The 71,692-nt window shown below is 45.4% G+C and overlaps 3 protein-coding genes and 1 long non-coding RNA gene across 7 annotated transcripts in view; 2 read left to right on the top strand and 2 right to left on the bottom strand.

Moving 5' to 3' along the window:
- Positions 1 to 11,965, bottom strand: part of LOC136549549 (trans-resveratrol di-O-methyltransferase-like) — a 155,929-nt gene extending 143,964 nt beyond the window's left edge. For all 4 annotated transcript variants that reach the window (XR_010781947.1, XR_010781948.1, XM_066540855.1 and 1 more), the window contains exon 1: positions 11,370 to 11,965. Coding sequence is in view for 2 of the 4 variants with exons in the window: in XM_066540855.1 (XP_066396952.1) it covers positions 11,370 to 11,819 (450 nt within the window). In the remaining 2 variants the exon portion in view is untranslated. The remainder of the gene's footprint in view (positions 1 to 11,369) is intronic.
- Positions 11,966 to 21,606: 9,641 nt separating this feature from the next.
- LOC136548265 (3-ketoacyl-CoA synthase 20-like) lies at positions 21,607 to 42,443 on the top strand. Its single transcript, XM_066539860.1, has 4 exons — positions 21,607 to 21,630; positions 21,727 to 21,848; positions 21,898 to 22,363; positions 42,324 to 42,443. The coding sequence occupies exons 1-4, from the start codon at positions 21,607 to 21,609 to the stop codon at positions 42,441 to 42,443; spliced, it is 732 nt and encodes a 243-aa protein (XP_066395957.1).
- A 2,218-nt stretch (positions 42,444 to 44,661) lies between these two features.
- Positions 44,662 to 54,706, top strand: LOC136551178 (uncharacterized). The gene is made up of 4 exons (XR_010782484.1): positions 44,662 to 44,903; positions 51,788 to 54,261; positions 54,343 to 54,461; positions 54,667 to 54,706. It is a non-coding gene; the product is annotated as an uncharacterized lncRNA (long non-coding RNA).
- Positions 54,707 to 55,763: 1,057 nt separating this feature from the next.
- On the bottom strand, positions 55,764 to 57,646 carry LOC136548264 (secreted RxLR effector protein 161-like). The gene is made up of 2 exons (XM_066539859.1): positions 57,107 to 57,646; positions 55,764 to 55,877 (listed from the first exon to the last, which is right to left on the bottom strand). Exons 1-2 carry the CDS (start codon positions 57,644 to 57,646, stop codon positions 55,764 to 55,766), a joined length of 654 nt encoding a protein of 217 aa, XP_066395956.1.
- Between the last annotated feature and the right edge of the window lie 14,046 nt (positions 57,647 to 71,692).

Genomic DNA, 71,692 nt, shown 5'->3' with positions numbered 1-71,692 from the left:
AAGTCATATACAAATTTATCTAAGTCACATATATATAAACAAGTCATATATGTAAACAACTCATATATGTACAATAAGTCATAAACAAAATAAATCTAAGTCACATATATAAACAAGTCATATATATAAACAATTCATATATGTAAACAATCATATATGTCAACAAGTCATATATGTAAACAAGTCATATATGTAAACAAGTCATATAAACAAGTCATATATATAAACAAGTCATATATGTAAACAGGTCATATAAACGATGAATTCGCCCTAGAGAGAACGACGAATTCGCCCTAGCGAGAACGGCAATTCGCTCTAGCAAGAACGACAGGGCGAATTCGTTGTTCTCGCTAGGGCGAATTCGTCATTCTCGCTAGGGCGAATTCGTCGTTCTCGCTAGGGCGAATCGTCGTTCTCGCTAGGGCGAATCGTCGTTCTCGCTAGGGTATACAACAACGGGGCGGCGTTGCTCCGCATATACAACAACGGGGCGACGTTGCTCCGCATACAACACAACGAGGCAGCGTTGCTCCGCATACAACACAACGAGGCAGCGTTGCTCCGCATACAACACAACGAGGCGGCGTTGCTCTGCATACAACACAACGAAGCGGCGTTGCTCCGCATACAACACAACGACGGCGTTGCTCCGCATACAACACAATGAGGCGTTCCTCTGCATATATCACATACAAACACATATCGACGTACGTAGGGGTCGGCGGTGACGATCGACGTACGTAGGGGTCGGCGGTGATGGACGTCCGGAGGCGGTGATGACGAGGCGGTGAGGGGCGTGGCCAACGGCTGAGGCTCCTCCTCCTCCCTTCTCCTTCCTCCTCCCTTCTCCTTCTTCCTTCTCCCTTCTCTCCTCCACCTCCCTTCTCTCCTCTACTGCCCTGCTCCTCCTCTCCTCCAATCCTGCGGTTCAGGGGCAGGGCACCAGTCCGACGTGGCCGCGGCGGCGGGGCGAGACGGCCGCGAGAGCGGGCGCCGCGGCGGAGCAGGGCCGGGCGGGGACGGCTGCGGCGGAGCGGCAACGGGCCGGGTGGTCGGGGGGGGGCGTCGGCGAGCGCGCTTAGTCGGGGCGTGCGACGTTGGGGCGGTGGGGCGTCGGTGCATGTGCAGGCGCTCGCGAGGTGCGGCGTCGGTGGTGGATCGGACGAGCGGCGGCGGGTCTGTTAGGGCTTGGCTCGGCAGTGGGTAGGAGGAAGAAGAGGGGCCGGGGTGGGCGCAGAGGCTATATAAGGGAGAGGACCTTTAGTCCCGGGCGCCACCACCAGCCGGGACTAAAGGCCCTTTAGTCCCGGGCCCTGTTAATGCCCGGGACTAAAGGTCACACCTTTAGTCCCGGCTGGTGGTGGCACCCGGGACTAAAGGTTTTTGGCGGGCAGCCAAACTGCAGTTTCGCTGCCCGTCAATTCATTAGGATTTTAATATATTTCTTTTTACACAAATGATAAAAGGATAGTTAATTGCACAGAAAATTAAATAAAAGACATAAAAATATTTAAACAAAATATAGATTCTATTTTGCTTTATTGCACACAGGAAAATTATGTGACCTAAAGTTTTAATTTTTTAACAAGTTTTAAAACACAATATAGTGTTTAAATAACTATTTTGATAAAAAATATAGTGTTTAATTAAATTTAGAAAAACTTTTGTGTTTCGACTGGAAATTTGTTTTCACATCATTTGAACGTGACATAATCCCACCATCAAACATAAATTTGTTTTCACATCATTTCAACGTGACATAATCCCAACATCAAACATAAATTTGTTTTCACATCATTTTAATGTGACATAATTCAACATCAAACATAAATTCACAATTATTACATAATATCTCTAATACACACTATTGAATATCAATATATATATCAAGCGGGCACATTAATGAACTTCTTCTTGACGTATGTCCCTTGGTTATGATCGCGCCATAACCATGGAGTGTCCTCATCGTTTAGCTAGATGCTAGGGTCTTTGTTCACTATGAAGGGTGAAATTCGGTCATCCTTTTCATAATCTTCTGACATGTCTGCCTTGTCTTCGATTACGATGATGTTTCTTTTTCCTGAAAGAACTATGTGGCGCTTTGGCTCATCATTGATTGGGTGGTTGTCATTTTTCCCTCTCTTCGGTTTTGTAGACATGTCCTTGACCTAGAACACCTGAGTCACATCCTTTGCAAAGACAAACGGTTCGCCTTTGTACCCAATATTGTTGAGGTCCACTATTGTCATTCCATACTGGTTGTCGACTGCTATGCCGCCTCCAGTCGTCCTTACCCACTGTCACTTGAATAAAGGTACCTTAAAATGAGATGCATAGTCTAGTTCCCATATCTCCTCTATGCGGCCATAGTATGTTTGCTTGTTCCCACTAGGGTCGGTGGCATCTATGCGGATACCACTGTTCTAGTTGGTGCTCCTTTTATCTTGTGCTACTGTGTAAAATGTATTCCCATTTATCTCGTACCCTTTGTATGTGAGGATATGCCACGATGGCTGCCTAGCCAACAAATACAGCTCCTCATTAATACTCTCATCACCCTGACATTCTTTTCGCAACCAGTCGCTGAAAGTTTCCATGTGCTGACGCGTAATCCATGCTTTAGACTTCCCTGAGAACTCAGATCGGAGGAGGTTCTTGTGTGTCTCGATATACGGATCTACCAAGGAGGAGTTCTGTAGAACTATGTAGTGTGCTTTATTGAAATAATCATCACCCTTACCAATATATGTTTTCTTCTCTAGTGTCCCCTTTCTCCTTAGTCTCCCCTCGTGTCGCGATTCAGGAACACCAATCGGGTTAATATCGGGAATGAAGTCAATATAGAACTCAATGACCTCCTCTGTTCCATAGCCGCTGGTGATGCTTCCTTCTGGCCGAGCATGGTTGTGAACATATTTCTTCAGGATTCCCATAAACCTCTCAAGGGAAACATGTTGTGTAGGAACACAGGACCGAGAATAGTAATCTCCTTGACTAGATGAACTAGGTGTGTCATGATATCAAAGAAGGAAGGAGGGAACACCAACTCAAAGCTAACAAGACATTGAACCACATCATTCTGTAGTTTCGCTAGATCCGTTGGATCGATTGCCTTCTGAGAAATTGCATTGAGAAATGCACATAGCTTCATAGTGGCTAGACGTACATTTGGCAGTAGAATTCCTCTTAATGCAACTGGAAGCAATTGAGTCATGAGCACGTGGCAGTCATGGGACTTTAAGTGTCCAAATTTCTTCTCTAGCATATTTATTATACCCTTTATATTCGAGGAGAATCTAGATAGTACCTTAATGCTATCTAGGCATTCAAACAAGTTGTCCTTCTCTTCTTTGCTAAGAGTGTAGCTGGTAGGACTTAAGTACTGGCGTCCATCATCTGTCTTCTCTAGATGTAGGTTGTCTCATTCTTTCAAACACCACAGGTCCTGTCGTGCTTCAATTGTGTCCTTGGGCTTCCCATACACGCCCATGAAGCCTAGTAGGTTCACACAAAGATTCTTCGTCAGGTGCATCACGTCGATCGTGCTGCAGACCTCTAGGACTTGCCAATAGGGTAGCTCCCAAAATATGGACTTCTTCTTCCACATGGGTGCGTGACTGTTGGCGTCCTTCGAAACAGGTTGGCTACCAGGTCCCTTTCCAAATATTACTTTCACATCATTGACCATATCGAGGACGTCCTCACCAGTTCGGTTGCGAGGCTTGGTCTGGTGGTCTGCCTTACCTTTAAAATGCTTGCCTTTCTTTCTTACGGGGTGATTTGCAGGAAGAAATCATCGATGCCCAAGGTACACGAGCTTGTGACACTTTTTCAAGAATATACCTTTCATGTCACCGAAACAGTGCGTGCATGCATTATATCCCTTGTTTGATTGTCCCGAAAGATTACTTAGAGCTGGCCAATCATTGATTGTTACGAACAACAATGCTCGGAGGTCAAAGTGCTCCTGCTTGTGCTCATCCCACACGTGTACACCTGGCTTGTTCCACAAAAGTAGAAGTTCTTCAACTAATGGCCTCAGGTACACATCGATGTCATTGCCAGGTTGCTTTGGGCCTTGGATGAGCACCGGCATCATAATAAACTTACGCTTCATGCATAACCAGGGAGGAAGGTTGTAGATACATAGAGTAACAGGCCAAGTGCTGTGACTACTGCTCTACTCCCCGAAAGGATTCATACCATCTATATTTAAAGCAAACCTTAAGTTTCTTGCATCACTTGCAAACTCGGGGAATTCTCTATTGATTGCTCTCCACTGGGACCCATCAGCAGGGTGTCTCAACATATTGTCTACCTTACGGTCTTCTTTGTGCCATCGCAACAACTTTGCATGGTCTCTGTTTCTAAAAAGACGTTTCAAGCGTGGTATTATAGGAGCATACCACATAACCTTGGCAGGGATTTTCTTCTTGGGACGTTCGCTCTCAACATCACCAGGGTCATCTCACCTGATCTTATACCACGACGCGTGACATACAGGGCATGCATCCAACTTCTCGTACTCCATGCCACGGTAGAGGATGCAGTCAGTAGGACATGCATGTATCTTCTGGATTTCTAATCCTAAAGGGCAGACTATCTATTTTGCTTCGTACGTAGTGCTGGGCAATTTGTTATCCTTCAGAAGCATCTTCTTTTGGATTTTTTGTAACTTCGCGAATTCCTTGTCAGATACACCATTCTTTGCCTTCCATTGCAGGAATTCCAATGTGGTACCTAACTTTTTCTGCCCCGCATCACAAGTTGGGTATAGCAATTTCTTGTGATCCTCTAGCATGCGGTCGAACTTGATCTTCTCCTTTTCACTTTCGCATTCTCTTTGTGCGTCACGAATGGCCTGACCAAGATCGTCAGCGGGCTCCTCCTCTGCCCCTACCTCTTCTTCAGTGGGCTTCTCCTCTGCCCCCACCTCTTCTTCAGTGGGCTTCTCCTTTGCCCCCACCTCTTCTTCAGCTTCCCCCATTGCAGTATCATTGAAGGCACCATATTCAGCAAAAATGTCATCATCGCCCCATTGTTCTTCTTCACCTTCTTCCATTACAACTCCAGTTTCTCCGTGCTTCGTCCAACAAATATAGTTTGGCATGAAACCCGACTTGAACAAGTGTAAATGAAGAGTCTTTGAGTTAGCATATTCCATCGTATTCTTACATACGGCACATGGGCAGCACATGAAACCATCGCGTTTGTTTGCCTCGGCCGCACGTAACAAAGAATGCACGCCGTCCATGAACTCTTGGGAGCGACAATCATCATTGTACATCCAATGCCGACTCATCTGCATTACATGACATAAATACCGTATTAAAACCTAGAACATAATTAGTTAATTATACAACATGCATACCACCATAGAAGCTATAAATTTAAGAAAGCCTCGCTACAATGTAGACAATCCCAACTACTACTAAAAACACTAAAGCTAAAATGCACTTCAGCAGCACAAGGATTTCGCGACCAATCCCAACTAAAATAGACAGATCCTCCGTTTGTTCAACATCTTTGGGCTTCTTCGGCTGGATCACTGCCTCATTAGCCGCCATATCTGCCTGTTGTGCAAGATATTTTTGCACGAGTTCAACATACTCTTCCTCCCAATAGAAGCATGAATATCCAGTGCCATCCCACTGAAATTAAAACAGAAAATTAGAACTTTAATCACAACCATCATGAAAATAGGTATAAACTAACCATAGTCATTAAATACGATAAAATAACTCACATTGCGATCCGGACACTTGTAGAAAATACGACCTTTGTTGGGACCCTCCTTCTTCACTCGGTACTCGATCACAATCTTCGTCTCATCACAACACTTGCCGCATGCAATGAGTGGGAGGCCCGGCCTAAGTCGCTTTGGAAACCCATGAGAGGCCGAGGACCCGGAAGCAGTTGCCATCTACTCTCTATACTCATTTTTAATACACTATAAATTTCTCATTTTATAAACAAATAAAATTAAAAAAACTCTAAAATTCTCTATATCTCTAAACAATGAAGTGTGCTATGCATGCTACAAATGAACGGTGAATACTAGTTTTTAATAGCTACTTTAACCTTCCTTCATGTAAATATGCAAGCTTGAAGTGATTTTGAGCTCAAATTGCTTACAAATGAAAAAAACCACAATAAAGAACCATATATATATAGTGAACAAAATGAGATAAGAACATGAGAGTATGAAGTTGGTAACCTTTAGAACCGAAGAATTGACGGAGGAATCGAAGAAATCGATGGAGGAATCGAAGAATGGATGAAGAAAGAACAAGAACACTGCTTAAATTTGAACTGAAGCTCTCGGGCAGGCTCGGGGAGGAAGAAGACGGCCAGCAGAATTTATAGGGGGGACCTTTAGTCCCGGTTGGTGGATCCAACCAGGACTAAAGGTCACTTTCCAGTCCCGGGCCACGCCACTAGCTGGGACAAGAGCTTTACTCCCGGTTGGAGCCACCAACCGGGAGTAAAGGTCGACCTTTAGTCCCGGTTAGTAGCTCTAACCGGGACTAACGGTCCCTTGCCACAACAGCCTGGTGCAGGAGCCGTTAGGCAGGGACCTTTAGTCCCGGTTGGAGCCACCAACCGGGAACTAAAGGTCTCTCTAGTCCCGGGTGCAATATTTCCTGGGACTAGAGCCTGGTTTAGCCCTTGGATCAAAGGTCTGTTCTCTACTAGTGTGGCCTCCCCTCCCATCCCTCTATATATGTTGTATGAATCAATTTGTGGATGAGTTGATATGTGATGTGTTGAACCCTTCTCCTTTGTGTTGTACGAATCGATTTATGGATGAGTTGATTTGTGATTTATGGATGAGTTGATTTGTGATATATGTATTGTTTCTTGGATGAACTGCTTGATTGAGCGGCGGTGGCGGCCAGCGAGCATGGCGGTGGCGGGGGTAACGAGCATGCTCCAGTGAGCATGGTGGCTGTATTCTTTTTTTTCTTCTTTTTAAAGCCTATCACCGCCGGGTGAAATACCGCCTGTGGTAGCCAGCGGCATCATTGAGGGTTACCTACTGCTGGTGGTAAAGTCCGGCAGTGACAGGCCTTTTAGAACCGGTACTGTTTCCCTTTTCTGGAGTAGTGCCATATTTGTCTTTCAAAAGTACCATTCTGTAATTAATTACTTAAATAATATTTTATTTTAAAAAAATGTCTGATGGAATCCGTCTTCCGCCCCTGAAGCATCTCATATGTATACGAACAGGGTCACATCCTTGTAGCTACCCTGAGTGTAATATGAAATATAGTGATTGGTGAAAGCATTGGCTGACATGAATGCGGACACGTCAGCAGGCCAATAAGATGATCGCAAAAGAGTTCTCCTTTTGCGGAGAGAAAGAAAGGAGACAGGCAGCTGGTAAAGTAGGCAGTCGAGTCAAGTCTCACATGAGTACTACCTTACCGGTACCGCTGCATCCAGTGGTGTATAAGCATCCAATCGAACACATCGCCGGGGTTACTCTCAATGACTAGTCCATTGGGAACTAGTTATTTTCGGAGGGTGATGTTTCATTTCTAAGATGGCTGCTTGCTGATACCTCTATATGATAACATTAAGATACCCGACGTACATGGCCAAGAACTTCAGGAGGCAACATGAACATCGATGGCGTTGGGGACCTAAAGCTTGATGACAGCTGGTAAAGTAGGCAGTCGAGTCAAGTCTCACATGAGTACTACCTTACCGGTACCGCTGCATCCAGTGGTGTATAAGCATCCAATCGAACACATCGCCGGGGTTACTCTCAATGACTAGTCCATTGGGAACTAGTTATTTTCGGAGGGTGATGTTTCATTTCTAAGATGGCTGCTTGCTGATACCTCTATATGATAACATTAAGATACCCGACGTACATGGCCAAGAACTTCAGGAGGCAACATGAACATCGATGGCGTTGGGGACCTAAAGCTTGATGATAGCATACTGTAGGGCCATTAATTATTTGGTAGCTAAAGGGATATCAACCATTATTAGCTGAGCATTCAAGTAACAACTACTCCCTCTGTCCCTGAAAGAATCAATTTGCAGACCAAAAGTTTGTCACCAAAAGAATCTCCAAAAGAATCGATTTCTAGAGGTGAACGGTCCACCAATCCACATTAATCTCTCTCGTAGTCTGGGTTGCATTTAACACAACCTCCCTATCATGCACTGCTGTTGGATACTCCAAACGACACTACTTAATTAGGCTTCTCAGTAACCAGAGAGCTATATTAAGGTTCAGTAGTTTAATGAGGGGCAACATGGTCTTTTATCTTCTTTGCTAATCTGTCCTAAAGTTACTAGGAATTCATTCTTTTAGGGACAGAGGGAGTATCTCAACTAGATGTCCCAACCCACCTAATAGCACCTAATAGGCTACAAAAAAAAAGAAAACTTTTGTCCTCCCACCTATACAAATTGATCTGCTCTACTAATAGCAAATAGAAAAGAAAGGACATTATAAACAAGCCACCAATGCATCCAACCTTTTTGCTAGTGGATCCAAACAAAACCAAACTAACTAATATGTTGCCAATTAATGATTGGTTAGCTAATATTAGTTGTAAACTATTAACCAAGTGGCTATTAGCTCCTAATGGATCGAAATAGGGTCTTATATTAATTTGCCTAGGCTTGTAAGAGCATGTTGTTGTCGATACTCGTCATGGGTGGCGTAAACTGGTTTTGAGTCATGCTCTAATTTGCTCCTACAAGTTTGAGTGGTACATGGCACGAAGCCATTATTATCAAAACCCAGGCTTGGTATTTATAGACTTGGAATGTCGGAAGCAATCATCCTTTGGCTTCAAGCAAAACAATCTGGTCAATAATCATACTTTGCCAAATATACTTATGTATAACAGTACAAGTATGGGAAGTTTCTATATGCCATTATAATTATCACGTTTTGGAGATCTGCAACTATAATTCATGACAATACCATTACAATTATTCCTCTGCATGAGATATGTTGGGTCGCTGTTTATTTTGAGGAATTTTTATGTTTAACAGTTACTGATTGACAACTACAATTCTAGGCTTTCGGTAGCACTTGTCTAACATTGAGAAATTCTTGTCCATCTTGCTTCTCTTTATGAAAATCAAGTTAACCGGAATACGCTAGATTAGCTAAATCTATATCAGTAACTGTGAAACTAGAGCATCAGTTTCTAGTATCTCTAAATCTTCTAGTATATTCGGAGATAGTTTCATGTAGTTTCTGTTTATCTGATGTAAGCTGTGACAGTTTTAACTCATTTTGACCACTAAAGAAATAATCATGGAAATGTCTGCTCTATATTAGACCAAGGGCGAACTGAGTTTGGGGGAGAATAAGCGGAACTAGATCCAAAAAAGCAGAAATCAATTTTTTGAAAAAGATTCTAAAAAAGGGGTAGGAAATGAAAATCAAGTAAGTGCAGCACTGAGTAGAGATAAAGGAAATAATCTCAACTTATTGATATCACTAGAGCTAACCTCACCACGGTACTGTACAATAAATTGGCCTATGTGCTCTAATGTGCTCCTACTATCATCACCACTGAATTTGACAAACTCAGGTATTTTGGCCCCTTGTGGATATGCAATGTGCTCATATCTATCAGAATACGGTCTCAGAGATGACCGATTCTTGACTTTAGGTTCTACACCATAAGTTTTCCTAGATATTTCCGTCATTCATCTCTTAAGCTAGGCAATTTGGGAGATGATCCATGGTACGTGCCTATATGTTTTTTTAGATTGCGGTGTGTTATAGGTTTAGTTTCAAAATGTATATGGAGCATGTTGCTACAAACCACCAAAATTGGACAATGGACTGTGTGGCAAAGCCATACTTTGTGGTGGCACAAAACTATAAATCTCATTATTTCGGCCAGAAGAAGCCAAAGGAGAGGAGGTATGCTGATTATAGGAGAAGAAGGAGATAAAACCATATGTCCCATATTGCTCTGGGGGTGTCGCTGATGGACTAGAAGATGCAATTTGTGGTTGAGGCCCATATGAAGTAGATGTAAAATTGCTCTTTTCGGCATCGGAGATGTTACCAAAAGGTTTGTTTTCAGGTTTAGCTGCCATAATATGCTTTCATATTCTCAACCAAGACATCAAATTTACATGCTAAGTGTCTTTACATAATTCTACTAGATATACAAGACAAGTTTATATCTCAAAAAATACAAAATAAGTTGCTACAAGCTTGATGCATAAGTTAAATATAAGTTGTTAATTGTATAAAAGAGCTTCAAAACACATCCAGTATTGGTTTTATTTCTAGATCTCATCGTAGGGTAACAGAACATTGCAAAAAGGATTTGAAAATGAATGTCAAACAAGGAAGCAATTGTCAAGGTCCAAATAAATGTGCTTACATCATCATGAAAGTGACATTCCCTGGCTTCTATTTGATTTTCTTTATGACACATGATTAATATATTGTTGTGTTTTCTGATTATAACCCAAGCTTGAGGCCCGTGTCAACCCCACCACACGCATTGTGGCTTACACTGCATAGTTTGCCATTCACCACCAAAAGGAAAATCACACGACAAAAACAGGAAGAAAGGGGGTTGCACAGTCACACATCGCATGACTAGCCACGTGATATCTCAGTCCAAATGCATTTAGCTCTCTTCTTCCCTCTTTGGGCACCATTTGTCTGCCTTGAACAAACAGTTCATGTAACAAAGTAGGTGTGTAACACAACATATATGGCAAAACTACTTGCTCTTAGGTTAGTGACCAAACTAAATTACATTATATGACATGTCCTCTAATAAAACACTAATATACTTGCATACGTATCTTTTACAATGCCAAAAGTTGATGTATATATAAAAAACAAGGTTTATATAAAATGCAATGTGTAAGCTAGGGCCATAAACCTTGATAGGTCATATGACATGGTCATCTGCAGGGTCCAGCTATGGATAGACCTCGATAAGTGATCGAGATCCTAACACAGGACTAATCTTGTATTGGGTAAATCCTGCATCCAAGAAAATCTTATGCCATTTCTCCTCGTCTCTTTGTTTTCCTGGTAATATAACCATCATACATAGATCCAACAAAAGTTGAGCTTCCAGTGTCTGTTTAGACGGAGATGATCCTAAAACAACATCTATTATTATCACCTTCCCCTTTGGTTCTCTTGTAGAAATAGCTTCTTTGGATAGCTTCAAGATTTGAACACATTCCTCATCACTCCAGTTATGTAGAACAAACTGTCATAAGATATTTGAGTTACTTATATACTCCATCCATTCCAAATTATAAGACGTTAAAGCATTGTGTGTCATTAGCTACTACTGTAAACCTACGAAAATACACCTGCATCACTAGTGATGACCTAGTACTCATACCTTGAGTAACACAGCATCAGCTGGAGGGATGTACTCCATCATGTCGCCGGCGATGAACTCAACAGCACCAACATCAGCCGGCACGGCGTCCACCACCTGGGGCTGGGGCAACTCCAGCACGGAGCACCTCATGTGCGGGTAGGCCCTGGCGATGGCCCTCGCCGTCGTCCCGTCACCTCCTCCGACGTCCACCAGGGACGTCAGTCCCGCGAACACCGGGGCGCAGCTGCTGCGGGCGAGGATCTCCGCCACGAAGCGGCTGTCGGAGCTCATCCCTTCGCTGAAACGCGCGCCGAACTCCGTGTCGCGGCAGGCCAGACCGTAGAGGCTCGCTCCGTTCGCCATCATGAACGGTGTCTCTGCTGCTGCGGCGTCTCCCTCGTCGTCCCTGAGCCAGTCAGCCAGGCTCTGAGACGCCCTGAAGTGGAGCGGCGAGCAGCACAGGAGCATGAACTGTGAAAGACATGTATGTTGACTGCTGCATGACGCTATTGTCGTCGTCGACGAGGAGGCGAGATGCCGGTGTGAGGCTGTAGCGCACGCTTACGACGGCCTCTCCGTCTACCGGGTTCTCCTGTCGGAATATCCCGGACACGGCCAAGAACGCCATGATGCGGGACACGCATGGCCGTTTGCTCGCGGCGACGGGGAGAGCAGCGTGCAGCTCGGGCAGAGACGCAGTGCCACCGCAGTGGTGGATGGCGTTGGGGATCCCTAGCTTGATCGCGCACTGCAGCGCCATGGATTTGAGGTAGCCGAAGGCGTGGCACCAAAGCTCTGCCTCGGCCTGCAAGAGCTCAGCCATGCTCGTCTTGCAGAAATTGTTGGAAAAAGGGACGCACGACGAAAAGAAAAGTGAAGTTGCGTGCGAGAAGAATTGAGCAGGGTGTATTAGGCTTTGTTTAAATCTAGGGCGTAAAGTTTTGGGGTGTCACATCGGGTGTTAAATGGAGGTGTATCACATGGGGTGTTCAGATACTAATAAAAATAATTACAGAATCCGCTAGTAATCCGCGAGATGAATTTATTAAGTCTAATTAATCCGTCATTAGCACATGTGTTACTGAAGCACCACATTGTCAAATCATGGACTAATTAGGCTTAAAAGATTCGTCTCACAAATTAGTCGCCAACTGTGCAATTACTTATTTTTTTAGTTTATATTTAATACTCCATGCATATGTCTAAATATTCGATGAGATAGGGAGTAAACTTTAGGGGAAGGAACTAAACAAGGCGTTAGTGAGGGACTGCACAAGGGCACAATAAAATACTAGACTGCGAGAGGAAGGAAAGGAGAAGAATTGAACAGGGTGTAGAGAGGGAAATAATTATATAAAGCATATGCACAATAAGTCATATATGTAAGCAACCCCAATGTTTGCCATAAGGTAGTCTATAGGATTAAAATATTTGCTATCAGGTAGCTGAAACATTGTGAGACTAGTCCATACGATAGTCCATAGCAAAAGGTACCCATAAGCTTATGGACTACCCATAAGAAATAAAAAATATTACTTTTTCTCACTCCTCCCTCTCTCTTTCTTGATTTTGCACAGGATTGTAAAGAGAGAATTTTTTATCTCATAAATGGAGAATTTTTTATCTCATATGGGACCCATCTTATGGACTACTTGTTGGCTGAAACATTGTGGAGACAACAATAGCTATAGTCCACTGACACAAAAGCTACCCATATGGACTACTTAGCCCATATACATTGTGGTTGCTCTTATGTGGTGCTACATATGGTACTGAGAAAAGGAGCATGTAAGCTGTTGCCGCACTACAATTGCTTTCTTCTTTTTGAAACCGTGCTACTAGTACAATTGCTCTGCACTAAGTGTGGTCTTGTTCAATCACTTGGCATATATAGGCTACAGGACCGTAACTGTGTCTGCGTTAGTACTCATGAAAATAGTACTGTAATGATAGCTAACTTGTAGAGAAAAAGAATTTGTTGAAAAGTTGTTATACATACCATAATTTTTCCAAAGGTTCGATCCCCTAAAATTTATAGCTTGTGTGCTCAACACACGGGTGTTTCTTCATAGAGCTTCTTCCATGACTGACGATACCCGCCCCGGTCAGCCTGTACATGGTCTGGTTAAACCGGTTTTTGGTTAAAACCCAACCCAATCCGTGTGAGATGCTATGCTTCGGGTTTGGTACCCGTAGTTCACGGTTTAACCCGTGGCAGATTCCATCCCAATCGCTTGCTCCCGCACAGTCTGCCGCCGCCGCCGAGCTCAGAGTCAGCAATGGCGTGGTCCGCAGGCTCCGTGGACAGCTCCTTCCTTGCCATGGACCGTCCGCACGCAGTCCGCGGCGTTCGCCTCTGGGCCGTTCGCACGCAGTCCACGGCTCCGCGGCGGCAGCGACGGCGCTTACACAGGTCGACATGGAGAGAGGCTCGCGGCGGTGCGCTACGTCGAGCAGGTGCAGGGCTGGATGGTGCTCGGTCTTGAGACGATGTCCATGGCTGCCCTCTCGTCTCCGAGATCGGCGTGCCGCCCGCCGCCGACGCTCGCCGGCATAGGAGCAGGCTCCACGCCACTACCGCTGCCCAGATACGAGACCGCCGGCCGTCGCGCTCTGGTGCTTGACGCCGTAGCAGGCATACGCGAACGAGATTGCCGCTAGCAAAAGGGGTCCGCTGCTCGACGCCGGAGCATGGGGCACTCGATCGATGAGCAAGAGAAGCCGTTGCCGGACCCTTTTGTAAGCCACAAGCTCGCGCATGGCAAGAGCCAAGAGGCGACGGCCTGGAGCCTGGGCCACCTTCCAAACGCTGCCTCCACCGTGCTAGGCGCGACATGTTTCATCTTCCACGCCGCCGGCGAGTTCAGATTTCAGCGAGGAGGACCATGGCCCTTCTGTACAGATGCAGGGTTAAGCGGGTTTCTCGGGTAAACCCGCAGACCGATGCGACCCACGTGAACGTGGTTTGACGGTTCCTCCTGGGCCGGTATCCGGTTACGACGAACCAATGAACAGGGTTAATCTCCGGCCGGCAGCTCCCACAGTCCCCACCACCGCGCTAACCCAGCTGAGCTGAGATCCTACTGTAATTTCCCCGTCCCGGCGGTGGCCCAACCTAGGCCGCTGATGGCACACTGCCACCTCGCTGCCCCCGTGTCTGCCACCACCGCTGGTCTGGCATTTCACCCATTCATCAAAATTTTTAAAGGCCGCCAGAGATAGAGAACGTAGAACCAGGGAGAGAGAGGATGAGACAGGCGGAAACACCAGATCTTTTATGTTATTCTGGAAAATTTATATGCAATGCTTGATTATTGCACTGTGCCACGCTGATTTGATTTCACACGCACTTCACTTTCATTATGTACTAGAGTAACAAAAAAGGTTGGATATATACAGCAGACTTATCAAATACAAGAACCTGCTGCTACCCATATATTCTGATATGTCGCATCAAAATCTTTCAAAGATGGAGGCTGATGTGTGTGTATTTGTTGTATAAGCTCTTTCGATGTAGGATGAACAATCTAGGTGTATGTGGTCCACGAATAGATGATGAGCTGCATTTGTCTTCACCTCCCTGGATGATTGCAATAGTTGCAAGAAGCTGATAAGTAAGCCCGTCATTAATGTGGTGGAAATAAGATTACCGAGAGATACTAGTTTCTTAACAGAGCTGGAACAGTTTGTCTATGATGAATTAATTAGTTCTACGGTTTGCACGGATTAATCTTTATGAACAGCCTTTACTGCTGTTGGCCTGTTGCTAGTTGCTACCACAATGCTGTAAATAAAATTAGAAGATGTTTGTGCAAATCTGGAAATAATGGATGGCCCGGTATTTCATACCTGTTCCACTGACCTCAAAATTTATCTCATAAAGCTCTGACTTTGAAATCCCATTCGGATACAATTGGAAATTTGGAACTTGAAATATTATTTTGTAAACCGGTAACTTCTCAAATTTCTACTGGGTCAGTTGCATGTAGGCAAGGTCTTGTGTGGACGCTCGAACAATGGATATGATAGAACGCGGGTGTCCGTCCATCCGGCACGCACCCGCAAGCAAGCGCGGGTGGAGGGAGGACCTCCGCGTGCCGCCACCGTCGTTGCGCCGCCGCCGCGCTGCCCGAAGATCAATACCCTGTGGCCTTAGAAAGGGAGGGGGACGGGGGCAGCGGCCGGCCCGGTGGTGGATGCGGTTCGACCGGCGGTGAGCTCGACGGCGGGGGCGCCGCTGAGCTGGCAGGGAAAGATAACCAGGCAGGCAGGGAAGTTGATGATTCAGAGGAGAAAGAAGAAGAACGGTAAGGCGTCCAGTGGTTCGATCGGGCGCAAGTATTACCGATCGAAGCGACGTGCGCATGCAGATTGGATCCGCGTTCAGTGATCCCCTTTTCGTTGCCATGGTAGTGCCTTCTTGCGGATCGATCACCAATACGAAGAGCATTGCCGATCGGAGTCGCTCTGCTGCAGGCATCTTCATTGGTATAAGCTATTTACTGGCTCTAATATAACTTCTTCAATAATATTAACTTTTAGCACATAGCTCCAAATACGAATAGTCTCAAATAACAATCTCACATAACCTTGGAGTGTGTGTGCATGAGACTAGCTCTTGATCAAGAGATAATTAACTTTTCTATCTTATATTAAAATGTGTAATAATATGCTTAGAGCTTGCTCAGGTATCATCATTGGAGCATCCTGAATATCATCTTGGACCAGATGACCAAGATCAAGTCACGCGCCTCTTTCGAAACACCAAATTCTGTAACACTTTCCGCATTTACTCCCATCGTAAGGCCTAAACAAGAGACGTGGGTGATTTTTAATTTCCTGATGACTCCCAGTCATAAGTAAAATCAGACTTGGATATGAATGTAGCTACGTACTGCAGCGAGGCAGCACAGGCCTAAACATGCTACTAGCTTCGGGGAATGCACTGTGAACCACCCATTGCTCTATTTGTAGGTAGAGGTGGCTTATTTGTTGAGTACTGAAGTGGGTTGTGTGAATGGCCACATGTTTACTCGTTTCCACGTGGAAAGCAGAGCTCGATCATTCTGCAGACTTCAGTGTCGTGAAATATTAAACTCCATAAAGCTCCTAGAATCGGCGCATTCTCAGCGCCCCTGGTACTGTTCACTGCCACGTGCTCGCCTGGAATTGGCACAAGGAGAGCGCTTCAACCGCTGTTCTGTTTACTGTTCGTCAATCAGCCGTCTCCACGTGCCTCGTGCGTGTGCCCGCCTGCATTGCTCTCTCAGGGTTCATTCAGGCCCGCACGTCTACAACCTTTATTAGACAAAAAAAAAAAGTAACTGGCAGCGCCTCGAAGCCTCCGCGTCGTCTTCTTTCACTCCCCCAAAGCCCCAAAGAAAACCCGCGCCTCGCCGTCTCCGCCTCTCCTCTCGATCCTACTCTTCCTCTTCCCCGGCAACCGCGTGCCCGGATGCCGCGCCCAGCCACCTCGCCATCGCCACCTCCGCGTGTTCCATCCGTGCCGGCGCCGGATCCCGCACGCCTGCCACCGCTCTGCCTCCACAGCGCGCGCAAATGGTGCCCCCGTCTGCCTCGCCGTCGGCCGCTGCTGTAATCCGTGGCCCCGTTGCTACGCATCAGGTCGCCCTCTCTATCTTCCTCCCCTAGATGGAGCAGCAGTCGGCTCCACATCCAGCCTCCTCGCCTTCTCCAACCAAGGTACTCTCCCCCTCTCTCTAATTTGGTTCGGCTTGTCTCTGATTGCTCCTACTGGGTGGACAGCGCATTCGAGGTGATAGCCATCCACTGCAGCACCTGGACGTCCCCAATGAGGTGTTTGGAGGAAAAAGAAATCGAGGGCGCCACTGTCACGGCCGTGACGTCCGATTGCAGCCTGGCCTGGTCACGGAGGGCGATATCCTCCACGTTATTAGCGACTATTCCGGTGAACAACTACAACACGATGTTTTCTATTCCTTTACATGAGTGCTACTTCAAACCACGTATCTACATGTGAAATCTGCAGGCTCCTAATGCGGATGGACAGACAGAGGAAACTTTTGGCAGCCTTCCTCACACGCCATCAATGTGTTTTCTGAAATTTAGGCCATGTCAATTTGCTATTTTCTGGGACATGGACTGGCCAACCTTTGTTTATGTTGTTGTATTATCTATCTTCTTGCGGAAATAAAATTTAACCAACATGTTTTTCCTGAAAAAAAATTTGGTCTGCTTGTGTGTTCTGAACTTTCATTTTGACGATGCTTCATATCTGCATGTTTGATTCAATTTTCAATGCATTTCAGGGGTTGTCAGTGTTGGTGACGATATTTTGAGTTCTGATGGCAATCCATTGCCCAGCGCCTCCATGCTACAAGCTTAATTAGAGCCCACAGATTAAAGATTTGTCAGCAGAAATTTAGACATCAACAGTCTCCACGGTACATGCTTAATCTAAAGCCCACATATTAAAGATTTGACGGCGCAAATTTCCATATTCACATACATTGCGGACATGACCCAGCATCTCTTTTCCCAATTAATTCCTACTTGCATAGCACATAGTTATCTCCAATATTTTAGCAAATAATGGTTTCATCTGATTTCCTAGGTTGTGTCCATTGATTTTTTGCTTATGTACAACTCATCCATATGGTATGCAAGCCATCTTGCTACCAGTTACCTGCTCGGTCCATTGCTTCATGGTCTCACTTTGCCTGTTTAAAATCTCTGCAAAATATATTTTTGTGCTGGCACCTGTTGTTCAGCAAATTTGCGCGTCAAACCCTTGCAATTTTGATTTTGTGCCTTCCAGCTTACCTCTATTGGATAGTTGGTATTCGATGAACAACAGTTCGGTAAGTAACATTTTCCTGTTGTATATGTTGTAATTGTCGATCATGCATTTCTTAAATCTTTAACATAGGTTGCCATTTTTTGTGGTTACGCTCTTGGTTTATCTGATCCAAATGATTATTCAGTAAAAGGAAGACTTTTCCTTTTTTTCTGTTTTGATGCACCTGAGATAGCTACATATCTGGCCTGTAGTAGTCTGAGATAACTTATGTAGTTTTGTATTACCAAAGTACTCAGCAGAAAGATAGTTCTGTGTTGGACAATTGTACATCATTTTTCCAAGGAAGGGTGTGGCCTCAAATGGCATCTACAATATTGCTGCCAAGCCAAACGCTACTTGCATCAGGCATCGTCATGCCTTCCTATGGTACTACATTTACCTGCACTTTATATTCATTTTCTGTTCTGAGCAAATATAATTTATCTCATAACACCTTATGATACATTTTAATTAGAATTAGTTACTATGAGTTCTGTCATGGATCTAGCTGTGGAACAGAACAGGTTATCAACCATGCATTTTTTTGGGCATGGAGCAAGGCTGCATGACCCTTTTTTTTGTCCAACTAATATAAAAGAAATTTTAAAAACACATAGTGGTTTGGTTTCTCATTCACTAATCTAATAATTATGGTGCTTCCTGCTTTGTGCCTCATTAGGACGAAATCAGACATGGATATTGACTAGCTGTACACGCTCATTTTAGGAATTGATTAGATGCAATTTAATGTAATAACATTAGTGACTGACCTGTGGAATCCAATCCTTGAGAAAAGGTACAGTTTGTGTGCTATGACCAGTTCAGAGTTATCATTGACTCATTCTTTCTCTTTTATGAAACCGTTCTTACAACGATAACCTTTTTTTCCTTGAATAGTGAATGAAATTTCTGCAGACTAACCTCATTAACAAGGTACTCAATTTTGCACGAGAGGATACAAGTCATTGTCAGATGGGACCTGGAACTAATGGCTTACTAGGTCGCTTGATGAAGAATAGACACGGTCTTATATGATGTTTTTGCCAACACTCAGTCCAAGAGTAACCACATTTCCTGTAATCTTCATCTAAATTATACAATGGACTAATGTCTCTGTAGTTTATTTATGTTTAATTTAGTGTTCTGCATTGCAAATTTTATTTTCTACTGTTTTGTACGCCACCCTATTGTATCGCTGGGACTATATAAATATAGTCAATTATTCATAATGGTTGTGTAAAGCATAGATGAATTAGTCTTATCACATATGTAGTCAAGTGCTTAATCGGTCTTGCATGCACATTTGAACAGCCTGCTAGCTTCCGCTTGCTGCCATTAGCGCGAAGCAAAAACGGGCGCGGCGAAGCGCGCCCACCGTCCTAGTATATTACTCTTGCACTAAGTTAGGAGATTCGTCTAAAGACTATGTTTTTGGCCAACCATGGGAGCAAGAAACACGTGCAAGAAGCGCACATGCGTGCACATTGGAAACCAAATACAGTATGGAACTGCTAGCGTCCGGACGTCCGATCCGGGCGCTAGCGTCCGGACGCTCGCGTTGTTGCCCCTACATGCGTGCCCGCCCGCAACCAATCCGCTCCCCCACACGCATGCATGCGAGCCCGCTTTCATCGGGATGCCCCAACGCACGCCCGACATGCCCGCACCTCGCGCCCCCGCACCTCATCCCCATCTCCATCCCCATCCGTTTGCCTCGCCCCTGCAGGAGCACCCCCACCCCGTCGTGCCCCCGACGATGGCTCCGCTCCCCAACACACTCCTATCCCCCCCCCCCTTCCCCACGCACCCCGTTCCCTCACCGCGCTACTGTCCCAAAAGATCATGAAACACTTCTACAGCAACATTGCAAAAACATATGGAAAAACTATGTAGTGCAACATCAAAAAAAATATAGTGCAACAATGAAAAACAAGCACCACAAACATCACAAAAATATGTACTGCAACATCGAAAAAATATGTAGTGCAATATTGAAAAACATGCATTGCAACATCGAAAAAAATCTACTGCAACAACAAAAAAAATATCTACTGCAACAACGAAAAAATGTGTACTGCAACATTGAAAAACATGTACTGCAGCATCGAAAAAACATATATTGCAACATCAAAAAATTATGCTGCATCATTCAAAAAAATGTACTGCAACATCTCAAGCAGTAGTACTGCAACATCGAAAAAACATCTGCTACAACGACCCAAAAAATCCTATTGCAATATTCGAAATCATCCGTTGCAACATAAAAAAAACCCCATTGCAACACGACGAGATCTGACCCCAGAGCTCGCTGGAACCCTAGCCACCGCCGCATCCCTCAGATCCATAGGAGGAGGAGGAGGAGGGCTCAGATCTAGAGGAATAGGAGGATGAGGGCTTAGATCTAGATCCAGAGGACGAGGAGCAGGGCTCAAATCCAGATCCCTCCACGATCTACCTCGTTGGAGCCGCCGCCGTCGTCCTCGTCTCCAGTGGGGGTGCGGGAGCCGGGTTGCAGGAAGCGTGGGGTGCATGGAGGTCGCGTTGGGGCGAGGGACGGTGGGAGGGAGGAAGCACAGGCGGGCGGGGCGCGCAGCGAGCTCGCGTGTGTGTGCGTGGTGTCCCAGTCCCGGGGACGGCCCGGAGAGCGGGCATGAAAGCGGGGGGAGAGCGAGTGCGGGGGAGCGGGCGGAGCGGGGGGGGGGGGGGGGAGTGCGAGTGCATGGGAACGGGCTGTGGAACGGTGCGTCCGGCCACCCGGACACCCGGTCTCTATCATTAACAGATGTGTGAGATCACTTTGCCGGTAATGGAGACTTAGGAGAGAGCTCCCATGAACCAATCATTGCACCTTGACTCTATACATGACAAAGAAATAAAGAACTTTCATTTCTCCCTATTTCTCTGTTCATATTGTGATCTGTATGTGTGCATATACCGATCGATAGAATGATTTGTCAACAGTTAACATAGGTTTGGCAGCGGTTAGCTTTTTTTACATCAAAACCTGCTTTGTGTTGTAACATTCGAATGCTGTCATGTTCAGTAATAATTCTTTTCTTTATCAAACATTTGGAGTTCTTGATTTGCATGGAGGACTAATTAGTTTGAAGCTATTCAAATATTGGTCACTCAGCAATTGTGTTACTGTTAATATGTGGGTTCATATACATGGAATGCCTGGCAATCTCCCTATTATCGATGTAGCAGCAACTCCAACAAAACTTGTAAGCACCACCTAAATATTAAGAGAGAATTATTTATTTGGCATCGAAATAAATCAGTGTTTTTGTATTTGGCATTCGAAAATTTGAACTTTCTTATCTGGCATCAAGTTGAAATTTCATTTCGTAAATGGCACTGCCGTCCATTTAGGGCAGTAACGGTGTCAAGTGACTGACAAAAAGACATAAATACCCTTATTTGCAGCAGAAACCCATGGTGCCAAATAGAGAAGTTCAAGTATTTTCGTATGGTGCCAAATAGGAAAGTTCAAGTATTTTCGTATGGACGATATTGGCCTCAACTACTTCCCTCATCCTAGTCATTGACGTGTAGGCCTCACGCGTGCTCATCGTCAACTGCAGCCTCTTCAACCCGACGCCGTCGCTGGCGTCCATGGTGGTGCACCGCTACAAGATGCGGGAGGACGTCAAGTCGTTCAACCTTGGCGGCATGGGGTGCAGCGCGGGGCTCATCGCCGTGGACCTCGCTAGGGACATGCTGCAGGCGAACCCCGGGGTGCTACGCCGTCGTGGTGAGCACCGAGAACATCACGCTCAACTGGTACTTCGGCAATGACCGCTCCACGCTGCTGTCCAACTGCATCTTCCGCATGGGCGGCGCCGACGCGCTGATGTCCAACCGCCGCGCCGACGCCGGGCGCGCCAAGTACCGGCTGCTGCACACGGTGCGCACCCACAAAGGCGCCGCGGACGAGTGCTACGGCTGCGTGTACCAGCGCGAGGACGGCACAGGCCGCGTCGGCGTGTCACTGGCGTGTGATCTCATGGCCGTCGCCGGGGACGCGCTCAAGACAAACATCACCACCCTGGGCCCGCTGGTGCTCCCGCTGTCGGAGCAGCCCAAGTTCCTCAGGCCCCTCATGCTCCGTCGCGTCCTCCGCTCCCGCAGCATCCGTACGTACATCCCGGACTTGCCGATGACCTCCGTCGTCGATTCGCTCATCCTCCATGTGTTGCTTGGACACGCGCCTACGCACCGTACGCACCCAAATCCACGCCCTTGGCCGCGCAGCAGCCTGCCGAGATACCACCGGCGCTACCGTGCTGCTCTCCCTCTCGCTCGCTGTCGATGTTTTACCACCGATAGCCTGCCACGGGGGTACCCGGGGCAGTATGTTCGGGCTTCGGCGTATGCTGAACTCGACGGTTAACACAAGAGACAGTCGATTTATCCTGGTTCGGGCCCTCGATCGTGGATCGAGTAATAACCCTACGTCCAGTCGGCGTTAGCCTTTGCGTTGGATTGATTGTAAAGTGTTGTGTTGTGTACAATTGTCCTTCTCTCAGGAGCCCTGCCCTCCTTTATATAGTCAGGAGGCCAGAGTCCTAGTCGGTTTACAATGAGATTTCCTAATAGGATTACCTAATAGTTCTATTACTACGATTATATGGGAAGAATCCTAGTTGGACTAGATCTTCTTTCTACCTTGCGGGGTATCCTATGGGTCCCGCATCGACAAGCCCCCGAGCACTTCACGGTTGAGCTCTAAAAATCTCGCTCTGCTCCTTCTAGTCTTGTTGAGTAGGAACAAAATGTCATCCGAGCGTTTTCTGGAGTGAAACCTTGTAGCGCTTCTTGGGATCTTTGGGTGGTGAGTGTTTTTTGAAGAAAAAGTGCATCCATCTAGTTGTAGCCCTCGAGCCTCTTGCTATTTGGAACAAGGAGCTGGAGGATTTTGTCTTGAAGTTGCCCTGATTGTTCGTTGAAATTTTATCAAAAAGAACTCGAACATGGCTTGTTCCGGGTTCTTTTTGCCGTAATGTCTTGAAGTGGTCTGCGTTGAGGAAGCCTATTGGTGACGTGCGCTTTTTCGAAGAAAAAGTGCACTCACTGAGTGTAGCCCCCGAGCCTCTTGCTATTTGGAACAAAAAGTTGGAGGGTCTTGATCCTTTATGTTGTTTGAAAATTTTGTGTTCTGAAGTAGTCCCCGAGACTTGGATTACGTCATCATCCGAGTAGTTTCGCGGTAAGCAGCCTCCGAGCTTATGTCAAAAAATTGCACTCACTGAGTGTAGCCCTCGAGCCTCTTGCTTTTGTTTGCAAAAGTTGGAGGGTCTCCTGTGGCCCCGTGCTTTCTCCGAGTTCTTCTTTTTAGAAAAGAAGTCGGATGAAGAGTCTTGATGTGTCGCCGTTGTAGTCTTGAGTTTCTTGTATTCTTGGTCCTTTGTCTTTGGTTCCGAGCCTCCGGGAATAGGTGAAAATGAAGGCCGAGCTCCCTAGCTCAGTGTTGTTTAAGCTATGATGCTGGCCAAGCCCCCGAGCGTATATCCGTGTTGTTTTGTTCAGGAAGAACTCGGATGCGTGGTTTTGGCGTATTCTTTGATAGTTTTGCTGTTGTCAGATGTAGTTGTATGGTAGTGGTTGAGTGTAAATGCCTTTTGTTCATGGGTTGTACTGTGCTGGTATATTCTTCCGAATATGCCCGTCTTCGAGTACCGCTTCCTCTCGCCTAAGTCATCCATTATTGTGTCCTGTCTTTTCATTGTGTCCTTTGTTAGGCCTATTTCGTTGGTACTCCTAGTCCATGTGCGCCGATCCTTTGGTCTATAAATACTGTCCCTGAGTGCTTGTTTTCATTCATTGGATATTCTGTTGAAACCTTGGTGGTCATGAACATGGTAGTTTGTGAAGTAGAGCAGCCCCCGGGCATGTTTTGTAGTTTCTGTGTGTCTTGTCGTAGATGGAGGAAGTCTTGTGATAGGGATTAGAGGTAGGCTGATCCCACGACAGCATTGTGCCAGGATGTACGTGGTGGCAGTTGGAGGAAGTCTTGTGATGTGGGCTTCGTTCCTTCATCCGGCAGTTCTGGGTTGATCCTCGTCGCCTGTCTTGAGACCGTCCGGTGCAGATCAACACCATATCCAGCATCACATCGGTCTTGGGTAGACAGATGCCTACCGGTCTTCTATGCTCCATGTTGCCATGCCGTGCTGTCGATTTCCGCCTTGGATGCACTGCGTCCGTCCTTTGAAGAAAATAGAGTAACTGATGGCGGTTTGTCCTACTGAGTAGCAATTTGGGACACGTAGTCGTTCCAGAGCCTAGTCGTGTCCGTGTTCCTCTTTGCTACTTTGCTTTTCGTGGTGCTGAGTTCGTTGGGTCTTGTAAGATTTGTAATCTTCTATTTTTGAAGTCGCTTGTAATGTAACGAATCTTGTCTTCTGAGTTGTCTTTGACTTTTCTATTGTGATCCCTGTCGTTCATGAGACTACCGAGTTCTTTCTTACATAACCGGGTTCTTTTGTTCCTCGTGAGGTAGCCCTTTCTTTCTTCTTTCTTTCTTCTTGGTTTGACGGGTCGTTCTTGTATCAATCTGATAATCCTGCCATGGCGTTGGACGGATAAGTCTGAAATCTGCCCGTTGGTTTTTACCGTTGTGAGGATTCGTGCCCTCCGTCGTTTTAGCTGCGTCGGTAAATGGACCGTTGCGTTCCCACGCTGTGCTTTAACGGGCCTTGTGGGCCATTTGTATTACTGAGAAATCTATTTAAAGACCTTTTATCTTCCTTTCCCTTGTCGCCCAGCTCTTGCCTTTAAACCCTAGTTCTCAGAAATCCGCCGCCGTCATTGTCGCCATCACCCGAGCACCATCATTCTAGCTTCATCTTCCTTAGCGCCTTTTTTTGCTTCCACCAGTTCATGGGAAAGAAGAAAACCGCAAGCAAGTCTCAGGCGACCTTCGTGGACGAGGAGTCATCCCTGTCTTTGATTGAAAACCAGGAGTTCGTGGCCATGAGGGTAGCTCAGAAGGTTTGGCCGGCTCCAACAACAAGTGAAGACCAGCTGCGCGAGCTCGTTAGTGATGGCTTGATCCAAAGCAAAGTCATCGCTGAATGGAGAGTTCCGGGCGAGCATCGGGTTCCGGCTCCGGGTCCTGGTGAGATTGTCCTTTTTGTTTCCTTTGTCCGCGCTGGACTTTGTCTTCCTGCTTCCGCCTTCCTTCATCAGTTTCTTGGTTATTTCGGGGTTAGTCTGAACCATCTAACCCCCAATGCCGTTCTCCATCTTTTTGTTTTTGTTCACCTTTGTGAAGCCTTCCTTGGGATCCCTCCTTCTCTATCTCTTTTTCGCTTTTTCTTTCATCTGAAACCTCAACCCCGCCGTGAAGAAACTAGTGCCCTCGGCGGTTGCGGGATTCAATTTCGCCAGGGTCTCAAAATTAAGTTTTTTGACTATGACCTGGTTGATTCTGTCAAAGATTGGCGTGCCGAGTGGTTTTACGCTGCCAATTTGATCCCTTCTCTTGTTGTTCACTCCGGATCCGGTCCTGTGGTGAATGACCGATGGGACAAGAAGCTTGAGTCACCTGCTAAGATTCAAGCGATCCAGCCACTCCTTGATAGGATTAGCATGTTGAAACAGCAGGGATTGACTGGCTTTGGTATTGTCTCAAGCTTTCTTCGTCGCCGGGTTCAGCCCTTGAAAGAGCGGGAACATCTCGGCTTTGAGTATTCTAGGGCCGAGGATCCTTCATGCATGGTCCTAGCTCTTGAGCTGACCGGTGAGGAGGTACTCGAGCGCCTCCAGAAGATGCTGAAAGGAGTGAGCATCATTCCTCCTGCCGTCTCTGAGTTCTCGGCCATCAACCCGCCCCTAGCTGTGAGTTGTCTATCTTTTTCATTTGAGTTCTTTATGTACTCTTGCTGCATCCGTTCTTGCTTAGCTTTTCCTTTTTTCGCAGGAGCTTGGGCGGAATTTTGTCGATCCGATCCCCCTTGGTGTTCTCCCTGCCGTGGCGGAGATAGGGGATCGTCTAGCTGGTACTTCTACAATTAGTAAGTCTCAAACCTTTACAGCCCTTCCTAGGGTTTCTTTCAGATTTGTTGATGTATATGAAGAGTATGTTCCTCGTCTAGTCCCTCGCGGTCCTCGCAGTGTCCCGAAGAGGGGGCGAATGGACGGGTCTTCAACTGGCTTGCCTGTCTCCAAGAAGCCTCGCAAACCAAGTACTCCCTCAGGTACTCCAGTTGTTGCTAGCATGCTCTTAGGTGAGCACATTTAATACTCTTTGTTCTTTTATTTTCATGTTTCTCTCTTGAACCGAGTACTTTTCATCTCCTTTTCAGCGGGTGCTCTGGTTTCGTTGGCTGAGGAAGAAGAGGATGATGAAGTCCCCCTCATCACGCGGCGGTGAGTTGTTTTTCATATTCTTGTTGCATTGAATTTCTCCTCTTTGTTTTGAATTTTAGTCTTGGACTTTTTGAAGTAATCGGAGGTCGGGTGTGAGTTCTTTCAAGGCTCCCGCGCCGACTTCTTCTGAAGCTCCGGTGTCGAGTTCTTTGGTTGCCTCTGTCCCGAGCTGTACCGCTCCTCCGGTGCGGAGTTCTTCTACGGCTCCAGCCCCAGCTTCTTCTTTAGCCCCAGCTTCTTCCACGGCTCCAGCCCCGGCTTCTTCCGCGGCTCCATTGTCTGCTGTCCCGCTCCCGTCGCCGGGTGGCGGGGACGTCTTCGCCGTCGTGGTTCCCCCTCCGAGGCCTTCTCTTGGTTTCGCGAAGAAAAAAGTAGTCGGGTGAGTAAATTCTAGCTTTATCTTTTTGGCTTTTATCTTCCTTCTTCTGGTTCTTATTGGTGCTTCCTTTTATCACTTTTCAGTGTTTCGTCTTCTCTAATTTCTTCATCGACTTCTTCTCTGCCTCCCGCCGTGCCAACGAGTTCCGAGCCTCGGAACTCACAACATTGTGTTGATGAAGTCGCCGCGGGGGCTTCAGAGCTACCTGGCGGAGTTGCGGACTTGGTCGCTCCGGAGGTAACTGTGGCCGTCGCGCCGGGTTCTTCTGAGGGTTTGGCTCCGGCTTCCCTAGAGGTCACTTTGGTTGTTCCTCCTTCGCCCCAGCCGGCCTCTCCTTCCCCTTCTCTTGTCTTCGGCGGCCCCTCCTTTTCCGGTGACGTGGTGCAACAGTTCGATGCCACTCATCGGTTATCGGAGCTGACCGTAGCCTGGGGGAGCTTGTCGACCCTCGCGACTTCTTTTGGTGAAAAGCTCCAGGTAGGTTTTACTGCCGCTCCTCTTTTGCATGCTTGTTTTTTCTTCTATCCTTATGCTTTGTTTCTCTTTGCTTCTTTTTGCCCAGTCTTTTTCTCGTGATCATTCTGGCTTCTTTTTCTCATCTGAAAATGAGAGGAAGTTGTCTTCGGAGGTGGACGCTCTGAAAGCCGATCTTGACCTTCTCTGGGTTGAGTTGGAGACGGAGCGTCAAATGCACCAAAAGGAGGAGAAAACCCTTCGCGCTCGGGTAGTGGAGACGGAGAAATAGAGAGATGCTGCGGTGGAGTCTGTGAAGAATGAGTGCAAAGGTGCCGCGGGTTCTGCCTGTTTCTTCTTGTATTTTGACTTCTTTTTCTGCTGACTTGTTCTTGGGTGTTCTGTCTAGCTCTTCGAGTTGAGAAGCAGAAGCTCTCGGAGAGTATTGATGAAATGAGGGCCCTTGTCCGTTCTAGTCATAATAGAGCTGAGGAGGTAATTACTCATGCTGAGGAAGAACTCGCCCTTGCTAGGCTAATTAGGCGTGGAGCTGACAGAGATCTTGTGCAGGCCCAAAAAACCATTGAAGGCTTGTCCGGGAAGCTGGCGACGGCTACCGAGAATTGGAATGCCTTGTGGAAATTTTTTCGTTCGGTAGCCGATGTCCTCCGGACTCCAGTGGATGACGGGCAATCTTGGGCGCAGTTCATTCCCCGGATTCCGACTCGTTTCCAAGAGTTCGCGAAGAGGTGTGCCCAAGTATGTACCAAGAATGTGCTGGCCCAGGTCCGGGTCCTTGCTCCAGAAGCGCCTCTCTCCAAGATAGCAGAAGAAGCTGAAAGCCAAGAATATCTTGATGCCGTTGAAAGGATGGAGCCCGAGGTTGAAGATCTAGCCAGTAGGGTTGTAGATAGTCTAAATATTGATATTTCCCTTTCTAATGACAACGCCTGACTCGATTGAGCGTCCTCTTGTAATATTACACTTCTTTTTAAATGAAGATTCTTTATTTTTGTCGATGTATTCTTTGCCTGGGTGCGGTTGAAGTTACTTGACTTGCTGAGTACCTTGTCTTATTCCCGTCTCTGCTCCATAAGACAACTCTGTGCGTTATTCTGATGAGGCCCCTCGATTTGTCGAGTACTTTTCTTTTCTTCTTCCTTTGTGATCCGTCGAGTGCTTTGTCCGTGCTATGACTTGTTAGATGTAGGTCTTTGCGTTAACAACCTTTCGCCTGCGCTATGTAAAACGACTTGGTATAGAATGTTGCCTCAACAAACTTCGGCATCCGAGTGCTTTCTTGAGTGGCGCTTGTGCTTTTCTGAGGAAAAAGTATTCCTATCTGGATGTAGCCCCCGAGCCTCTTGCTTTTCGGAACGAAGTGCTGGAGGGTCTTTTGAAGTTAAAATTTCGGTCGACTCAGCCAATTTGCTTTTTGTTAGCTTTTAGCTACCCTCATCGGCGAGTTCAAGCGTTTTTTCAGCTATTTTGCTCTTGGCCGGGATGCTCAGGCATGTTTTCAGCCATTTTGCTTTTTGTTTCAGGTGTTAGCTTTTAGCTACCCTCATCGGCGGGCTCAAGCGTTTTTTCAGCTATTTTGCTCTCGGCCGGAATGCTCAGGCATGTTTTCAGCCATTTTGCATTTTGTTTCGGGTGTTAGCTTTTAGCTACCCTCATCGGCGGGCTCAAGCGTTTTTTCAGCTATTTTGCTCTCGGCCTGAATGCTCAGGCATGTTTTCAGCCATTTTGCTTTTTGTTTCGGGTGTTAGCTTTTAGCTACCCTCATCGGCGGGCTCAAGCGTTTTTTAGCTATTTTGCTCTCGGCTGGAATGCTCAGGCATGTTTTCAGCCATTTTGCTTTTTGTTTCGGGTGTTAGCTTTTAGCTACCCTCATCGGCGGGCTCAAGCATTTTTTCAGCTATTTTGCTCTCGGCCGGAGTGCTCAGGCATGTTTTCAGCCATTTTGCTTTTTGTTTCGGGTGTTAGCTTTTAGCTACCCTCATCGGCGGGCTCAAGCGTTTTTTCAGCTATTTTGCTCTCGGCCGGAATGCTCAGGCATGTTTTCAGCCATTTTGCTTTTTGTTTCGTGAAAACAACTCGTTGGAAGTCATGACAAGACATGCTGTGGATGAATATCATCTTTATTGATCATGAGTATAAACTAATACATATGTTGTTGAAGAGTATTGTCTTTCGTTGATTGTGAACGTAGGTCCCTTGTGGCTTGCATATCTGTTTTTTCTTGAGTTGTTTTTACGCGTAGAATCTTCTTAGCTGGCTGATGTGCCATGTATTGCTGACTTCTTTTCCATCTTCGGTTATTAACTTGTATGTGCCTGGTCCGGTGACTTTTGTGACAATGAATGGGCCTTCCCATGGACTGAGTAGCTTATGTCGTCCATCAGTCTTTTGTATCCTTCTTAGCACTAAGTCTCCAACTTGTAGTGATCAAGGTTGGGTACTCTTGTTGTAGTGCCGTCTTAAACCTTGTAGGTATCTGGCTGATTGGAGGGTAGCGTTTATCCTGACTTCTTCTGAGCTGTCGAGTTCTAATCTTCTTGTGTGTTCTGCTTCTCCTTCATCATATTGTTCTATTTTTGGGGATGTCCAGATCAAGTCGGCAGGTAGTACGGCCTCTGACCCGTAAACTAGGAAGAAAGGTGAGTGGCCTGTTGCTCTGCTTATTTGAGTTCGTAGCCCCCATATTACTTTCGGTAATTCTTCAATCCATTTGGACCCATAATCCACTAGTTCTTCGTATAACCTTGGTTTTAATCCGGCTAGTATGAGTCCATTAGCCCTTTCTACTTGTCCGTTGGCTTCTGGATGTGCAACAGACGCATAGTTTATACTGAAACCACAGTTTTGTGCCCAGCTCTTGAATTCTGTAGCTGTGAAGGGGGAGCCTAGATCTGTGATGATTCGATTGGGCATGCCGAAGCGGTGCATAATGTCTTGGATGAACTCGACTGCTTTGGTTGCGCTGTATTTCGCGAGTGGTTTGTATTCAATCCACTTGGTGAACTTGTCGATTGCTACAAAGATGTACTCGAAGCCGCCTTTTGCTTTTTTCAGGGGTCCTACTTGATCTAGCCCCCAGCAGGAAAAAGGCCAAGCGGGTGGGATGCAGATAAGATTGTGAGCTGGTACATGGGCTTGTCTTGCAAACATTTGGCAACTTTTGCATTTTCTAACAAGCTCTTCTGCGTCTTTCAAAGCGGTTGGCCAGTAGAATCCGGTGCGAAATGCTTTGCCAACCAGTGTCCTTGAAGCGGCATGATTTCCACAGCAACCTGAGTGTATTTCGTCTAGGATCTCTTTACCTTCTTCAAATGAGACACATTTTAGGAGTACTCCTGATGATGCTGCTCTTCTGTAAAGTTTATCTCCTACTAGAACGTAGTTTTTGCTTCTGCGAACAACTTGGGTGGCTTCTACCTTATCTGCTGGTAATTTGTTTTCTTTGATATAGTCGATGAAAACTTGGGTCCATAAAGTGTTGATTATCAAGATCTGAACGCCTTTGGCCTGAATTTCATGTGTTGTTTCACCAGGTTGTTTGATAGAGGGAACTGATAGCTCTTCTATGAATACGCCGGGTGGAACCTTTGCTCTGTCTGATCCGAGCTTGGCAAGGACATCTGCTGCAATGTTGGAATCGCGTAGGACGTGTAAAATTTCTAATCCTTGGAAGTGTTTTTCAAGTTTCCGTATTTCAGCACAATAAGCACCCATGTTTTCTTTGGTGCAGTCTCAATCTTTATTGACTTGGTTGATGACCACTGCTAAATCGCCGTATACGAGTAATCTTTTTATTCCGAGGGTAATCGCGACTCGTAGCCCGTGGATGAGGGCTTCATATTCTGCTTCGTTATTTGTAGCTTGCCATAATATCTGAAGGACGTACTTGAGTTGTTTTCCTTCTGGAGAAATGAGGAGAACGCCTGCACCAGCCCTGCCTAGTTTGAGTGATCCGTCAAAGTACATCTTCCAGTGGTCGAGGATTGTATCTGATAAGGGCTGTTGAATCTCTGTCCATTCGGCCACGAAATCGGCGAGGGCTTGAGATTTGATTGCTTTCCGTGGGGTGAAATTGATGTCAAGAGCTCCAATTTCAACTGCCCATTTGGATATGCGCCCTGTGGCGTCTTTATTGTGTAGGATGTCTCCGAGTGGAAAATCTGTCACTACGGTAATCTTGTGGCTTTCAAAATAGTGGCGAAGTTTCCGTGAGGTAATGAGTAGGGCGTAGAGTAGTTTTTGTACATGCGGGTACCGGATTTTGGATTCTGTCAGTACTTCGCTGATGTAGTATACTGGACGTTGCACTTTATACACGCGCCCTTGTTCTTCTCTTTCTATGACTACTGCTGTGCTGATTACGGTAGGAGTTGCCGCGATATATAGCATTATATCTTCATCTTTCTTTGGAGGTGTCAGGATAGGTGATGAAGTGAGGTATTCTTTAAGTTTTCTGAAAGCTTCGTCGGCCTCTATTGTCCACTCGAACTTGTCTGTTTTCTTTAGTAGTTTAAAGAAAGGTAACCCTTTTTCGCCGAGTCTTGATATGAAACGGTTGAGGGCTGCCATGCATCCTGTTAGTTTCTGCACATCTTTGACACTTCTAGGTGGGCCCATTTCTGTTATAGCTCGAATTTGTTTGGTGCTGGCTTCGATCCCGCGCTGACTGACCAAAAATCCAAGTAGTTGTCCTGAGGGAACTCCAAATACACATTTATTTGGGTTCAATTTCCATCTCCATTTCTTTAAGTTTTCGAAGGTTTGCTTTAAATCTTCAATTAGAGTGTCTGGGTTCTTTGTTTTTACCACCACATCGTCCATGTATGCCTCCACATTTTCACCGATTTGATTCCCAAGGCAAGTCTGGATAGCTCTTTGGTACGTGGCACCAGCGTTCTTTAGTCCAAACGACATGGTCTTGTAGCAGTAGGCACCAAACGGGGTGATGAAAGATGTCTTGCTCTAGTCTTCTTCTTTTAGTGCGATCTGGTGATATCCTGAATAGCAATCGAGAAAAGATAATAACGCAGATCCTGCTGTCGAGTCAACTATCTGGTCAATGCGTGGTAGCCCGAACGGATCTTTTGGGCAATGTTTGTTGAGATCTGTGTAATCGACGCACATACGCCACTCGTCCGTGTTTTTCTTCTGTACAAGGACCGGGTTTGCTAGCCAATCTGGATGTAGGATCTCCTTGATGAATCCGGCTGCCATTAGTTTTGTTATTTCCTTTTTAATTGCTGCCTTCTTGTCGGGTGAGAATCGTCGTAGCCGTTGTTTTACAGGTTTGGAGCTTTTGTTAACATCGATTCTGTGCTCAGCCAACTCCCTTGGGACTCCTGGCATGTCGGCTGGCTTCCAAGCGAAGATATCTTTGTTGTCCCGAAGAAAGTTGGTGAGCGCGAGTTCCTATTTTGCCGAGAGGTGAGCACTGATAGTTGCTGTCTTGGAGGTATCGCCTGTGCCTAAGTCGATTTGCTTGACATCGGCTTCTTTTGGTGGTGCGATGATGCTGGGCTTTTTAGCCGGTATTTCTAATTCTTCTTGGCTTGTTTCTGCAGCGATTGCGGCTATTTCTTTTCTTCCATTGTCGGCTTGCGCTTTAGCTGCAATCTGGATCGCCTGAACGTCGCAGTCAAAAGCGCGCTTTAAATTGCTTCGAAGGGAAAGGATACCGTTGGGTCCTGGCATCTTAAGTAGTAAGTACGGGTAATGTGGTATTGCCATGAATTTGGCTAGTGCTGGACGTCCGAGGATTGCATGATATGATGAATCGAAATCGGCGACTTCAAATTTGATAAACTCTGTTCGGTAGTTTGAAGGAGTTCCAAAGGTAACAGGTAAAGTAATTTGTCCGAGTGGCATGGCTGCTTTGCCGGGTACTATTCCGTAAAAAGGTGTGCTTGTTGGCGTAATCATCTCGGCGAGTTGTAGTCCCATTTTCCTTAGAGTTTCTGAAAAGATGATGTTAAGCCCAGCTCCTCCATCGATGAGTACTTTGGTGATGGTCATACCAGCAATAGTCGGATCCAGAACCAATGGATAATGGCCTGTGTTTCCCATGCTAGTCCATTGATCTTCTCTGGTAAATTGGATAGGATACTGTGACCAATTGAGGTATCTTGGTGTAGCCGGTTCTGCTGTCATAATGGTCCGCAGTGCTAGTTTTTCTTGATGTTTGCTTCTACAATCGGAGCCCCTTAGAAAATCACTGCTACCGTTCCCCTAGGTTTTTGGAATCCTTTGTCCTCGTGGTTGTCTTCTTCTCTCTTCTGATTGTCCTCTTTAGTGTTTTCCTTACTATCTTTTCTTGTGTATCGATCGTTGAAAGTGTAGCAATTTTCGATAGTGTGCCTCCCACTAGGGTGCAATGGGCAACGTATGTTTTCAATGTCATCATATCTTCTTGGTTTGGGAAATTTCTTTGATTTGTCAGCCATTGCCACAGTATTGTCTGGTCTACGTTTTCTTTCTTGATGTCTGCTATTTCGTTGACTTTGCTTGTCCGGGTTGTCTTGGTTGCTTCTGTTCGGGAACCTCTCTCGCGGTTTTTCTTCTACAGTAATCATCTTTTCTACTGTACGTATGAATTCTTCATTGTTTCTCGGATTTTCTTTGCAGAAGTCTTGAAATTGCCATCTGGCCATGATTCCGTGAGAAAAAGCTTCAATTACTTCTCGTTCGGTTATGTCATGCACTTGAGCTCGTAGTTCGCCGAATCGTCGATAATAGTTTCTGAGACTTTCACCTCCCTTTTGCTTGAGTCCTTTTAGTTCTGCATGAGTGATTGGGTGTGTAATGATTCCTGCGAAATTCTCACAAAAAGCTCTCTGCAAATCCTCCCAATTTCTGATAGATCCTGGATTTAGTTTATCGAACCATTGGAGGGGCATGGCCTCCAGTGCCATGGGGAAGAAAAGGGCTTTGATATCATCGTCTCCTCCGGCTAGTTCAATCGATTGTGAATATATTCTGAGCCATTGCTTTGGTTCGGTTTTGCCATCATACTTGGAGTGATTAGATGGTTTGAATTTGTGAGGTAATCGCACCAATGCGAGCCTGTTCGCGAAACAGGGGAACCTGTCGTGAGCCTTGGTTTCTTTGAATTCGGATTCGGCGCCTTCCTCTGGCCAATTGTCGTTCTGATGGGAACAATTTTGCGAGGTTGTCTGGGTAGGAACCCTGCTCCTAGTCTTCCTTAGTTGTTCAAATCGGTGGCCTTGATTATGTTCCTTCCTACTTTCTCTGTCATGGCTTCCACCCGGCCCAAGTCTTTCGAAGGCGGATTTCCTTTGATTTTGATCTTCTTGCCGGTGGGTTGTTGATCTGGCGGGTAGTCTTGATCGAGCTTTTTCTTCATGTGTTCTCGGGATTGTTGATCGGAGCAAGTCCTGGAGCTGTTCGTACTTCTCACCAGGATGCGAAGTTGCTCCGAGTTCTTCTAATGCTTCTCGAATCTTATCGTAAGACGTATTCGCCGTGCGTCTCCCTTCGACTTCTCATTGTGATTTTCTTTTGTCGTACTCAGCCAATTCTGACTCGTATCTTCTTTCTACCTTGCGGGGTATCCTGTGGGTCCCGCATCGACACTCGCGGTTATACCTTTGCCTACAAACTTTTCACGTTTGTAGGCGCTAGTTCGACTGCTCGATGGAACGTACTCGTTGCTTTCGGGGCATGCACTTCTAGCAAACTGATCACTCGACACTGGTAGTGGTGCACTGGTGTTTGCCTCAGTTTGGTCATGTCAAACTGTTCTGGCTCGTTTCTAATCAGTTTTGTTTTAACTTCATATCAAATCTACGACAATATATTTTTAAAATACGTTCTGATAATACATCAATATAGTTATCTAAATATATGATCAGAGAAAAGTCTATTAAAGAGCGAAATGTTCTTCGTCCTTCATCGCTCACTACCGTCAGATGGAGTACAAAAAGTTACAATACCATATGCAAACATGTTACGAAGTCTGAAAAACGAATTAAAATATGAAGTGTTTCCATAATCTGCCATTCTCTTACATGCCCAAGTTAAGTGTTCATATATGGTTTGGAATCCAGCCCTAAAGCGAATCAGAACACATGACACGACCATTGATAAATCTTTAAATCTCTCATACACGTGAGTTAGAGCAGCACACACGCAGACATAATACAAAGTTTGATTTCAGACGACTTAAATCTCGAACCACGAGTCGTTCGCATATAACTACGAAATAATAAGCTGAACGTTTCGTCGCTACACATATAGCACCCCGGGGTTCGCCTGCAGCATCTCAATCCGCTAATTAGTTGATGGGTCCACACGTACGGAAACTGCTGGTGGCTACAATTGACTATGAGCACGCGTGGGGCCTACACGTCAGTGACTAGGATGAGGAAAGTAATTGAGGCTAATATCGTCCATACGAAAATACCTGAACTTCCCTATTTGGCACCATACGAAAATACTTGAACTTCCCTATTTAGCACTATGGGTTTCTGCTGCAAACAAGGGTATTTATGTCTTTTTGCCGGTCACTTGACACCGTTACTGTCCTAAATGGACGGCAGTGCCATATACGAAAGAAAATTTCAACTTGATGCCAGATAAAAAAATTCAAATTTTCGAGTGCCAAATATGAAACACTGATTTGTTTCAGTGCCAAATAAATAATTCTCCCAAATATTAACCACAGACGACACCTTTTGCCACTTTCCTACTACGCTATGCTAACTCTGAACTCTTGCGGCCATTTTGCACGTTGATTTGCTGTACAATAGTCATGCCATCTCTGGCTGTAACACCTAGAATAGCAGGGCATTCCCAGGTCGGATGGGAGGATACAGTGGTGACAAATTCCATGATGCTTCTCAATCCTAATTAACAGTCATTACATAGAGATGGCTTGTGCTAGAATCTGCAAAATTATTGTTACCTTGAAATACCACCAGCACCAGATTGGATGTTCGGAGAGAGTTCACCATGCTCGGAATATATGTAACTTACACTGTTGTTATGTGGTACGTATGGTACTGTCTTTATAGTACAATATTTCCAATAGAAAAAGAGCATTTAATTAAGCTGTCACCGCACTACAATTGCTCTATCTTTTCGAAACAGTTCTAAATGCTACTAGCTTTGAGGCATTGCGAACCACCTACTCAGGTGGGAACGTGTGAATGACCAGATAGATGTTTACTCGTTTACACGTGTGAAGCAGAGCTCGGTCATTCTGTGGACTTCAAGTACACTCCACGAGCTCTGATAATTCGAATTTATTGGTGCCAATTAGAGTAATCAATATACAGTGCACACATGGCTTCTTATCTTCGAAGTGTATTGGTTCCTTCTGCTGTTATTAATATATAATCAATGGCTCATCAACTCAACTACCAAACAATTCATTTCAAACTAAAAGATGAAAAAGAAATCAGTGAATACATACAACCAACACGAAGGACATCAAGTGGATATATATAACCTCAGACGACAAAATGTAGAGCACGCATATAGACATAACTAGAGTAACATCCATCGCTGCCCAAGTGACTTGATTATTAGTTTCTAGTGCTGCATACAGTCGGAATGGGACGCGTCCGGAATGCCGCCCAGAAATCTCTAGGCCTGCAAGCCTCCAATCGGCACCACTCAAAGGAGCATCCTGCAGCGAATCTACTGCTCTGGACCGGAGACGTCGATGCCAGAGTGCACGGTTTCGAGCAGCCATATAACATGGTGGCTCACGTCTAACTAGCAGCCCCACTACCTGAAAAACAGTTTATAACAACGGTTGTTTTAGGGACGGCTGGTATTAAAACAGCCCCTACAGTGGTGTGTTCGGGCTCCAGCACAGCAGCCGTCCCTACCAATGGCACAGTAGAGACGGCTGGTAATACAAGCCGCCCCTACAAATATATCGATTTGTAGGGACGGCTGGTATGTAGAGGCGGCTATTACCAGCTGTCCCTGTTGTGTCCATTTGTAGGGGCGGTTGAATCACTGGCCGCCCCTACAAATGCCCGCTGCATATTCAGTTAAATTCAACTGGGTTGACACAACATAGCATTTGGCCCACTCAAATTCGTAGGCCCAATTAAGGTCGTAGATGATCTCGTTCATCCATCTTGATCCAACGGGGAGGATGCAATCTTCCTCGTATAAAACGGACGCCAGAACCCCTATCCACACCCACTCCTTTCTTTTCCCAGCTCCGCCCCAGCCCTAGCCTACGCCGCCACTGGCCACAACTCCCCAGTGCCTAGGCCTCAGCTCCCTCCCTGGCCGGTGATGACTACCGTGGGGAAGCGAATCGTGCTCGCAGCTGGAGAGAAAAGCTCGAGAGCCACACACCTCATTTCTCTCCTCCTCCTCCCATTCACGCGCTAAGAAACTACGACGGCTGGGCGTCCCGTACGAGTTGGTGCCTCTGCACTAGCTTGACAGCCAGGCCCACAGGGGAGGGCGGAGCGCGGCAGGGACTGCAGCGGCCGGATCTCGTGAGCCCTCGCGCGTGGCCAAGGCGACGACGACTAGATCTACGGTGGCGAGGTCCTGGCAGCAGTGGGCCCGTGCCTCTACGCCAGCTCGGGCGGCAACCGAGCACACGACGCACGTTCCCTTGCCTGCTCGCCGATGGCCGTGGGCGCGGTGGCCTCTCCAGTTCCGGGGGCACGACGGCAATGGATGACGAGATCCCCTTCCTCCTCTTGATGAGATCAGGTGGCAGCGACTCACCTCCACTGCCGGTTCGTATCTTATTATCAATTGTCTAGAATTGGTGCATTTTCGTGAGATCTGGAGCATCTCGGCTTGGAGTCTATTATGTTGTTTATGAAAGCGTGTTCTACAGTTTGCTTGCTCATTCTCTTTGTGCCAATAGCAGGAGCTGATCTTGTGTCTCAGATTTGCAGGTGAGGCAGTAGCTAGCCCAGCAGTAGCAGTTCGCCCTGCAGGAGGAGTTCAACATTGTTAGTCAGCAAGATTAGCCGTGCTCTCTCTGCAGGCCAGAGTTTACAACATTAACCACAGCTCGGCTCTGCCTTGTTCTTTTGTTTCTTGCAATAAATGCATTTCGTTTCCTTGCAGCTAGCTGTAGCCACAGTATCAGTTTGGGCTTGTGGTCAGATTTGAATTATATATGTTCTGGTCACATTTGAATTATATATATATATATATATATATATATATATATATATATATATTGTTCAAATTTGAATTATAAATTTAAATTTTTTTTACGGAAAAATATACTGTAAGGGTGGTTCTAGACTAAACCACCTCTATAAACAGGTATTATAGGGGCGGCTGGTATTACGGCCGCCTCTACAAATCGATTTTGTAGAGGCGGCTGGTGTTACCAGCCGCCCCAACAAGTCAATTTGTAGGGGCAGCTGATAACACCAGTCGCCTCTACAAATCGATTTGTAAGGACGGTCTGAGAACCGCCCCTACAAATACATGATTTGTAGAGACGGTATGGTAGGGGCGGCTGGCCGAGCCGCCTCTACAAAGCCTCACCGGCCGCCTCTAATCCTGTATCTGATAGTGCCCTCAGGCCTGGAGACTACGATCCGTACGTGGACTTGTTGTTGTTCGAACGTACCACCAAGCAAGTATGCCTACTACTCAAATTGTAATATGGAGTTGTATTCCATTTTTTGTTGTTCTTTCTCTTCCTTATGTTTACATCTGAGATGCGTTTGCGTGCTCGGCCCTCGTTAGCGAATGTTGGATGCTGGACTCCTTTCAATTCCATTATATATACATTTGAAAGAGATGTATCAGGAGTTGAATTGTTAGCTATTTTTCTGCTGTGTTATTATGCTAGCTTTTTTGAAATTGTGCTAAGAACAAACTCAAAGGCACATTGCAAAAGTATGAGTGTGGGGTGTCGGTTTAGTTACAAAGCGAGGTGTCTGGCATGAACTCAAAACTCTGGCGTACACGACGGTTATGTCCTTGTGTTTGATTACAGGATGAAATTGTTGTGTTTTATGTTTGGCAGGTTAGAGAGGGATGGAATGCTTCCATGCTCTGTTGGTCATCGATAACTGGGAAGATCCCACCTCTCAAACAAATTAAGCCTGCCTGCTCGTGTTAGATCTCTATGCCTGTTCGTGGGCTTGGTGTGCAAGGTCTCCTGAATTGCCTCCGTCTCCAGAGATGGAACGGGCACATGTACATGGAATGGACATGTTCAGGAGATTTGTTTAAGACGAGTTCGCTCCGGATTTTGAGAGAATGTTCCCCATTGGAGAAAGTCTAATCACTACCGGACTCAGAGAATTTGCCGAGTGCCAGGGACACTCGGCAAAGCCCAATTTGTACTCGGCAAAGGCTTTGCCGAGTGCTGCACTCGGCAAAGACCACTCGGTAAAAAATGAGTCGGCAAAGATGTCTTTGCCGAGTGTCTTTTGTCGGGCACTCGGCAAAGCCTTTGCCGAGTGCCCGACACTCGGCAAAGTTGAAACCGAAAAAAAACCAGAAAAAATAGGAATTTTTACAAAAAAAAAATGGATTTTTTTTTAATTAGTGGAGGCCCCCACTGGTCAGCGCCCATCCATCTCTGGCTTTTTTCGCGTAAATTTCACGGCTACGCGGCCGACGGGATTCGAACCGAGACCTCTCGCTGCGCACAAACCTTCTCTACCACTACACCACACTGTCACTTGTATCTGGATTCCGTTTTAGTTCCCAATATATTATACTAAACCGAGTGTAAATTGTTTGTTTGAGGCCCTAAACGAATTCAAATAAAAAAGTTGTGAACTACAAAGTTTCATAACTTTTCGAGATCTACACTTTTAGTTTAGGAAGTTTTTCCATTCGAGGTCGTTTACAAAATTTGAATTTTAAAATTTGAAAATTCAAACGCAGTTTTGCATGACAAGATGTTTTCAAATCAAAAAGTTGCCAACTACAATGTTTCATAACTTTTCGAGATCTACAGAGTTTATTTTGGTTGTTTTTCCATCCGAGGTCGTTTATAAAATTTGAATTTTAAAATTTTGAAATTCAAACGCAGTTTTGCATGACAAGATGTTTTCAAATCAAAAAGTTGCCAACTACAATGTTTCATAACTTTTGGAGATCTACAATTTTTATTTAGGAAGTTTTTCCATCCGAGGTCTTTTGAAAAAATCAAATTTTCAAATTTTCAAATTCAAACGTCGTTTTTGCATGACAAAATGATTTCAAATCAAAATGTTGCCAACTACAAAATTTCATAACTTCTCAAGATCTACAAAGTTTATTTTGGTCATTTGTTCATCCGACATAGTGGTAGTAACATTGTTCACAAATCATATATATCTCTCTTCTACTTTCATGAAACTAATATGAGAGATATATATTTTATGAACAACGTTATTATCGCTTTGTCAAATGAAGAAATGACCAAAATAAACTTTGTAGATCTTGAGAAGTTATACAACTTTATAGTTGAAAAGTTTTTCATTTGAATTCATTTAGGGCCTCAAAAATTGATTCGAAAAACTAATTTGCCGAGGGCCAAAAAAATGCACACGGCAAAATGCCTATTTGCCGAGGGCCAAAACATAGGCACACGGCAAAATGCCTCTTTGCCGAGTGCCAAAACATAGGCACTCGGCAAAATACGGCTTTGTCGAGTGCCTGAAAAAAGGCACTCGGCAAACTTAGAGTAAATTGCTTGTTTGAGGCCCTAAATCAATTCAAATTAAAAAGTGGTCAACAACAAAGTTTCATAACTTTTTGAGATCTACAATTTTAAGTTTTTCCATCCGAGGTCGTTTGAAAAATTTGAATTTTAAATTTGAGAGATTCAAATATAGTTTTGTATGATAAGATGATTTCAAATCAAAAAGTTGTCAACTACATAGTTTCATAACTTTTGGAGATCTACAATTTTCATTTAGGAAGTTTTTCCATCCGAGGTCGGTTGAAAAATTCAAATTTTAAAATTTTCAAATTCAAACGTCGTTTTTGCATGACAAGATGATTTCAAATCAAAATGTTGCCAACTACAAAATTTCATAACTTATCAAGATCTACAAAGTTTATTTTGGTCATTTGTTCATCCGACATAGTGGTAGTAACATTGTTCACAAATCTTATATATCTATCTTCTACTTTCATGAAACTAATATGAGAGATGTAGATTTTATGAACAACGTTATTGTCGCTTTGTCAAATGAAGAAATGACCAAAATAAACTTTGTAGATCTTGAGAAGTTATACAACTTTGTAGCTGAAAAGTTTTTCATTTGAATTCATTTAGGGCCTCAAAAATTGCTTCGAAAAACTGATTTGCCGAGGGCAAAAAAAATGCACACGGCAAAAAGCCTCTTTGCCGAGTGCCAAAACAAAGGCACTCGGCAAAATACATCTTTGCCGAGTGCCAGAAAAAAACACTCGGTAAAGACGTATTTTGCCGTGTGTTTTTGTTTGCCGAGTGTATTTTATTTGGCACTCGGCAAACACGGTCTTTGCCGAGTGCCCGATAAAATACACTCGGCAAAGCCTCCGGCACTCGGTAAATCGCCGGTTTCCGGTAGTGAATCCTGCTGTTATATATCCAAACACGATCACAATTGAGGTGGACCTCCCCCATATCCTTTCTTTTTCTTTTTCCTATTTTTTTGAATCTGTGCCCTCCTTCAAGTGATGGCGGAATCCTGATTCTGAAACATGTCTGCAAAGGGGGTAGTTGCCTGCGTGGCACAGCAATCAACAATAAACCAGCATGCACATGGACTAATACATCATAATCTTGATCACATTTTTTTAGAGTAAAAGGGCAATGCCCCACTCGTATCAACCAATTATCAGTAACATCCAAAACAAGGAACACCTTAGGTTCAACAGAAAAATAGACATAACACTACTACATACACATGACACGCCTCAAACAAAAAAAAAAAAACTGCAGAATGTTGATTGATCCATTTCCCCGCCTTGACAGCATCTTCCATTGCAGCTTCTGGGCTTCCGGCCTCAAGTAGCTGGTCTCCATCCCAAGACGTCGCAGATTGAAACAGAAGTCTCTCCCAGGGATTTGCTATCTCCTTCAACCTGTGGCTGAACTCAAGTCTTGTGGGAACTTGCTGAACTCAAGTCATGTGGGAGTTGTAATGGGAATTGGCTAGAGATACTCTTTGTGTGGATCCATTTCCTATACGAACAGCACAGGGAATCATTGGTTACGTTGCTGCAGTTCTCTTCAGTGTTGGATAGGTCGTCCTGCTTTGCTATTTAATAGCACCATCGACATCGTCTTTGGAAAAGATGAATGAGATCAAGTCAGACCACGCCTCTGTCGCAACCCAAAATGATGTAACACTATTGTCATTTGCTCCCATCGTCATACAATCTCAAAGGCCTTCAGAGGAGAGGCTCGTGCTTATTATGTCTCCAAGTCATAAGTAAACTCAAGAGGTTGAGATGAATATAATATTGTGTGCCAGGTTGCCCCGGCCTAAACATGCTGCTTCTAACTTTGAGGCATTGTGAACCACCTATTGCTCTATTTGTAGGTAAAGGTGGCTTTGTTGAGTACTAAAGTGGGGTGTGTTTGAATGACCACATAGATGTTAGCTCATTTCCATGTGGGTAAATTGCATGATTTATGCTAAATCAGTGTTATACACACTTCTCCTAAATCAGTGTTATAAATTTCATGATTTATCCAATCTTGAAATAGTCGTGCGGTAGACCTGTTCAATATCTGTCTGTTGTGCTGTGGAGCTGTGCATTAAATCATCGTTTAGTTTTCCCTTGAGCGACTTTCTATATCATGGAATCTATATATTGATATAAGATTTTCTCGACAGTACAACACCAAAGGTCAGTTTGAATTATTCCAAAGATGTCTACTAAATTGATGGTTTGTTTTCTTGGAAGTGTTATGGAACACCATGTGCCATACAAAGGTTTGTGGTGTGCCTTTTGTTCTTACTTTCTTAGCACAATTTCGAAAAAGCTAGCATATAGCTGAACAACCCAACTCCTGATACACCTCTTCATAGATGTATATAATAGAAAAAAGTCTAGCATCAAACATTCGAGATGTAGACATAGGAAAGATAAAAAACAAAAAATGAATAAAACTCCAAATTAAGATTTGAGTAGCCATACTTGCATGCTGGTTGTTTTGTGATACTGACTATTTCGAAATTATTTTTACACCTAATAAGATGAGAACAAAACTGCTGGAGCTTAACCCAATAATCTAGTTCAAGTGTATAAAAACTCCACGTGCTTTGTCGAAGATACAGTGACTAAACTAAAGCAGACACTATTATATCGCTACAAGAAATGTGTCATCTTATGACGTTTATGCCATGACATCTCATCTTAATGTCACTAAATCAATCAGTTTATGACGTTTATTTAGAATCCATCTTGGACGCCATAAAAAACGTCCAAAAGGTAGTCCAATTCCATATTGTGACAATATTTGCAGTGTCACAAAGACTGATTTTCAATGGCGTGTGGCAAAAATTCCTTACTATTTCGCCTTTCACCGTTCGTTTTTTCTATTCTCAAATAAATAGAGAAGGTATATTATGAAGGAACCATTTAAAATGTCTTTCTATGCTCCAAAACTTATTTATAGACAAGGGGATTTGAACCACGGCGTGCCTTTATGTGCGAGTCCTCATGACAAAATATGAAAAAAAAGAAGCTCTAAAGAATAAGAATAAAAAAACTGGATCGTAGGTGCTTGAATCATGGCCACCATGAACAATATATAGAAGCATTTCCATTAAACCATACAACCATATTTGGATGTATAAATTACATAATGAATTTAGTAGTTGTATCATTCGTCGCATGTCATATATTATTATTATTATTTAATTTAACAACTACTGTACATCTTTTACTTTAGCAGCTGTACCATCTCTCCCAATCATCCAAGCATCTATCCTACAGGTGGCAGCAAAAAAAATTCAGCTGAGCTTCCCGCTGAAACTTACCGCCGGCCCACTTTAATTTCACACAGCCCAATATACGTATATATATGTTCCACACTCCGTAGCTCATAACCCTAGGCAACCCTGCACTCTTTCCGGGCTAGTTTGGTTGACGCCCTGGCAAATCTGCCGACATGCATGCCAGGTGTTGGTTTTTGGACACGTCGGATGCATGTGCCTGGGTGCAGCTCCCCAGGCCAGGGTTTAAACCAAACAGCCCCTCCCTGTCCCGCCGCCGCCACCCCAGTGCGCCCACCCCTCTTCGTCCTATCTCGCGAGATCTCCCCACCTCGCCTGAGCGCCACGCGCGGCCCTGCCCGCGGCCGACGCCAGATCTCCTCCCCCCTCAACTGAATCGCCGCCTCCCCTCGCTGCAGTGCCTCCTGTCCGCTCCTGTGGCCTGAGCCCCGCTAGTGCCTACGCTGGAGTGCCAGAGCCCCCTCGCTGGAGCGCCAGAGCACCCCAACGGTCGCGCTGGAGCACTGGAGCAACGCCCGTGGTCGCACCTTCGCCGGAGCGCCGCCCGCGTCCATTCCGGAGCTCGTAGGGGCAGCATCCAGTGCTCAGTCAGTCTCTATTGAAGAAATATTTTTACTTAGTGCCTGCTGCTTGTTGTTAATTATATATTCGATTCAAGGAATTGCTCAAATATATTAGGCACCAGTGAGATAGGAGCTGTAGGTAACCAAATATAATTTAGTTTATTAATCCTTATGATAATAGCTCGAATTTAGGTACATTCCTGCATCACCTTGAGACTTCAGTACTTGTCAGCATCATTTCACTACAGGAAACTGGCTCTTTGCCGACTGCAATTTTCTTTGCCAACTGTTTTTTTTCGACACTCGGCAAAGAGGTCCCTTTGCCAACTGGAATTTCCTGCAGTCGGCAAAGTAGGATTTGCCGACTGCCTAGCTTTGCCGACTGCCAGGCAGTTGGCAAAGAATTACAGTCGGCAAAGGCAGGCCATGGTTGACGCCATCCACACCGTCACCTTTGCCGACTGCCACTCCGTCAGCAGTCGGCAAAGGCGCAGGCTTTGCCAACTGCCATCCTCCCTGGCAGTCGGCAAAGAATTTTTATTTTTTTTTTATTTTCGATCCCAGTTTTTTGTGTTGCCTTGATACAGTAAGTACATGATATATTCCAAGTTTGGGATCATTTTGATTTATTTTGCTATATTCCGTAGATTTTTTCTGTTTCTTTGATTTTTTCCGGCAGCTCCAGATTTGAACTGCAGGTACATGAAATAATGGAATCCGGCCATTCAGAAAATGATATTCATGATGTTTGGAGCATGTTGAGGCCGTGTGCGGGGCCTCGCGTGAAATTTCGACCGTGTTGGTGTCGGAACACGCCGAGCCACGCGCGTGAAAAGTGTTTTTAAATTTTATAAAATCGAAACGGAGTCCGAAAATGACGAAACTTGACGACGTGTCTTGTCATCGCATGCGGAGGCTGTGGTAAAAATTTGAGAAAGTTTCGAGCAAGTGGCGACGTCGGGTGGCTAAAACCTGGACGTCTGAGATGTCCAGGTTTTAGCCACCCGACGTCGCCACTTGCTCGAAACTTTCTCAAATTTTTACCACAGCCTCCGCATGCGATGACAAGACACGTCGTCAAGTTTCGTCATTTTTGAACTCCGTTTCGATTTTATAAAATTTAAAAACACTTTTCACGCGCGTGGCTCGGCGTGTTCCGACACCAACACGGTCGAAATTTCACGCGAGGCCCCGCACACGGCCTCAACATGCTCCAAACATCATGAATATCATTTTCTAAATGGCCGGATTCCATTATTTCATGTACCTGTAGTTCAAATCTGGAGCTACCGGAAAAAATCAAAGAAACAGAAAAAATCAATGGAATATAGCAAAATAAATCAAAATGACCCCAAACTTGGAATATATCATGTACTTACTGTAGCAAGGCAACACAAAAAAACTGGGATCGAAAATCGAAAAAAAAATTTAATTCTTTGCCGACTGCCATCAGTGGCAGTTGGCAAAGAGCCTTTGCCGACTGTCAGGGAGGATGGCAGTCGGCAAAGAATTTCTGAGAAAAAAATCAAAAATAACCTTTGCCGACTACCAGGGAGCAGAGCAGTCGGCAAAGTATTTTTAAAAAAAAATTCAAAAAAATAATTTTTTGAAAAAAAAATAATAGACCTTTGCCGACTGCGTCACATGCTGGCAGTCGGCAAAGGGAAAAAAATAAAAAAAAAGAAAAACGTCGCCTTATCCGCTCGGCCCGCCCTCCCCCCTCCCCAAAATCCCGCCCGCCTGCCCCAAATAACCCGCTCGCCCGCCGCCGCCACCCAGGCCGCCCCGCCGTCGACGCCGTCGCCGGCGGCCGCCGGCGCATCCCCCCCCGCGCCCTCCCCTCCCCCGCGCCCTCCCCTCCCTCTCTCCCGCGCCGGCGGATCCCCTCCTCTCCTCCCCGGCCGCGCGCGCCCTCCCCGGCGGCCGCACGCCCCTCAAGGCGCGGCGCGGCCCTCCCCGGCGGCGCCCCCCCCCCGCGCTGGTCCCTCCCGGCGGCACGGCCATCCCCGACGGCGCCCCCCTCCCCCGCGCTCCCCCCCCCCCCCGTGCTGGGCCACCCCGCGGCGCGCCCCCCCCCCCGCATGGCCCCCCACGCTGGGCCCCTCCCGGCGCCGGCCGCCCGCCCAGGCCCCTCACCGGCGTTGCCCCGCCCCGATCCGGCCCCGGCCAGGCGCGCCGCCGAGTGCAGCTCCGGCGTCGGCCCCGCAGCGGCCGCGGCCTCGCCCCGACCCGCCCCGGCGCCGTCGCTGCCCCGCCCCGATCCGGCGTGCCCCGCTCCGTCCGCCGTCCGCCGTCCGCGCGCCGTTCGCCGTCCGCTGGCCCTGCGTCACCGTCCTCGCCGCGCCGTCCTCGCCTCGCCGTCCTCGCCTCGCCGCGCCGTCCTCGCCTCGCCTCGCCGTCCTCGCGCGCGCCTCTGCTCCACGCGCCGGTGACGCCGTCCGTGACGACGAGGTAGTAGTACTACTAGTAGTAGTAGTTTACTTTGTTAATACCTGCTTATATTCTTCTGCATGGATTGGAAATACATTTGTGGTTGTCGGCCATCGTGCCTGACATGTATATGTGTTTGTCGGCCATCGTGCCGTCTTTTCTTGCAGGTTTGGTAACCTTCCCGTATAGGGGAGGTGCTGCCGAAATTTTTCGTTCTCACTAATTGTTTTTCTTTTTCAGGAGGGCTCCCATTGGAGGCTAGCCGGAGGAGCACGACTCGGCACTGCCCCGCTAGCCTTTCTTCACCGGCACCTGCGGTATGACCCCTCTTTCCGCCACATGTAGTCGTAGGTCGCGTTACCCAGTTAGGCGTCTCCCGTCCGAAACGGATACGGTTGGAAGTATGCGTTCTTCGCATATGTATAACCGTATCCGTTTTGGATTGTGCACGTTATTTGGACAGTCCGAGGATGCGCAAACGAGGTTAGCTCCCATGTTCCGCTCCCGTCCGAGTCGGAGTTTCGGCAGGACCTCCCCGTTGTTCTCTGGATACACACTCTCCCAGCCGAGACGTGTATCGGGAGAACAGCGGGGAGGTGCTGCCGAAATTCCGTCTCGGACGGGAGCGGAGCATGGAAGCTAACCTCGTCTGCGCATGCTCGGGTGGGATTAGGACCTATCCTTCACCTATTAGATGGTAGGAGCGCGTTGTAGATGCACTTGCTGGTTTTATCACATGTTAACTTTGCCGCATGATAGAGCATGGGTGACCGTGAGTGGATGTACTCGGGCTTCGCAAGTAAGAGCCACGAATGGATCAGGGGGACGACTGAGTTCCTAGAGCATGCATTTGGCCCAGCTGCTAAAGGGTCGATTCGGATGCCATGTCCCTGCAGCGAGTGCAGGAACAAGAAGAAGAAAGTAAAGGCTTAGGTGTTGAGAGATCTGTTCAAGCATGGGTTCGTTCCAAACTATACCCATTGGCGCCACCATGGTGAATACCATCCTATTAGGGACGAGGTGGTGCGACCCATCCTCGAGGAGTATGATGGCGATGCCGGGATGGCAGACATGATGGCAGACTTCCACGAAGCACGGTTTGGCAAAGGAATGGATGTGGAGGAAGATCCGGAGGAAACCGCGAAGGCCTTCTACGACATGATGGAGTCGGCACAGAAGCCCCTTCACGAGAAGACAAAGCTTACGCAACTGGATGCCGTCTCACGCCTGATAGGGTTGAAGTCGTAGCTAGGCATTAGTCGAGACGGCTTCGATCTCGTGTTGAGCATTGTTGGGGGACTGCTTCCGGCAGATCATGTCCTGCCGATGAACACCTACGCTACACAGAAGCTCCTTTGTGCACTTAAGATGCCGTATGAGGGGATCCATGCTTGTCCGAAGGGGTGCGTCCTGTTCAGGGGAGACCTCGAGGAAGCAAAAACCTATCCGAAGTGCGATGCCTCTAGGTTCGTGTTGGTAGAAGGCTCTGATGGCAGCATGAAACAGTCTAAGGTCCCCGAGAAGGTCGTACGGCACCTTCCTTTCCTACCGAGGCTGCAACGGCTATATATGACGGAGGAGTCCGCGAAACAGATGACGTGGCACAAGAATGGCAAAAGATACCATCCTGACAAGATGGTACACCCGGCGGACGGTGATGCATGGAAGCACTTCGATAACATGAATCCTGTCAAGGCTATGGAGGCTCGGAATGTACGCATTCGTCGGACTTCTTGCAAAAAGGAAATGCTACATGATGTGTCTGTGTGCAGGACTTCTTCACGTGCGAGGAGGGTAAAGCGGCCCAGGCGGCGCGAGTGCAGGAGGCGGTCTGCAAAGATCGTCTCAAGGACCTGTACCATGAGGCACGCATACAGGCCATCCGCGACTTCCACGCCAACGTGCTTGGAGAGAACATCAAGAAGCCCCAAATCCGCCAGAGAATGAACTCGAGGGAGGCCGACCTCACCCAAGCGCAATACGAGCAGGTAATTAAGTATGACAACATTCGTTCAGATTCCTTTAGTGAAACATTACACTAATCTTCTCGCATGTCAAATACTTGATGTCATGCAGGTGTGTCCGTCGTGGTGCGACAACCACAGGGAATGCTGGACGGAGATTGTGCGCATGTGGCGCATGGATGAGGCGTACGCGAGGCGCGCCGACCGTCAGGGCCGCCGCGCATAGATGCGAGGGGTGTCACACCACCAAGGGAATCAGCCCCTCCCCCAGTTCACGACAAGATGGGTATGCGTCCGTTCATGTCTTAATCCTTGCGCTCAATTGTCAATACTTGTAACCATGTTTGTGTTTTCAATGCAGACGCAGACGCACGGTGGGCAGGAAATCAATGAGTACACCGCGTACCTCCTCTCTCACAAGGGCAAGGCGACGGATCCGAACAACGTCTACAACCCGGAGGACGGGCCCGATGCGTACACCAACCCCACCGCCTACGAGAAGGCCACCAAGTACACCGTCGCGGCTCGCCAGCGCTACGGGGAGACGTTCGACCCCACCACCGAGCCCCTGGACACAGACCTCCTGCAGAGGTTGGGACCAGGGAAGCAGCACGGCCGCTACTACATGGCCCACAGCGCCCTCGACCCGTCCCAGGTTCCTACGCTGACCCAGGTTCGATCCACGCCCACGAGCTCCAGCAACATCCCCGTAGCGCCCCGGCGGCAGTCAGCGTCACAGGTAAGTGCCGTTTCGTTCGTCGTTCACTCGTTTCGCACCTGTACATACAATCAACACTGCGGATGTAATATTGCAGGCCCAGATGGAGGCCAAGATGGAGGAGAGGATCGCCATGTTGCACGCGCAGATGATGGCGCAACAGATGGCTTACCAGCAAAGCCTGCAGCAGCACTACAACACTCAGATGCAGAACATGGCCAGCTTCTTCCAGTCCATGCAGACGCCCGGGGCGTCTACACCGCCTCCTCTTCCAATGTTCGCTCCACCGCCTCCTCCTCCAGAGTTTTTTCCTGTGCCTGCTCCTGTCGCTCCTGGAGGGACCCCGGTGAGTATATTGACTCTTGCTTTAACTTGTGCGTCCATGCTGCAGATACTAATGACATCACTTGGCGTTTAACTTGTGCAGGTACAGTCGGCGGGTTTGAACCCGTCTCCTGGAGGTCCCGGCCATCAGATGATGTCGTATCCACCACCTGCACCCTATCCACCGTATCCACCTCCGCGTGGCCCTCCTCCGACGTACTCGTGGCCGCCGGTGCGCGGAGGGTGGCAGTACGCGCAGGCGCCTCAGTTTGGTCCAAGGGGGTTTCCGTGGGCAAACCCTGGGGGCTCTGGGGGCGGAGCGGACGACGAGACCGGGGACGGCGCGACGAGCTAGGTACTTGTTGATTCTGTTATCATGTATCCACCGTATCGTCGAAGTTGTTGTCATGTATTTCTTTTCTTCGTTATGGACCTAGACTTGTTATGTTGAACTTCGTGTGATGGACGTCAACTTGTGGTGTTCGACGTGTTGGACTTCATGTGATGGTTGTAATGCACTTGTGTGGTTGTTATTGTGACATATATGTGAGATATATGTGATGTTGTGCGTTATTGTGATATATGTGGTGATGTTGGCGACAAATGTGATGAAATTGTGATATAAATGGTGCTACCGGTGCTTCTGGTGAAATTGGATTATAATTTGTGATTTTGCAGGGTTTTGATGCGAGAAAACAGAAAACAAAAGCAAAAAAAAAAATTCCAGCTTTGCCGACTGTTTACAGTCGGCAAAGCTGGGCAAAAAAAACCCAGGACAGAGTCTTTGCCGACTGCAATGGGAGGCAGTCGGCAAAGAGGTCAAATCTTTGCCGACTGCAACTCCGAAAGCAGTCGGCAAAGAACATTTCAAAAAAAAAATATTTTCTTTCTTTGCCGACTGCCGAGCTGGCGGCCAGTCGGCAAACAATTTTTGAAAAAAAAATTCTTTGCCGACTGCCGAGGAACCAGCAGTCGGCAAAGCCTGCCGTCAGGGCTGACGGCGCCACGTGGCTATGCCGACTGCTGGCGTGGCAGTTGGCAAAGGATTTGCCGACTGTGTGCCACGTGGCAGTCGGCAAATCCGCCTTTGCCGACCCAGGCTTTGCCGACTGCTCTTTGCCGACTGCCACGTGGCTTTGCGGTCGGCAAAGCCTTTGCCGACTGGGTTTATGCCTTTGCCGACCGGGGCAAGCAGTCGGCAAAGAGGCGTTTTCCTGTAGTGTTTCCTCGAAAAAAAAAGACATGGCTAGCACCTTTCACGTGCTAAATAAAATTTGATGGTGTAGAATGAAGTTTCTGGACATGCGTGAATACAATACAATTGATGTTTCATGCGTTTCCAAGATTTAATTGGGTGACTTGATCTATTTAGTACCTTGATGTATGTGAATTCAGTTATGCATCACTAAAACTGATAGCACTGCATGCTGCTAGCTAATTCTGAATCCTATTCACATGCTTGTGGCTGATAGGTTTTCCTTATTGGCATCTGCCTGCCAATGTACGCCATCCACTCCAACTCTTGCATGAACGCTCTGTCCAGGTGCTGAGTGCTAGGACACATCTTCTTGCAAAACTTCCAAGTGCTCAGGTCAAGTTAATGTTCTTGTTCCATTGTCATTTTGATCTTGCATGAGATGGCTGCTGCAAACTTCTGTCTTGGGATTTATAGTGGAAGGTGTTGATTACACTGAATTGGAATGTCCATCCATGGTTTGCTACCTGATCTTTGGTTAGTTTTCTGAAGTCCTATCAAAATCTCTTAGATTGCAGCTGCACACACTGAACTGTTAGGCATGTTTCAATATTCATACATCCAACATGTAATCCTGATATTACATAATTGATTGTTACACTCTAAATTGGAAGACCTGTGCAGAGTTTTTTACATTAATGCTTGCTTCTGGACATTAGCAGAGTGCATATCTGTTGCCTGTATTTCTCTCAAATCTGAATTACTTGGTGATAAATGTGAGAGTAATATGTCATTTCTAAGTTCATGCTACCTGCTGATACTGTTCTCTAAAATTTTTATTAATGCTTGCTTCTGGAAATTGGCAGAGTGGATATCTATTGCCTCTATTTCTCACTCAACTCTGAACCACTTGGTGATAAAAGTAGCATGTCTGGAATTCTCAGGTCATGCTTACCTGTACGATATTTTTTTGCACAATCAGAACTTCTCTTGTAGCATTATTTCAGTAAGGGCAATGCAAAGATAAGCTGTGTATACTCTGAACTTCTCATGTAGTCATGTGCTTATCAGGGCCTAGGGAACTGTTAATTGGAGTTCCAGGATAAACTGTGTATACTCTGAATTGGGGTTCATATTGAAAAATGGGGTAAAATAGGCACCATAGGCATGCTCGTAGGTTGTCCCTCAATGTTTCATTTACTTCCTGAAAACTGCTCTGCTGTTTCTGAAACTTTGTTTCAGCAGAACCATTTTTTCTTCACAGGCGATAGCTGCAGTTTGTGCATGTTCTCTCCTATCTGATTGCCGTAGCTAATCATTAAGGCTTCCTTTGATGCTTTTCTTTTTGGCTGGTAGCTAGGTCTTTGTTCCATTTGTTGCTAGTATTTCTAGTACTTAAATGGTTCAGGTGCAGCCTCTGTCTTTTTCAGTTCAGTGTATCCTTGGTTTAGAGTTACATTCTCAGTTCAGTGATTATTTGCTACCGTATTTATTCCGTTTCCACATTGCAACTTAGTAGTTATGTACTCAATGCACTAAGTCCATTCTTCTTTGATGCTTTGGTAAATTGTGAGCTGTGAACTTAGTTGCATAATATGAGCATTAATAATATGCTCAAATTTTCAGTTCCTATCGTCTAAGTGCCTAGTTGCCTGTTTTCTGTAAACTTCAGACCAATGTTTTCAAGACAGTCCGATTAATCGTGATTAATCGCGACTAATCGTCCTGGACGGTTGGAGCTACTCGACCAGGGCCTCCGACTCGGCCAGACCGTCTAGGAAATTAGACGTCCGATTAGTCGTGGTCCAGTCGCGATTAATCGTCCATCCAGGCTGTGTGGGCGTCCAGCCAGAGAGTGGGCTGCATCTAAGAATTGGGCCTATCTAGTTGTCTTATATTTTGGCCCAAGCCCATTAGGGTTTCTCTTCTTTCCTACCCCTCACTCCCTCAGCCTCTCACTCACTCAGAAGTCAGCAGAACACACTCACTCCTCTCACCTCTCCCGTCCAGCAGCAGCAGCAGCCGCCTCCATTGCTGCAGTTCTGTAGCTCCCTCTCCTCTCCTCCCTTCCAGTTCCCAGCTGCTCCCTCTCCTCCCTCCCTTCCAACTGCCCTCCCTCTTCCTTGCTGCTGCTGCTGCTGCAGGCGCGCAGGCTTGTAGATCCAGCGGGTGCACAGGTCCAACTGTGCAAGGTAGGAGGACTGCACGACGAAGATGAGTTCCTCCTCCTCAGGTCAGTCATCCCCTGTCTTTGTCTACTGAAGGCAAACGAGTTGAGGATATTATCTTGTCTGCACCATTTTGGACTAAATTGGAATATTGCTTGAAAGCTTCACAGCCACTTCTCATTGCTCTACGGATTGTAGATGGAGATGAGACACCAGTAGCTCCTGAGATCATTGCAGCTATGGATGTTGCAAAAAAACACCATAAAAGAATCTCTAAAAGATAAACCCGATTTACTTGCCGAGGTAATGGTGTTATATGATAAGAGGTGGGAAACCCAAATGGAGAAAAAGCTATATGGGGCAGCCCTTTTCTTGAATCCAAGCATGTTCTTTGCCATAAGGGAGAAAGACAAGAGACAAGCTGGAAGGTTAAGAGGCATGTTCAATCAAGTTCTATGGAAAATGGAGACTGATGACGATGTGTCAACCAAGATTTCGCAGCAAACTGATGACTATGAACAATCCGAAGGCGAAGGCTTCTCAATGTCTTTAGCTATAAGGGACAGAGAGAAAAAGAACCCTAGTAAGTTTAGAACATTTTCTTTCCTTCTATTGTGTTGATTCTATTTGGCTATGTGCTGATTGTAGTCTAATTGTGTTTCAGTTCGGTGGTGGTGTTCCTATGGTGGCCATACATTTGAACTACAATGTTTAGCAAAGAAAATAATCAGTCTTTGCTGCTTAGCATCAGGTTGTGAGCGTAGCTGGAGTGAATTCTCTAGTGTAAGTATCATTGCTAGAGTGTGAGTGTTGTTGCAAATTGTAGATCAATGTGAATTCTCTAGTGTAAGTATCATTATGTGCTGGAGTGAATTCTCTAGTGTAAGTATCATTATGTGCTTTACTGTGTTAATTTGCTTTGTTGATCACTTCATTGCCTTTCACCTAATTGCCTTTGTTAATGTGCTTTATTTTTCTATAATTTCAGTTTGGCAGCAGCAGCCAACAAGACAAGAAAGGGCTCTGCAGCATCCAGGTAAGTGGCCAGCTGACCTATCTATCTAGAGCAGTAGAGCCTAGAACATGTAGTATACTAGTGTGTGTATATATATATATGGTATATATTTTATATTGTATATATAACTATATAATATATATATGGTATATATCAGTCCTCATATGTAGGGAACGACCGGGGGACTCGTCCAGGGTCGATTAATCGTCCTGGACGGTCCTCAGGCGTCCAAGCTCGACCAGACGTCCTGAAAACATTGCTTCAGATGACATGTGATAGTTTCTACTTATATCTCACAACAGGAACCCTTCTATATTTTTCTATCTTAAATCTTTTCTGTGCCTAATGAGCCTATGCTGTGTGTTTATATATGCTTGCAGAGTGCTGGTTGTTGAGCAGTATGAGGGCATGCTACTTTCGTTGGCGTCGGGTCTACAAGGCAGAAGTACAGGTTCCAAGCCTAATTACATGCATCGAGAGGACAAGACGTTGGTGCTTATTAATTTAGAAGAATTAGTAATTTATGCATCTGTATTATTATTGTTATAGTTGGTGTACTTCTTGTGTACAAGAATTATTAATTGTTGTATTAATTAACTTTGATGTTGATGGGCTCTAATATATGGGCTGATCGATGAGTGCATTGAATATTGGGTTGAGAATAACGTTAAAATCTGCATGGACCAAGATATGGGCCACATAAAATAAAAAACAATGGGCCACAGAAAACAGCCACACTAAATGGGCTTGGCCTATTGTAAACCTGTTTGCTATAGGGGCTTAAACATGCTGAATTTAATATTATGACGTTTTTGGAGTATGCCAAGTCAGCAAGCCATCCTACGTGGCATCTGCTTACGTGGCGAGGTCATAGCATAAAATCAGATGTCATAATGTTATGACATGAAAACATAAATGTCAAAAGTTGCCATTAAAGACGCTCATCTTTTGACATTTGATTTTTCGTCAACTTGGTGTCACAAATGGTAACTTGTGACTTATTTTCCAGGTATTATGACATATATGAAATGTCAAAAGATGGCACATTTCTTGTAGTTCGGTGCAGGTTCTTAATCATCCAGAACCTGTGTCCACTCTGGCATCGACGTCACCAGTTCCCAGTTACCGAGCAGTTCAATCCCTGGATGACGCTGGTTTGGGTGAAGCAGCTGAGGCAGGTCATCCTGATCAACCACGCATGGGGTGCAGGCTAGAGGTTTGAAGGCCTAGAGATCAGAGGGCGGCATTCCGGATGCATCCCAATCCAACTATTCAGCACTAGAAATTGATTTCATGTCACTTGGGCAGCGAAGGGTGTTACTCTAGTTCTGTCTATACAGCTGTGTTCTACTCTGGGTCTGAGGTGATATATATCGACTCGCTGTGCTGCCTGTTGGCTGTATGTATATTCACTGATTTCTGTTTCTCCTTCTTGCTTGAAATGAATTTTCTGCAGTAGAGCTGTGAACTCGAGAGTAGGATATTGAATATTACCACTGTCTGCCAGGCGGCCCTTGCCTAAACGTGCTACCATCTTATTGCTTTATTTGTAGGTAGAGGTAGCTTTGTTCACTACTGAAGTGGGGTGTGTGTGAATAAGCTGATAGATGTTTACTCGTTTCCACGTGGGAAGCAGGGCTCATTCATTTTGTCGATTTCATGTACTCTCCACGAGTTCTGGTAGTTTTTAATTTATTGGCGTCACCTAGAGTCATCAATGTTGGCTCATAGGATCATCAGCTCAGGTAAGTGAACCACTAACCAGTTTTGCCAGGCACCCGTTAGTGTTGCCGAGCACCCACTAGCCGTGCCGACCACGAACAGGCGTTGTCCGTCCCCACACACTATGGCTAAAGCCAGAAGAAGAAGGGAGAACAGAGCATGCACACACAATACAAGATAGCAGTGTTGGCCGAAGTCCTGTCTGAGAGATGGCAAATCTGAACTCTCTTTATTGAGTTGCCGTGTATGTCTATTTATACAACTCTATCCATCTAGTCCTAGTACAGCGCACATGCTGCAACAGTAACTAGATAACACAGCAGGGCTGACTCTGCGTCGGCCTCTACATGTGGCTACAGTGCTGTAGGTGAGCCGTGCGGCGCCTGCACCTGCAGCGGCTATAGTATCACAGCAAGGGGCCTTTCGGCGCCGCCTTCCCTTGCTGTGTTCACACAAGGTAGCAGTAGATTATCTAACAATCTTTCCCTAATCCTACTGCTAACCCTTGTACCCCCTCCATGCCGATCATCTCCTTTAGCTCCGTGAGTCGAAGACGTCCGAGCGGCTTGGTGAGGACATCCGCGAGTTGCCGACCAGTTTGGACGAACTCGATGACGATCTGCCCTCCATCAACACAGTCCCTGAGGAAGTGGAACTTCACGTCGATGTGTTTACTCCGGTCGTACAGAACCGGATTCTTCGCGAGGGCGATGGCGGATTGGTTGTCCACCATCAGTGCTGGTGGATGAGCTTCCACACCGGTGAGCTCGCCCAGTAGCCAGCATAGCCACATAACTTGGCACGCTGCTGTGGCCGCCGCTATGTACTCTGCCTCACACGTAGATAGCGCCACCACCTTCTGTTTCAGCGACAGCCATAAAATTGGGGCTGACCCGAGGAAGACGAGCACGCCAAAGGTGCTCCATCGTCCGTCGATGTCCCTCGCCATGTCTGCATCGCTGAACACAGTGAGCTGCAGCCTACTCCCGCTGGTCTTGGGAAAAATGATCCCCTGATCTACCGTCTCTTTGACGTAGCGTAGTAGTTGCTTCACCGTAGCCCAGTGATCCTCTCTAGGATCCTCCATGAAGCAACTGACGTAGCCCACGGTGAACGCAATGTCCGGCCTCATGTGGACTAGGTAGCGCAGACCGCTGACGACGCTCCGATAGAGTGTTGCATCCACCTTCGCCATGGTGCTGGCCTTCGTCAGTTTCAGCTGCTCCTCCATCGGAGTCACGCATGGCGTGCACTCAGCCACGCCGCTCCTCTCCAACAGCTTGGAGGCATACGCGCTCTGACCGAGCGTGAGTTCCTCCTTCCCTTGTCTCACCTCAATGAAGAGGTAGTACGACAGTGCGCCCCGCCATCTCACGCTTGAAGCTGTTGATGTCCTCCGTAGGCGCACCGGTGACGATTAAGTCATCCACAAACACACTGACGACGAGCTCCTCCTTCCCCCGTCGCCGTGTGTAGAGCGCGTGCTCGGTTGCGCACCTCTGAAACCCAAGCTCGCCCAGCGTGGCGTCAAGCTTGGCATTCCATGCTTGTGGGGCCTGTCGTAGCCCGTAGAGCGCCTTACGTAGTCGGAGCACCCTGTGCTCCTCTCCTTGACGGCGAAACCTGGAGGTTGCCTGACGAAGACCGTCTCCGCCAGCTTGCCATTGAGGAAGGCTAATTTAACGTCCAAGTGATGGACGCACCAGTCCTTTACTGCTGCCAAGACTAGTAGCAAACGGACTGACTCTATGCGCGCTACTGGCGTAAAGACCTCCTTGAAGTCTATGCCCTCGCGCTGAACAAAGCCTCGGGCGACGAGGCGTACCTTGTGCTTGACAATGGCGCCAAGCTCGTCCCGCTTGACCTTGTACACCCACTTCAGGCTGATCGGACGGCATCCTAGAGGTGGATCGATGAGCTGCCAAGTCTCGTTTTCCTCAATCGCCTTCATCTCCTCCAGCATCGCCCGTCGCTAGTTTTCATCGTGCTCGGCTAGCGCGAACGTGGGTGGTTCATCTACACTGACGAGTAGTAGCTCTACGTCATTGAGCAGCCTGCCTGCCAGACCTGAGGGACCTGTGCCGCCGATGATGTCGTCCAGCCTGCGGAACCGCACCTCCTCACCTTCGTGGTAGGCGTCCACGAACTCAGTGATGTCACTTGGAGGTGAGGCGAACTTGATCGGCGTCGATGGAGTTCCCTGTTCCGCCGGAGTGCTTGGCATAGTACCTGGAGTGCTCGGCACTACTTCTGGATAGCTCGTCATAACTCCTGCAGTGTTCGACCACACTGTAGGAGTGCCTAGCCTCAGTCTTGGAGTGGTCGGCACCACTGCAAGACGTCTTGGCTTCGCCACGGGAGTGCTCAGCACCCGTCCTAGAGTGGCCACCAACACTGCAGAACCTCCCGACACCACTCCTGACGTGCTCGGCATTACTCCAGGAGTGCTCGGCACTCCTCCCGGAGTGCTCGACATTCCTCCACAAGTTCTGATACTTTCAAATTTATTGGCGTCACCTCGAGTCATCAATATAGTGCACACCTTGCTACTATCCTCCGCAAAAATCAATATCCATTCCTTAGTAGTATTCCAAGGATAAATACCAATGATCCTTGATATATGCTTTTCTCAATATCTAAGGTCAGTTTGAATTATTGTGCCAAAGAACTCTACTGAAAAGATGGTTTCTTCTCTTCGAAGTGTTATGGAACACCATGTGCTGTGGAACAGTTCGTGACGTGTGCCTTTTGTTCTCAGCAAAATTTCGAAAAAAGCTAGCATAACACACAAAAAATAGTAGCTAAACAATCCATCTTCTGATACGTCTCTTTTAGATACAAGTAATGGAAAAAAAGTCCAGCATCAGATATTTGCTCACGAGGAAAGAGTGCAGAAACTCATCCCAGATGTAAACATAAGAAAGAGAAAGAACAAAAAAAAGCTAGGGAGTACAACTCCAAATTATAATTCGACCTGTCGTACTTGCATGCTGCTTTTTGTGATGTGATACTGACTCACTCCGAACTACTTTTGCATCTAATGACATGAGAACAGAACTGGAGCTTAGGCCAATAATCTAGTTCAAACAAGTGGATGAAAACTCCATGTGCTGGTTGACTTGCCCTCGTCCTGTACTGGCAAGGCGTGCAGCGCGACGACAGCTACCATCCGCATGTGGACTTGTTCTTGTATGAACGACCCAGAGCGTACACCTGCAATTGAACCAGATGTGGCCCGCTCTCCTCTCATGCTTCACGATCCTGGCAGCTAGTAAGATGAGAACAGAACTGCAGCTTGAACCAATAATCTGCTAGTTCAAGTGAATGAAAACTTGACGTGCTGGTTGAAGCTACAGCGACTAAACCAAAAGCAGACACTATTACTGGCTCACCCTCGTGGCCTCACTCATCCACAAAGGGTGGTGTGAAATCAAAAGACAACAAAAATTTGTGCAGATTCTTAATTAAAATGATCCCAAGTGATGTGCACTGCACAGACACGAGGCACATTCAAAGACTGGGATGTGGTTGCTGCCCTGGCCGTTCAAAACCACCGACAAGGCAGAGACGCAGAGGACAAGAAAGAGGAAGACACCGTGGCCTTTGTCCTATACCGGCGTCTGGCTAGGTGTGGACTGTGGAGCCAGTTGCAGAGCCAGGAATGTGATTTTTTTTCATTGATTAATTGGAGGGGAGGGGCAGCAGTATAATTTCCTTCAAATTTAAACAAATTAAAATAATCAATAGAAATTGTAGGGGCTTATGGGGTTTTTGGTCCTCCTCGCCCCCGGTTTACGCCACTGCATGGAGCACGGCGACAGCTAGGATCCGTACATGGAATTGTTCTTGTATGAACAATATGAAGAGCTCCTGCGATAGATGGTCACACTGCTGCAGTCCTCTTAAGTGCTGCTTTGACATTTAACAGCACCATGGTCGCCGTCTTTCCGCATTCACTCACATCGTCATACAACCTCAAAGGCCTAAACAGGAAACGTGTGCGCTTAGTAGTTTCCTGACGTCTCCTAGTCAATAGTAAACTGATGACTTTGATATGAATATTCTATTACTACAACTATGGTCAGGCAGCCCATGCCTAAACAAGGTGGTGTATAATCAAAACACAACAAAAATTTATGCAGATTCATAATTAAAATGACCCCAAGGGATGTGCGCGGAGCAGACAAGAGGCACATCCAAAGACTGGGATGTCATTGCTGCCCTGGCAGTTCAAAACCACCGACGAGGCAGAGATGCAGAGAACAAGGAAGATGAAGAGACCATGGCCATCGCCCTTTACTGGCGTTTGGCAAGGTGTGGAGCCAGTTGTTGCAGATCCAGAAATGTGATTATTAGTTTCCTGATGTCTCCCAGTCACAAGTAGACTGAAGACTTTGATATGAACATTCTGTTACTACTACTATGGTCGGATGCCCCATGCCTAAACAAGGTACTAGCTTTGAGGCATTGCAAACCACCTATTGCTGTATTTGTAGGTAGAGCTGGCTTTGTTGAGTACTGAAGTGGCCAAGTGGGGTTTCCACGTGAGAAGGAGAGCTGTGTCATTCTTTAGACTTCAAGTACATACTCGCCACGAGCTCTGATAATTTCAAATTTATTGGTGTAAATTAGAGTCATCAATATACAATGCACATTCTTGCTACTCGCCACACAGCCTAGTATATTTCAATGATACGTACAAATAATTGCAAACACACTTCTCCTAAATTAGTGTTATAATATATTGCATGATTATCCAATCTAGCAGAAAGGGTTGTGCGGCAGAGCTGTCAAAATCTACTTTGTGTGCTGTGGAGCTGTACATTAATTCATCGTTCTCTGTCCTTGAGCGCATTCTATATCAAGGTATCTATTTCTTGATGTAAGCTCTTCTCCATATCAAAGGTCAGTCTGAATTATTGTGCCAAAGACTTCTGCTAAAATGATGGTTTCTTCTCCTGAAAGTCGTCCTATGAAACACCATGTGCTACACAAGCACAAAGGTTTGTGGTGTGGCTTTTCTTCTAAGCACATTTTTGAAAAAGCAAACATAACATACAAAAAAGCTAAACAAATGAACTCATACATCTCTTTGAGATATACATAATGGAAAAAAGTCCAGCATCAGATATTCGCTAATGAAGTAAGAGCGCACAAACGCATCCAGAATGTAAACATAAGAAAGAGAGAACAATTAAGGAGTACAACTCCAAATTAGAATTCATTTGTCGTACTTGCATGATGCTTGTTTTGTGACACTGACTCATTATAAATTACTTTAGCACCTAATAAGATGAGAAAATAACTGGAGCTTAGCCAATCTAGTTCAATTGAATGAAGACTCCACACTGCTGCCCAAGTGCCCATTCAAAACTGACGATGAAGCAGAGGACAACGAAGAAGACCCTGTAATCGTACTTTCTTGGAATTGAACCAGGTCTGGGGCGGCTCTCCTCTCGCCCTTGAGAATCCTTGCGGCGCTGGTGGCAGGGGACGGTGGACTTGATCAGTCATCAGTTGGGGGCCCGGCCAGGACCGAGGGGCTACTATAGTTCGGCTTGAGCCACAATGTTACACCCTAGCATGGACTCCTTCGAGTTCTCATGTCTGGAACAGCTAAGTCGGTAGATGCCGCTCCTTTGAGTGAGAGCAGTGGGGGCAGGTCACCCTGATCAACGGTTCAAAGGGTGATGGCTGGAGGCTTGCAGACCCAGAGATGAGAGGGCAGTATTCCAGACACCTCCCATTCCGACTATTCAGTACTAGAAGCTAATATCATGTTACATGGGCAGCGATGAGTTACTCTAGTTCTGTCTATAGGCTTGTTCTACTCTAAGTCTGAAATGATATATATCGACTTGGGCAGTGATGGGCAGTTGGGCACCAATTAAGGCAGTTGAGGCAGGTCATCCAATCACTGGGAAGAGCACACTTCTCAATCAAACCTGCATTGCATTTGTTCTCTATACCAGTCCATGTGCTTGTTGTCATGGGTGCCTGCTCTCCTTAATTGCCTCAGGCTCTAGTGATGGTGTGAGAGAGTAGAGGTGGTGGTGCAGGGAGTGAAGGGTCAGGATAGGGATGAAAACGTTCGGGAGAGGACAGGAAAAAGGGTCTATTTGCTTTCAAACTCATTCTCACAAGGAAACGGAAACGACATCTGGAGCATTTGTCAGGAAAACGATATTGGAAAAACATGATGTTGGAAACGGAACAAAACTATTGGGAACTCATCGATAACGGTCAAGATACATTAAGTCCAAGCGGGAACACCAATTGACATGACCACTTCAAATGTTCAGTATGACCTAGCCGACACAAATATAATGTCACAAACTTATAACCAAAACTACAGCACTAAACTAGCAGCTTGGGTGTATTATAAATAAAAAAAGAGTTGTCCGTGATCCAAGAAGAAAGCATATTCACCTCACTGAAATTCAGTATTTGCAACAAAAATGTATATTTGTTTCGTATGGCAATTATGGTTTTAGTATGACATTAGTTTTATGTCAAACAATTGTATACTGGTACAATACTTATTAGTTAATGGTTTGTTCTTCACACCCACCCACCACCAACAACTTTTAAGGAAAGAGAAATAAAGAAAAGAGAAGCAAGTAAAAGGAAGATGCATGATGAAGAAAGAGACCCTCCTAATGTGGCACTGTGTCTGCCCTGAATTTTACCAGTGACGAGCAATGAAAGTGTATAACAAAGTAATTACATTTTTCTTGCACTATTTTTTCTCTGAAATAGTTTTTTTTTGTTCGTTCAGTATGAGACATGTTGATAAATATATAGTATATAAACTTTGAACCCATTCTTTGTCGAGCAGAAACGTGTTAATAGAGCGCACACGTCAACATCTATCATTGGACTGTGATTAACACATTATTTCGTCCTCTAATTGATACCATAGTTTTTCCGTAGTTTAATCTACACATTACTATGATACCTAGCGCCACTGGAGATCATATATCTTTTCCTAATGTTGACGCTGAAAAATCAACATACAAATCGCCAATGACTAGATTGCTTTACTTTCATAAAAGCCACCTTGACTAGTTTTCGAGCAAACTAGCTAGTAAAAGGATAATTCTTCCATTACGACGAAGAGCTGATTGTTTCACAAGCAAGAACAATAAAGATACATACTCCAATCTCCACGGAGAGTGGGGCTGGTTTACAGACAAACTAGCAAAACATATCTTTGAAAAGTAGAAGAAGGAAAATAAAGTAGATGCGTTTTGTTTGTCGATTTTGTTGTTAGACAAATTGACCTTGGCTCTTCTCTCCTTTCAAAGGGACGACCTGGTCTTTTGGCCAATGGTTAGAATTGACTTGAAGTTCCTGAAGCTAAACCGAGTCATCTTGGCCTTCGTGGTCCCACGTGCCATCGTCCGCTCCAAATAGCATGTTGCACACCTGACCTGAGTTGTCGCGCTTTTGGCCCCGCATAACTGATGTTCATTTATAGCACTTGGTTTTAAGAACAAAACCAGATACACACCATATGTGAGCCCAGAAAGTCATATATCACATATAGTTACAAATAAGGGTAATATCAATAGACAATGCTCAATATATAACGTACTTAGTATAAAGAATATAACCTTAGATAGCAAACAGCGAAAAGATAACTCCGATCTTCGGGTGAAGACTCCAATTCCACAGGGACAACTGACTGGTTGATCACAAGCCTAATTCCTCTAAACTCTAGCAATCTGGTACCCATCCGGGATTTTTCCAAAGTATTGAAAAGTAAAGCAAGCGTAAGTACATGTCGTGCTCCACAAATATCACATGGGGTTCATAATGCTCAAAAGGCTGGCACTGGTTTAACTGTGATTAGCTTTTAATGAGTTATGATTTTAGCAAAGGGGTGGCAACAAGTTTATTCATAAGCCCATATAAACACATGATCAGGTAAACATGAATAATGAATAGCATAAACAGTAATCATTAGTGAGCATCTTTATCATCTTTATCATCAGTATTCATCTTTATCATCTTTATCATCAGTATTCATCATCTATTCTGTAATGTTCCAAGGCCGCTCGTGACCGTGAGCACGGCTAATATACTAGTTTTACACTCTGCAGAGGTTGTGCATTTTCACTGTGAGTCGTGATTTACCCTTTCGTCCGAGGTAGCTATTCTCTTGACCCACTTCCAAGGTTTTACTATGAAGCATTACAAAGGTTCGTCTAACAAGTTAGGGTCATTAGATTCACTCGGCAAACAGATGTAGGAATCCCCTTTCCGATGGCACAATGACACGTGGCTTATACACAAGGGGACAGAGGCCGTCCTATACCTGATTCGGCAAGCCATTCTTACGCTAATAAAGGTAACCACTAACAAGCTAGAAAAGGTTCTCATACTGAGCTAAAGCCAGAGCCATGTAGCCCTCATAGCTGTACTATAAGTCCTGAATCATCACTTACAGATAAGTCCTTAGGGAGAGGAATCTAGAGCACCATAAAAATAGCCCAATGCTCTAGCCCTCTTGTTCCAAGTTGCTAAAAAGCATCTTTTAGTGTTTATTGCACCCGACGTAGAGCTATCCTTGTCACCCCCTGCCATGTCAGCGGGGCCCGCACAGAGGAAAAGGAAGACCTAGCGTCCTTTAAGGACTTCCTTTGCCTCTGGTTTTTCTCTTTCCTGCCATCTGTAATCCCTGCTCTCCCTTGGCCTATAAAAGGAAAAGCAGGGCACCCCACTAAGGCGATCGATTCACCGCATCACATATCACAATACATCACAGCAGAACCACTAGCGTCGAACCTCGAACACATTGCTGAGTAGCGACTTAGCTCTCGGCACCCATTCGATCTTTCCATCAGAGACTTGGGACCTGTTATAACACCCCAAAATTTGCCACTTTTGAAAATAGAGCTGAAATGATTAAATTTGGAATTTTGTGTTCATTAAAACATAGGAAATAACAAATTTCATGAAATTAAAATTTAATATAAGGTTTAGAAACATGGTTGTGCATACATGCCAGTGCATTTGTTTCTTCGAATTGTGTGCATTTGATTCAAATTGAAAACATTCAAAATGCTTTTGGAAAAAAAATTGGGAGTGGCTTTGAAGTAAAAGAAAATATGAAAATAAAAGAATTTAAAAAGGGTAAAATTTATTTTTGGAGAACTTACCAAAATTTCTCAATTTTATTTGAATTAAAAAGTGTATTTCAAATTATATTCGAATTTGATTTGGTTTGCATTTGGATTTGAATTTGGAAACAAAATGGAAAAGATTTGGAAAAAGGAAAACGGTTTCTTCCTCTCTCCCTCTTCCCTTTCGGCCTACTAGCCCAACACCGGCCTACTCTTTCCTCTCCGCACAGCCTAGCTCCCTCCTTTCCCCGCATCGGCCCAGCTGCCGAGCTGGCCCATCTCTCGCTCCCTCTCTGCCGGCCTAGGCCGAAGCCACGCAAACACGCTCTCCCCTCTCCTTCGTGAAGGCTCACTGACAACCCACCCCCACGCCTTGTGTCACCACTGCCTTGGGCCCACGCGTCAGCATCGTCTTCCCTAGCTCGTGTCCAACACGGACACTCCATCCACTGAAGGAGTCCGTGCTCCTACCGCCCGCGCCGTTGCCTTGCGCTCTACGAAGGCCGTCCCATAAATAGCGATCCTCTATGCCCCTTCCGTCCCCCCCCCCCCACCGAGCCTAGCGCAGCCGCCATGCCGCATGTGCCTTAGCTCCGCTGTCCAAGCTCCACCGAGAAGAGGATAGAGTCGCCAAGTCAATTAGCAGCTCCTCCATCACGGTAAGCACGTCCTAGAGCTTCTAGTCAAGTTTCCGAACCCGTGCAACCCCTTTTCTTCCTCTTTTTCCTCTTGTGCCGCTCTGCGCCGCATAGTAGTTGCTCCGCCGCCGCCATGGGTTGTCGCTCGCCGTCTCCGTTCGCCGATAGCTAAAATTGATCGCCTAGTCACGTTCGCCTTAGCCCTCTCTAGCTCCCGTGCCAATATCCGAGCCTAATTGGAACGTAGGCGTTTTCCCCAACTACGCCAGCGAGCAATCACCAAACGCCGGCCAAATTGCCGCCATCGGCCACTGTTCCAGCGGTCATGTTTTTTTATTCCCCGCCCGATTGCATCTCGGCCGTTCAAATCTAATCTGGTGGTTCATATCGAAGGATACCCCTTCGCTGTGAATTTTGCACAAAGACCCTTATAAATATTTGAGACTAAACCCACGGTCCATTGCGTCTTTTCTAATTTCGTTTTCTTCTTTTGAAAACGTACTTTCCTTTGGTTAGATTGAAAATACGTTTTCAGCTATTCACAGTTTTGCCACTAGATTTGTTTAGGCCATAACTTTTTCGTTTGAACTCCGATTTGACTCGTTCAACTTGCGTTAGGTTCGTAATTTTATAATCTACATATTCATAGTACTGTTAAATATGTTTTCAACTTTTAAAATTCGAGGTTAGATTTAATCTATTATTTTATTAAAGAAAATCTTGATTAAATCATATCTTCTACGTTTTAACTCTGTTTCAGTCCATTCAAGTTGCATTAGATTCATAGTGATGACATCTACGCGTTAGTAACAGTTTTTATCATGTCACTAATACTAGAATTTCATGGTTTGAAACATATCTTAAATAACAATTATGCAACTAGATTTTATAAATAAAATATGATTTGTTTCACTTTAGTTTTATAAATCAAATCTAAATTTGACTTAAATTATAATCTCTATATAATATCTTATATATGTTTTAATACCATTAAAACACATGAAGCTAATAGTTTTATATTTTCTCCTATGAGCAAATCTTTCGGTAGATGTATCTTTTTCACCGTAGCTCAGATTAGTGTGCTTTTCACGCCTGTGTGTTCGTAGCGAGACGTAGATTCGCTTTACAAACTTTTTATCTTGATTTTATGATTGGTGTACTATTCTAATTTAGATCTATTGTTTGTTTCGTGTATGATTGTATGGATGCTTGTGTGGTGCTTTATGATTTCGTCCAGTCGGTGAGATATACGTGGTGATCAAGAAGAAGAAGAAGAATATTGAAGATTAAAGCTTACTGAACGTTCGGTGTTTTAAGGCAAGTATAGCATGTGATCTTCCTTGTTGTCCTATACACCTTTAATCACTTAAATCATATTGCATGTGTCTACCTTGTTGCCAGTAAGGGTATCCTAGATATTTGATATCTTGTACCTTGATACCTATGTGGTATTGCATTGGGTAGCTTTGCTAGCGCTCAACTAAGACCATGATCTTGTAACTTGACTAATGGTATATGCAATAAACACTAAAAGATGCTTTTTAGCAATATGGAACAAGTGGGCTAGAGCATTGGGCTATTTTTATGGTGCTCTAGATTCCTCTCCCTAAGGACTTATATGTAAGTGATCATCTGGGACTTATAGTACAGCTATGAGGGCTACATGGCTCTGGCTTTAGCTTAGTATGAGGACCTTTTCTAGCTTGTTAGAGGTTACCTTTATTGGCATAAGAATGACTTGCCGAATCGGGTATAGGATAGCCTCTACTCTTATGTGTATAGCTATGATGGAATTATGCCATTCGATAGGGGGGACCCTATATCTGTTTGCTGAGTGAATCTAATGGCCCTAACTTGTTAGACAAACCTTTGAAAGGCTTCATAGTGAACCCTGCCGACCTTCCTTGGAAGTGGGTCAAGAGATTAGCTACCTCGGGCGAAAGGGTAAATCATGACTCACAGTGAAAGTGTACAACCTCTACAGAGTGTAAAACTGGTATATCAACCGTGCTCACGGTCACGAGCGGCCTTAGAACCCTTACGGAATAGATGATCACTAATGGTTAATGATGTTGAACACTGATGATACTGATGATAAAGATGCTCATTAATGAATATTGTTTATGCTATTCATTATTCATGTTTACCTAATCATGTGTTTATGGGCTTGTGATAAACTTGTTGCTACTCAATTGCTAAAATCATGACTCATTAAAAGCTAATCGCAGTGAACCAGTGTCAGCCTTTTGAGCCTCATGAACCCCATGTTATATTTGTTGAGTACGACATGTACTTACGCTTGCTTTACTTTTCAAATATTTGGATGAAAATCCCGGATGGGTACCAGATTGCTAGAATTGGAGGAATTAGGCTTGTGGTCAACCAGTCAGTTGTCCCTGTGGATTTGGAGTCTTCACCTGAAGATCGGAGTTGTCTTTTCGCTATCTATACTCTGAGGTTATATTCTTTATACTAATATGTTATGTATTTAAGCATTGTCTATTGATATTACCCTTATTTGTAGCTATATGTGAGATTTGACTTCCTAGGCTCACATATGGTGTGTATCTGATTTTGTTCTTAAAACCGAATGATACAAAGTGGTATCAGAGCAATGCTGACTGTAGGACATAAGCATAGTAGAAACTGGTCGTTCTAAGGTTTAGAAGTTGCTACAAAAATTCTTGCTCTATGAACCTTGATATTTTTTTTCTCTACTATATCTCTATCCTTGTTATTCATCTCTACCTTGGTGCTTATTTTAAAGTCTTTGTTCTTATCTTCACTCCTTGATTTGATATGCTTTTAGAACTGTTCCTCACCACCTTCTTGTGTAATCTGAAGATAAGTCTTAGGATTGTTACCCCTAATACAACAAGGACGATAGTATCGTAAGTTGAGTCAATGATTGAGTTGTGCACCATTATTGTTTGTTGAATTATCATTATGCTTATGATTGTGTTGAATCTTTGTAATGATTGTAATAATCTTGTTGGGTGTTCCTACAATTTCATTTACTACCTCCATTTTCGTTTACTTGTCACCGAATTTTTACTGTAGCAATTTTGACCATACGTTTTTTCTACAAAAGATTTTTAGATACATCAAGTTTTCACATATATGATTCTTTATTGAACATACTCCATTAGTGTTATATACATTGAAGTATCTAAGATTTTTTTAGAAGAAAAAATAGATGGTCAAATTTGCTACAGTAAAAAGTTGCTGACAAGTAAATACAAACGGAGGGAAGTAGCTTATAGGCCTAAGGTATAAGGATTAGTGAAATAAATAGTGGGGTTTTGGTTTTCTTCTATTTTCCCTGTCCTGTCTTTTTGGAGTAGTCTGCACTCTTCAGCTTATATCTCTAATCTTAGATGACTAAAAATCATGAGAAAATTATGGACAATAGTAGACTTCAATATCTTTCTCTGAGTGCAAGAATCAGCTTGATAGCTATTTTGGTTATGGAGATACAAAAATCACAAGGCGATGCATCTATGTTGTTTGAAACCTAGAACAGTTTCTCTTGTGCACTATTTTCGACCAAGAAAACTGAGGAATTTGGGAAAGTGTTCTATAAGGAAGTTGTGGAGGATTTGATAAGATTTCCAACGATATAAGCTATAACTTCATTGGATTAACAGAATTAGAGTTACAGCTGTTTTACTGCGCTTTTGGTCTTCTACTCGCGAGAAACTTTAGATTTCTTTTTCTTGCCCCGAGAGTTTCTTTGCGATGTCAGGATGTCCTTATGCTAGTTAATCCGTCTAGAAGAAGGTGCAAGCTACCCTATTGATCTTTTCTTAAGGGGGGTAGCTAAGTGAATACTTTGTAAGATAAAGTATTCTACGTTCTAGTTTGCGCAGCAGAAGCATGGTGGTATCCAAAGATGTAAGAGAAACTCAAAGTTTCAATGAGGTTTGATTGAAGGTTCAAGGAGGGTTTATCCAAGATCATCAAGATTTTGAAAGTATTACTGGAGAAGTTTTCAAGTTAGTTGGATCAAAAGACCTCAGCTAAGTGTTCGAAGGAGTCCAAGAAAAGGTTGAAGTAAAACCTAGGTATTAGCTTTGCCAGATCTGAATGAGAGCTTCATATCTACAATGATGCACCTTGTCAGGGTGTGGAATGTGTCCTTATACACGAAGAAAAGAAGTGGCTTGTTCATTAAGTCAATTCAGGAAGCGTGAGTTAAACTACCTAATATGTTATCTGGAGTTATCCATTATGGAGCATGGAAGTAATATCTTCTTGGGAGTAAAAGTGACATCTAGGTGGATCACAAGAATCTACAAGACATCTTCACTAAGTTGGTCTTGAGCTTGTGATATCTTCATTGGAATGAAATTGAATATGACTTGGAAAAGTGCTATTACCTGGAGAAGTAAAAGTCGCAGCCGATGCCCTTAGCAATAGAGAGTTGTGCTAAGAAGGTTCGGGTGACACCAAGGATTAAGAGTTGTATTCCCAGATCGAGCAACTTAGCCAAAAACATTAATATTTTGAAGATTGGTGGTAGATTCTCCTTCTGACCAAGAGGTTCATCAGGCTTCGTCGGAAGGTGGATGTTTTAAGAAAGAGAATTGGTATTATAGGAAGGTGGCCTACTGATTGGAATTACCTGAGCGTTGTTTGGAGTATCTGTTAGAATCTCAGAATCCTTTTGGTAAGTTATTTGGAATAAGGTCAATAGGTGTGCAAAGTAAAGTGGGATCCTTATCAAGACGATGGAACTACATGAGGAAGTAAAGAAGAATTCAAAGGCAGAGTATTCCTATCTCCTAGTTGACGTCGTCCGAATCTTGGGGACGAGATTCATCTTAAGGGGGGTAGAATTGTAACACCCCAAAATTTGCAACTTTTGAAAATAGAGCTGAAATGATTAAATTTGGAATTTTGTGTTCATTAAAACATAGGAAATAACAAAATTTATGAAATTAAATTTAATATAAGGTTTAGAAACTTGGTTGTGCATACATGCCAGTGCATTTATTTCTTTGAATTGTGTGGATTTGATTCAAATTGAAAACATTCAAAATGCTTTTTAAAAAAAATTGGGACTGGCTTTGAAGTAAAAGAAAATATGAAATAAAATAATTTAAAAAGGGTAAAATTTATTTTTGTAGAACTTACCAAAATTTCTCAATTTTATTTGAATTAAAAAGTGTATTTCAAATCATATTCGAATTTGATTTTGTTTGCAGGATTTGAATTTGAAAACAAAATCGAAAAGATTTAGAAAAAGGAAAATGGTTTCTTCCTCTGTCCCTCTTCCCTTTTGGCCTACTAGCCCAGCACCGGCTTGCTCTTTCCTCTCCACATGGCCTAGCTCCCTCCTTTCTCCACGTTGGCCCAACTACCGAGGTGGCCCATCTCCTGCTCCCTCTCTGCCGGCCCAGGCTGAAGCCACGCAAACACGCTCTCCCCTCTCCTTCGCGAAGGCTCACTAACAACCCTCCCCCACACCTTGTGTCACCGCCGCCTTGGGCCCGCGCGTCAGCATCGTCT

Source organism: Miscanthus floridulus, chromosome 4 (genome assembly GCF_019320115.1).
Source record: "Miscanthus floridulus cultivar M001 chromosome 4, ASM1932011v1, whole genome shotgun sequence".
In the NCBI taxonomy this organism is placed as follows: Eukaryota; Viridiplantae; Streptophyta; class Magnoliopsida; order Poales; family Poaceae; genus Miscanthus; species Miscanthus floridulus.
The sequence above is the reverse complement of the archived record's forward strand: the minus strand, read 5'-3'. Positions and strand labels throughout refer to the sequence as shown.

Excerpts from the sequence above, each read along its gene's own strand:
- LOC136548265 (XM_066539860.1), top strand. The coding sequence starts at position 21,607 with ATGGTGCCAAATAGAGAAGTTCAA. Across the intron at positions 21,849-21,897 it reads TTCAACCTTGGCGGCATGGG|GCGAACCCCGGGGTGCTACG; the intron begins GTGCAGCGCGGG and ends GACATGCTGCAG. Across the intron at positions 22,364-42,323 it reads TCGATTCGCTCATCCTCCAT|CATCTTCCATTGCAGCTTCT; the intron begins GTGTTGCTTGGA and ends CCGCCTTGACAG.
- LOC136548264 (XM_066539859.1), bottom strand. The coding sequence starts at position 57,646 with ATGGAGGAGCAGCTGAAACTGACGAAGGCCAGCACCATGGCGAAGGTG. Across the intron at positions 55,878-57,106 it reads TCGCCCTCGCGAAGAATCCG|GATGACCTGCCTCAGCTGCT; the intron begins GTTCTGTACGAC and ends GTGGTTGATCAG.